This window comes from Herpailurus yagouaroundi, unplaced genomic scaffold, assembly GCF_014898765.1.
Source record: "Herpailurus yagouaroundi ecotype Mexico unplaced genomic scaffold, PumYag 161, whole genome shotgun sequence".
Classification (NCBI taxonomy): Eukaryota; Metazoa; Chordata; class Mammalia; order Carnivora; family Felidae; genus Herpailurus; species Herpailurus yagouaroundi.
Genome location: NW_024412402.1, coordinates 11,942,017 through 12,011,869, shown reverse-complemented (window position 1 = coordinate 12,011,869; position 69,853 = coordinate 11,942,017). Strand labels below are relative to the sequence as shown.

The 69,853-nt window shown below is 54.4% G+C and overlaps 1 protein-coding gene and 2 long non-coding RNA genes across 5 annotated transcripts in view; 2 read left to right on the top strand and 1 right to left on the bottom strand.

The window, feature by feature from the left end:
• The first annotated feature begins 14,370 nt into the window (after positions 1-14,370).
• TRIM29 (tripartite motif containing 29) lies at positions 14,371-40,000 on the top strand. The gene is made up of 9 exons (XM_040483322.1): positions 14,371-15,212; positions 23,441-23,536; positions 24,343-24,576; positions 25,773-25,971; positions 28,542-28,643; positions 30,994-31,086; positions 33,079-33,174; positions 36,158-36,234; positions 39,172-40,000. Exons 1-9 carry the CDS (start codon positions 14,409-14,411, stop codon positions 39,232-39,234), a joined length of 1,764 nt encoding a protein of 587 aa, XP_040339256.1. The 5' UTR covers positions 14,371-14,408; the 3' UTR covers positions 39,235-40,000.
• Positions 40,001-60,623: 20,623 nt separating this feature from the next.
• The window catches only part of LOC121035527 (uncharacterized), an 11,483-nt gene continuing 2,253 nt past the window's right edge, over positions 60,624-69,853 (bottom strand). For 2 of the 3 annotated variants that reach the window (XR_005792937.1, XR_005792935.1), the window contains exons 3-4: positions 64,787-64,894; positions 63,035-64,564 (exon numbers count right to left, since the gene is read on the bottom strand). This is a non-coding gene — a long non-coding RNA (uncharacterized LOC121035527). Of the gene's footprint in view, positions 60,851-63,034; positions 64,565-64,786; positions 64,895-69,853 lie in introns of those variants that run through there. The other variant, XR_005792936.1, reaches the window with a different exon arrangement.
• On the top strand, positions 65,469-66,410 carry LOC121035528 (uncharacterized). The gene is made up of 2 exons (XR_005792938.1): positions 65,469-65,815; positions 66,134-66,410. It is a non-coding gene; the product is annotated as an uncharacterized LOC121035528 (long non-coding RNA).

Genomic DNA, 69,853 nt, shown 5'->3' with positions numbered 1-69,853 from the left:
AAGAAAAAAGAAATCAATAGATTTGATTTATCAACATGAAAATTTTTTTGCTTTTTAAATGACACAGCTGGGGCGCCTGCATGGCTCAGTTGGTTAAGCATCTAGCTTTGGCTCAGGTCATGATCTCACGGTTCGTGGGTTCGAGCCCCGCGTCAGGCTCTGTGCTGACAGCTCGGAGCCTGGAGCCTGCTTCAGATTCTGTCTCGCTCTCTGCCCCTCCCCCACTCACATTCTCCGTCTGTCTCTCTGTCTCTCTCTCTCAAAATTAAATAAACATTAAAGAAATTTAAAAAATAAAGTTAAACATATTCTTACTGTATGACCCAACAAACCTACTCCTAGGTATTTACCCAGGGGAAATGAAAATAAACACACAAAGACATTTATGTAAGTATTCATAGCAGCTTTATCTATATCAGCTGCAAATGCAAATACCTAACTGCCCATCAAGGGGTGAATGGATAAAAAAATTGTGGATTATCCATGCAATGGATACTATTCATCAATAAAAAGGAACTTAAAAATTTTTTTTAAAGATTTTATTTATTTTATGTTTTAAATGTTTATGTTTGAGAGCGTGAGTGGGGGAGGGGCAGAGAGGGAGGGAGACAGAGGACCCCAAGGATCTGACAGGGCAGAGCCTGATGCAGGGCTTGAACTCACAAACCCTGAGACCATGACCTAAGCTGAAGTCGGAAGCTTAACCAACTGAGCCACCTAGGTGCCCCAAGATTTTATTTCCAAATAATCCCTATACCCCACATGGGACTCAAACCCACAACCTAAGATCAAGGGTCACATGCTCCACCACTGAGCCAGCCAGGTGCCCCAAGAGGAACTTTTATTTATTTATTCATTCATTCATTCATTCATTCATTCATTTATGAGAGACAGCTCGAGTGGGGGAGAGAGGCAGAGGATGAGAGAGAGAGAGAGAGAGAGAGAGAGAGAGAGAGAGAGAGAATCTAAAGCAGGCTCCAAGCTCAGTGACGAGCTCAATGTAGGGCTCAATCCCATGACTCTAAGATCATGACCTGAACCGAAATCGAGTTGAACACTCAACCGAGTGAGCCACCAAGAACTTACATAGGCAACAACACGGATGAATCTCAAAGGCATTACACTGAAAGAAGCCAGACGTAAATGATTACATAGTGCCAGATTCTATTTATATGAAATTCTAGAAAAGGCAGAGCTATAGTGCGAAAAAGCAGATTGGTGATTTGCAGGGGCGAGGGGTATGGGATTCACTACAAAGGAGCACGAGGGAACGTTTTGGAGTTCTACACCCTGCTTCTCATGGTGGTTACAGAACTTTACACTTTTGTTAAAAACTCAATGAATTGTTCACTGAAATTAGTGAATCTTACGTGAATTATGCCTTGATAAATCTGATAAAAGGACACCATTAAGAAAATTAATAGGCAGGCCATAGATTTGGAATAAATATTCAGAAGACATATATCTGATCAAGGACTTGTTACCAGAGCTCCTATATACAAAGAGCTCCTATGATTCAATAATAAAAAGACAGACAACTCCATTAAAAACAGGCAAAAGGCTCGAACAGGTGCTTCACAAAAAAAGACATGTGAATGCCAACGAGCATATGAAACATTGCTTGACATCCTTGGGCATTACCGCGATGCACATTACACACCCACTAGCATGGCTAAATTTTAAAAGCCTCACAAACACCAAATATGGACAAGGCCGTGGACCAGCTGGAATGCACGCACATTGCCCGTGGGAATGCAAAAGAGTGCAATCTCTCTGGAAAAACTTTTGACAGTTTTTTCTAAAGCTCCACATACGCCTACTCTTCGGTTAATTCCCACTTCTAAGAATTCGTCGGCTTGTCTGATCCCTCTGGAGGCTGAGCAGGACGGGCTGAGTCAACGCCAGCCTCCTCATGCCACCATCACCGGTTTAGTCAAACCCAAAGGAGAAACGAACAGTAGCTTCCAGCAGTAAGAAATGAACAAGGTTGGAGCTGAGGACCTCAAGTTGCTTGCTTTTTCCCTGTCGACCAGATGACTGGACCTGTCTCTACTATGTATGCAGCTTGGGGTTTTTAATTACGTTTATCTCAAGGTGTCTCTTTCTGTGATTACTTTAAAAATTTTTTTGTTAATGTTTATTTATTTTTGAGAGAGGGAGAGAGACAGAAGATGAGTTGGGGAGGGGTAGAGAGAGAGAGGGAGACACGGAATCGGAAGCAGGCTCCAGGCTCTGAGCTGTCAGCACAGAGCCCCATGCGGGGCCTGAACTCACAGACTGTGAGATCATGACCTGAGCCAAAATCGGATGCTGACTGAGCCACCCAGGCACTCTTGTGCTTACTTTCTAAAAATCTTTATTTATTTATTTTGAGAGGGAGAGAGAGCATGTGTGTGCATGTGCAGGGGAAGGGCAGAGACGGAGGGAGAGAGAGAGAATCCCAAGCAGTCTCTGTGCTGCCAGGGCAGAGCCTGACGTGGGGCTCGATCTTACGAACCGTGAGCTCAGGACCTGAGCACAAATCAAGAGTTGGATGCTTAACCTACTGAGCCACCCAGGCGCCCCTGTGTGTGTGTGTATGTGCATGTTAAAAGCCTGGGTTTTCTCAATACCTCTTTAAAGGGTTTTTTTTTTTTTTTTAATGTTTATTTTTGAGAAAGAGAGACAGAGTGTGAGTGGAGGAGAGGCACAGAGAGAGGGAGACACCGAATCTGAAGTAGGATCCAGGCTCTGACCTGTCAGCACAGAGCCTGACCGGGGGGCTCAAACTCATAGACCGTGAGATCATGACCTGAGCTGAAGTCAGAGGCTTAACGGACTGAACCACCCAGGCGCCCTGCTCTTTAAACGTTTTTAAATCATTTTATATCTGGTGAAGCTGAGATTTTTTTTTAAGAACCTCACTTTGAACTGGTAATAATAGTTTACAATTTGATTAAAAAAAAAGTCAACAAACAGCAAACACCTGTTAATAAAGACCTTAAGGAATAATAACATAAAGAGATTCGTTTGGGGTGGAGGTGGGTGGTGGGACTGACAGGGAACGAACAGGAGAGAATTTTCCAGTGAGATATGGTAAAGTACCATATTATGACAGGGATGTGGGTGAGTTGGGTAAAAGATGTATCAACATGTTACGGTGAGTATTTGTACATTTCAATGCATGCAAATTTTTCTAAAAACTAGTAATGTCAATAATAAAAGTTGAGTGGGCGAAAACATAGTGAAAATACAGAGAACGGCTCGGCTTGATAATTGTTGAAGTGGGGCGATGGGTATATAGGGATCTCAATTATACTGTTATGTTTACATTGTGTGTTTTTGAAGGTTCCCGTAACAGGAAGTGAAAGAAAAGGAAGGAAAAGGATAATTACACCTCGCAGAGCTGCTGTGCGTGCCTGGGAGACAGTGCTGGGGAAGGGGTTTTGCAGGCTGGGAAGTACGTTTTGACGTTGGCTTTCTCCGCCGGATCCGCCTCCCTCCCCTTCTGGAATCTTGCTCTCTGTGCTGCATTCTTGCTCTGCTTCGTCCTTACTGCTGCTCTCCTTCCAGTTCCCCTTTCTTACCCGCCTAGCTGCCTCCTGGGTCAGGGTGTTGTCTTGACCCTGTGGCTACGCAGCAGGCAGCCTGCTCCCTGCAACAGGACGGACGGGCTGCCTTCGCCCTGACATGTCTCCTCACCGGGCCTCCCCGAAAACTGTCAGATTTGAGGGGAATCTGAGCCGCGTTCCCAGCGCTGCGCCCCAGTGCACCTCCTCTCCGGGTCCGCCCTGCCCCACCCCGCCCTCCGTCGGGGTGACTTGCCTCATTCATGACTGTTGTCAGCATCTCAGCCCTTGTGCCCCTGATAGTTCTTGCCACGAACCAGCTGAGCGCCTGGCACCGTTCCGGAAACCTCAGGCTCCAGGGCAGGCCCCACAAGACACCTACAGTCTGCATTCTCTCTTTTTTCCTGCTCTAACCATCCCTTAACTCAGCAGGTATTTACTGGGCACCCGCTGCGTGCCGGGCACCGAGTTAGACACTGGTGGCCGTAGAGGAACAGACGGCTACTGTACGGTGTGACAAGGACAGCCACCGGGGAACCAGGAGGAGCTGGGGCGGCACAGGGAGGGGACGGACGCCCAGGCTGGACCAGGGTAGCAGGGCTCAAGAAGCAGTTCTCAGAGGAAATGCCGACGAAGCTAAGACCCAGAGACGGCGGCACATGGCAAAGACACAGCAGGGGAAACAGCCCCAGAGTGAGACCCCAGGGGCAGGGCCTTCTGGAAACTGCAGACAGTTCTGTCTGGGCAGACTCTGAGGGTGCGGGGCGGGCCCGGCCGGGAGAGGAGGCCCGGAGGTCAGCACCCCTACCAGAAGCGGCCATACCCAGCCGGCCTGCGCACCCCTTCCCCAGGGCACTGTGCTTCTGCCCGGATCTGCGGGAGGGGACTCCCCTGGAACAGAGCAGGACTGGAGTAGGGTGATGCTGAGCTGGCGCCTGGGTGCTCCTCCTCCTCCGCGTCCTCCCCTCACCAGCCCTCCCTCCGGAGAGCCCTCAGGCCGGGCAGTGACTCAGGCAGAGCCTGCCTCACCTTCTCCCCTGGGACTTACGCCTCTGCCTCTGTGGGGCCGGGCAGCCTCCTCTGCCCCCTGTGCCTTTCGGGGAGTGCTCTGGCTCTGGGTCTGGTTGTGGCCCTGCGGCTGGCTGCAGTCCCGGTCCCGGTCCTGCTTGGGGCTCTGGATTCTGGGTCTGGGTCTAGTTCTGGCTGTGGCTCCCGCTAGGAGTCGGAGCGTATTCTGGGTGGGCGGTCTGGGCCCTGGTTCCGGTGAGGCCGTCCACAGGAAGGCAGATGTTGCCGGAGGGAAGGGGGTGTGGGGAGAGCGGATGCTGGCTTCCTGGCCTCCTCCTGGGGAGGGCCCTCCCCCACCCCTGAGCCAGGGTGGGGACAGGGGCAGCCATGCAGGGGAGCAGACACGGAGGGAGTTGACCTCACAGAGGTAGCCGTGAGACTCTAAAATCAGTTCGCGTGCTTAGCTCGGCAGGAAGAAATTAACCGTACGGTTGAAGGGGTTAGAATCCGCAGTCCGATTACGTGGAGTTCAAAACCCAGTTCTGCTGCTTATTAACCTCGTGACCTTGGGCAGGTTACTTAACCTCTCTGTGCCTCAGTTTCCTCCTCTGCAAGCGGGGAGAATGAAAGTAGCCGCTTTGTAAGATTATGGGAGTATCCAGGGAGATAATCCACTTAAGGGTTGAGCCTAGGGCCTGCGGCATGGTACACGTTTAGTGAATAATGATAGTAATGCTATTTGTTAATATGATTCTGTCCGATTCCTCTGGTGGACAGGTGAGTGACCCTTGTTTGCCATCCGCCGGGGGGTGTCACAGGGATTTATTGCCTCCCTCTGTGGGGATCAGAGAGCTGCAGACTGGGGGAGGGGGCGACCCCCATCATCCTCAGTTCTTTGGGGGAAATGTTCAGGTTTGGCACCTGGGATGTCTTCACGAGTACTTCTCAGTCTTTATTCCCTCGTCGCTAAGATGGGGACAATGTTATCTTACGGGTTAGTAGTGAAGTTCAGCGCTGTGGCATGGATAGACTCAGCACCGGGCTGAGTCCCAGCTCTGCTGTGTGACCGTGGCAAGTTGCTTCACCCCCTGGGCTTCTGTGTTCTGCCTCTTCATCCGAACCATGCACCACGTTCCAGGGAGAGTTGTGAAATCAGGGCTAACCTACTGTGGGCAGAGAGCCCACAGTAAAAAATAGTGGCTAGTGTTGTCTTTCTGATGACAGAGTTGGGGAAGAAGCTTAGGTCCAGGAGGGAAGTGGACGTACGTGCATGTTCCTCGGGAGAGAGCGTTGCCTGCTGCAGCCTCAGGATGAGAAGTGCATTCTATTCTCCTTGAGGTCCTTCTGAGATGTTAGCACTGTCGGAACCCGAGCAGGTTCACGTTTAATCTGCGTGGGGGGGATGAGACGGCAGGTGCCTCCCGAGGTCCCGGGAGCAGCAGCCTAGGGCACAGGTGTCTTTCCGTGCCGGTCCCTGCTCTGCGGGGCTTGAGCCGACTGACCCCTTCCTAACCTCTGGGCCAGCCTCCCCACCCCTGTTGGGTCTGCTCTCAGGTTTTCCTCTTTCCTCCTAGTGTTCACCATTCTGGGGGAAATGACTTTCTAGAAATCGGACAGCAGGGAGGAAACTCAGGGGTCACCCAATCCATTGCCAACCACAAGGCGGGTCTGCAAATCACCCTCCCAAACCCCAAACCCTCTACAGGAGTAGATGTTATCTCAGGTGAGACAGACACTCTGCTGGCTGACTCCCGTCCCCCCAGCTGTGCTGTGAGCCTGTCCCCTCCTGTTTGTCCTCTGGAGAAGGGGAGAGGAGCTGGCCGGTGCCTACATCCAAATAACCCTCCCTGGTTAAGAAGGGTGTTATTAAACTACCCCTTCTCCAGGCTAAATAATCCCAGCGCTCTTCACCCTTTCCTCTCCGGTTGTGTTTTCCAAGTCTTTAATTATTTTCACTGCCCTTCTCTGTGGGCTGCAGCCCTATAATCATAGAATTTCAGAGCTGGAAGGTACCTGGCAGTTGCATGGGACAGAGCCAGGTGCAAGGCCTCGCCCCACCCAGGCCGGGGGCGGGAAGGAAGCCCAGCTGTCCCCTAGATAATTCCCCCTTCCTTAGTCTTCCTCCAACAGAGGATAAGCCCTGCTCGTTTTCCCTTAAAGCGATACATTAAACAAAAACCTCGTCGAGCAGTTTTTGTGAGCTGTGCTCCTTGTGGACATTTTCACCATTGTTACCTCCTTAATCTCTCAACAGTCCTGCCAAGGAGCTATGATCAGTCTCATTTTGTAGGCCCAGAACCGGGCTCCAAGGGATTAAGTAACTTGCCCAGATTCACACACCAAGAAAGTTCCAAGCCTCCTCCGCCCAAACTCCCTCCGGCATGTTACTGGCACCCCAACCCGGCTGCACCCGCAGGCCCTTAGGGAGGCGCCCCTCTCATGAAGAGCCTGTCAACGCCCCCCCCCCCCCCCCCCGCCCTGGGGGACCAGAGCTGGGCCGCAGCAGGAATCGGCCAGGATTTCATAGAGAACCAGAACCTACAGGATATATATTTATGTAAATAGATTCATTTCAAGGAATTGGCTCATGCCATCGTGGGGACTGGTAAATCCAAAATCCAGAGGGCGGGCTGGCAGGTTGGAGACTCAGGCTGGAGCTGAGGGTATGGTTTTGAGGCAGAATTTCCTGTTTCTCCAGGAAACTTCAGTTTTTACTCTTCAGGGCTTTCAACCGATTCAGTGAGGCCCAACCACATTATAGAGGATAATCTTCACTTAAAGTCAACTGGCTGTCGATATTAACCACGTCTACAAAATCCCTTCACAGCAGCCCCTGGATTAGTGTTTGATGAAATAACCGGGTATTATAGCTTTGCCAAGTTGACACATGAAACTAATCATCACCCCCTCCTTTATGGGTGTTTATGGGGAGCCACGGGGAGAAGCCAGCCTGATCCAAAGGGCCTTTTCCACAGAGTCCCAGGCAAGTGCCAAGCGAGGGGACTTGGGGATGGCGGTCCCTCTGTGAACCTCTTCATTTTGAAGGTGTCCTAGGTCAGGGTGATGCCGCCAGATCCAGACCTCACCGCTTGCCCCTGGGGAGGCCTCTCCTTGCTTCTGCTTACTTGAGAGCTACAGTTAAGGCCCAGTGTCTGTTCAGGGGGGCAGAAGGCCCTGGAAGGAGGAAAGAGGATGTTCTGGAGTAGGAGGAAGGGTAAGAACACTATTGCTTGAGCCCTGAGGACCCAGTCGGCCAAGGGCCCTTGAAGGAGGGGACAGTGTCGTATTTTCTCTGCGCCCAGGCTGAGACCATGGCTCACTGAGGGTGTGCTACCAGTGTCTGCTCTTCCCCCCCCCTTCCATTTCCCTCCCAGGTGGAGGCCTGAAACAGCCTAGGCAGGTAGAAATCAGTCCTGGTTTTAAAGTTGTTGTCATTGTTGCTGTCTATCTTGTTTTCCTCTTCCTTCTCCTCTTTTTTTTTTTTTTTCAATGTGAGAGAGAGAGCGAGAGAGAGGGAGAGAGAGAGAATCCCAGTGCAGACCCTTCCTCGGGGCTCAGTGCCACGACCCTGGGATCACGACCTCAGCTGAAATCAAGAGTCAGACGCTCAATTGACTGAGCCACCCAGGCAACTCCTAGAGAGTTCTTCTTTAAAAAAAAAAAAAAATTTTTTTTAACATTTACTTTTGAGACAGAGAGAGACAAAGCATGAGTGGGGAGGGGCAGAGAGAGAAGGAGACACAGAATCTGAAACAGGCTCCAGGCTCCGAGCTGTCAGCACAGAGCCTGACACGGGGCTCGAACTCACAAACTGTGAGATCATGACCTGAGCCGAAGTCGGACGCCCAACGGACTGAGCCACCCAGGCGCCCCTAGAGAGTTCTTCTTAATATACAATCTAAACCCCTCCAACTTCAGGATAAACCCCCTACTATAAGGCTAGCAGACACGAGAAAATGAGACTTGAGGAGTTTTCTATAAAGTTTTGAACCACCGCAGCCTTCCGGCTGTTATCTACAGCTAGAGGTGCTCCAAAAGGACACAGATGCCGAGCGGCCAAAAGAATCACAGGACTGCCGGGGCTGGACCAGAGCTGCCCCCTCACGGATGCCACGGTCCCTCATCTCGGCCTTTGCTGAGCTGGAGGCTCAGTTCCTCATCTGCGGCTGAAACGTATAGACTAAGTTAGACTCAGAGGGAAAAACAGAGAGTATCTAAGTTAGACTGCAGTGAGCCTCCCCCGGAGCTTGTCGCGGATGGCCGAAGGAGGTGGAGGCAGCTTTTTGCTCGCCAGCCTTTCGGAGGACGTTTCGAGACAGAGTCTCGCTCAGAGGCAGCGGCTCCCTCCCAACCCTGGGCTTTCAAGGAAGCCGGAGGAGTTTTAACTCCTCGTAAGGGGTTTCCTCTTTCATCTGAAGGTGACTGGTGATGGAGTCAGGTGTTACCAGGCCCCAGCTGTGGGTGGGGGAGGCTGCTCCACCCGTTGAACCCAGGGAGGCTTCTTAGGAGGGGAACGGCTTTGAGATGCCTCATGAAAGAAGGCCAGGAGGAAGCGTGGGGTTGGCTAGCAGGTGGGCGTGGGAGAAAGGGACTCGGTGGGGGCTGGCTGGGCCTGCCTCATCTGAAGAGACGGACTTCACCCCAGCTCCATAAGGATGCTTCTCTGGAGGCCACACCTGCCAGCTTTTCTTCCTCCCAAACCTGCAAGGGCTAGAGGAGGGGCTGCAGCCGAATTCCACCCTCACCTGGTGCAGGGAGAGATGTTGCAGCAGGAGGGCTTTAAGCTAGGCTGGGGGGTGAACAGGATAAGACGGGAGATGACTGACTGAGGAGGCTCCCGGGATCCCTTTCTTCCCAGGCCTTTGGAAATGAAGAGCTCCCTTTGCAGCCAGCCCCCACCCCCAAGCCGCAGGGGTGGATACATCGGCCTTTGGGGGCTTTTTTTTTTGCCAGTTTGCACGTGACACATAGGACCTGCAGGTTATCAGGAAATGTGTTTTCTTGGGACTTGGGCAACTGGGTTTGGAGTTGCAGAGGGGTGGGACCTCGGGCAGGTGGGGTCGGGTGTGTTTAGGCCCTTTGGTGGGCACAGAGGGCAGAGCTGGAGCGAGGGGTCTGGGGGGGGCGGTTCTGGGGGCGATCGCTCCCCATGGAGGGTCCTCGGTGTCCATCCCAGACCTCAGCACTCGAGCGGGTAGAAATCCTTGCCTTCTTGGTTCAGCCCCACCGGCCGATGGGCTTGGGGAAGTGTGTGAAGGCTGCAACCAGTCCGGGAAGGACAGCGCCTTCTTTGACTTCTTCCCCTGAGAATGTCTTTTCAGCCCCTGGATTCTGGGGACCCCCAGGAGACTCTACTGTCCACCCGGCATTTGCAGGGAACAGTCCCCCCAAGGAAGGGAGGGGTCTGGGACCCCTGCTCAGGGGGACCAAAAAGCCAGTCCCCCAACATCGACCGAGAATTGAACCAAATAAATCTCCTCGGAGCCACGTCAAACGCTGCCTCGGGCTGGCCGGGGAGGGTGCCCCTGTGCACAGGGAGGGGGGAAGCGAGCCACACTCAGCCTGCTGGGAGGCACGGGCCTCTCGCAGCGCGTCCTGGGCTTTCCTCCTCCGGGAAGCCCGAGCCACTCACACAGATGTCTCTCATTCGCCGTTCACACCGGATTCCAACAGTTGACTCACTGGTCTGTTTTCTTAACAGACTGGCTGTAAGCTTCCCAACAGTGAGGTCTGGGACTCTCATTCACGTCTGTGTGATCAGTCCCTGTTCAGAGCCTGGCACATGGAAGGATTTTCGAGAAATCTGTGTGAACGAGTGAATAATTGGCGACATTGGGTGGTCCGAGCTAAATGACTCTAGCAGGAGAGACAGGGATGTTCCAGGAGCTCAGGGGAGGGAGCCGTCCCTGAGGACCAGCAGTAGAGGGAAAGGCTCGAGGAAGAGACAAATTAGCCTTGTCTTCCACTGCCTTGAAATCCCTTGAACCTATCTTCCTCCCCCAGGACAATTGAGAGCGGCATTCTCCAGCATCCGTCTTTCTGTCTTCCCTCCTGCAGTCAATTTATCTACTTCAATCACCCACCAACCTTCTGTGATATGCTGGAACTGGCTCATACTGGCTTGGGAGCCAATAGCGTGCCTCTGTTCCCAGAACACCTTGTGTTGGTAGCTTGGAATCGGCCAGGGTGGGAGAAACCGGCAAATGCCACAAATCGGTGCTTTGTCACCCTGGAGGAGCCAGGGCTAAAGTTTGTCAGTCCACTTACCTACCCACTACCTACCCTCCACCTTCCTTCCTTCCTTCCTCTTACCTCTCTGCTTCCCACCTATCTTCCTTCTTCCCCTTTCTTTTCAATTATTGTATCCAATGTGCCAACTATCTACTCATCCCTCCCACCTACCCATCCATCCACTATCCGCCCATCCGTCCATCCATCCAACCACCCACCCATCCGCAAGCATCTACTCTGTGTTGACCTGTTCCCAAGGCTCATAATCTTTGCCTAGACTCCTAGAAGACAGGTGCATGAGTTCTAAGGAATAGCAGACACCCACTAGCATGGCACCTCCAGTTCAGCCAACACTGATGTTGGACCCATAACTGGAATGCTTGGGTGCTCCTCGTCTCCTCCTTGCCCTCCCTGCTCGTACTTCTCCATAGGCCGTTCTCACAGGGTGGGGGAGTCACTATCTGGGGAAGAGGGACGGACGTGTCCCCACCCAACAGTCCTGTACTGCTCTTTCTCTACCTCTCCCTCCAAGCCTCAAGCAAAAGCCCAGGGGAATTGGGCCCGACTTTTTGAGAAACGGTTCTCCACCCCAGCAGGCCCAATGAGCTAGCTAACTTACTGGTGAGTAAAAACAAGAGGGGGTTTAGCAGGGCTTGGGAACAGAGACATCAGGTAAGAAGAAAGCCCCTCATGCAGCCAGCTCTCTCCATCTCCGACACTACCCCCCACCTCTTCTTTTTAAAAACAAATATTTTTAACATTTATTTATTATTGAGAGACAGGGAGAGACAGAACATGAGCAGGGGAGGGGCCGAGAGACAGGGAGACACAGAATCTGAAGCAGGCCCCAGGCTCTGAGTTGTCAGCACGGAGCCCGACACGGGGCTCGAACTCACAGACTGTGAGATCACGACCTGAGCCAAAGTCGGATGCCCAACCAATTGAGCCACCCAAGCGCCCCAACATTAAAAACATTTTTTTTTTTTAAAAAAGGATGAGTACATGTCAATAAACCTGCACCCTATTGGCTCCCAAGCCAGTATGATCTCGCACAAACCGCGAGATCATGACCTGAGCCGAGGTCGGACGCTCAACCGACGGAGCCACCCAGGCGCCCCTACCCCCCACGTCTTCTTAGAACTCTGGCTGCTTTGTGAAAAGCTTGTCTCTGCTCTTGCTCCCAGGGGCTGTTATTGCAAAGGATTAGCTGTTCAGCCTAGTGAGCCAAAGGGGCAGGGCCCCCAGAACTTGACCTGGATTGTAGGGAAAGGAAGGGAAACCCACTCCCCTCCACACAGCCCAGACCCTGCCACCCCCACCACACTCACCTGCCGCTAAGCCCCGTCCCGTCCAGCCTGGGCGAAGTACAGCCCTTTCCTCCATGGGGGTGTTGGCTTCCCGGGACCGTGGCAATGGGTTGCAGCCAGAGGTGACCCGAGAGCACGTCTTGGCAGGAGCTGAGGGTCCCCAGTGTTCCTGCAGGTGGTCAGAGAGAGAAGGCGGTGGCAGTCATCTTTCTCAGCTTGCTCCCTGAGGTCTGTATTTATATGACGGTCATACTCAAACAGCTCCCTTCTGAGACTGAGTTTCACCCCTCACTGGCCTCTCTTTTCGGAGGGTATTTTCTGTGGCCTGGCCCAGAAGGGGCAGGCAGATTTTTTTTTTTTTTTTAGCCATACAGCAAAACTGCTGTGGAGACAGAGGAGGGTGAAGGGTTTGGGGCCTAGGGCCTCAGCTACTCGGCCTGCCGCTGCTTGCACCCCCCTCATTACCGTTACTCTTTTAGTCCAAACAGGTTCTGACCTGCTCTGGTAGCAATAACATAAGGGCCAACAAATACCATATGATTTCGCTCCTGTGTGGAGTTTAAGAAACAAAACAAACGAGCAAAGGAGGAAAAAAAAAAAAAAAAAAAAGAAGAAGACAGAGACCAAGAAACAGACTCTTTTTCTTTTTTTTTTTCAACGTTTATTTATTTTTGGGACAGAGAGAGACAGAGCATGAACGGGGGGAGGGGCAGAGAGAGAGGGAGACACAGAATCGGAAACAGGCTCCAGGCTCTGAGCCATCAGCCCAGAGCCCGACGCGGGGCTCGAACTCACGGACCGCGAGATCGTGATCTGGCTGAAGTCGGACGCTTAACCGACTGTGCCACCCAGGCGCCCCGAGAAGCAGACTCTTAAGGAAAGAACAAGCTACTGGTTAGCAGAGGGGAGGTGGGGGTGGGGATGGGAATAGGTGACGGGGACTAAGGAGTGCACTTGGTTTGATGGGCACTGGGTGATGTATGAATTGTCAGATCACTCTGTTGTACACCTGCAGCTAATATTGCACTATATGTTAGCTATGCTGGAATTAAAATACAAAACTCCATAAAAAATAACTATTAAAAAACATGAAAAAAAGAATACCGGGGGGGGGGGGGTGGGGGTGGGTAGAAATAATGTAAGGGCCGCGTGCATCTCGTTCGGGCTGCTAGGAGAGGCACGGCTTCTAGAGGTCATCTTCCATTGAGACGTTCAGGCAGCTCCGTGACACCCCGGCTGAAGAAGGAAGGTCGGCAGCTCAGAGGCCTTGGGTTCGAATCTCGACTCTGCCGCTTGACGTAGGCCAGCGAATCATCTTCTTAGAACTTCCGTTTTCTCACCGATTAAATAGGGTCATTGGGGTGCTCCGGGTGGCTCAGTTGGTTAAGTGTCCAATTTTGGCTCCGGTCATGATTTTACGGTTCGTGAGTTCGAGCCCCGCGTCAGGCTCTGCGCTTCGGATCCTCTGTCTCCCTCTCTCTCTGCTCCTCCGCCCCCCCCCCCACTCTCTCTCTCTCTCAAAAATAAATGAACAAGGATAAATAAATGAAAAAAGGATCATCGAACAGGTCATGGTGGGGTTGAAATGAGCTCATGTAGGCGATGTACCTGGGTCAATGCCTGGAAGTTGGCAAGTGGGGTTCAATAATCAGTAGCCACTTCGCTGCCCATCCTACAGTCCCTATCGAACTGCACCCACCTTTCCCCTTAAGGTGAGAAGCAAGTTCGCCGTCCCAGGGTGGGGAATCTCTCCTCTGAAATCCGGCAAATTACAAGGCTATTTGGCTTGTGTGACCCAATTAATAGCCCTCTGTCTCGCGGGCCTCTGCAGACACCTCACCTTTCGCCCCAGGCGCCCCTTTGGCTCAGCAAAGCCTGCCCACCTGCGAGGACAGAGGCCCCCCCCCACTTCCTCAGGAGAAGACGGTGCTGCGTCGGAAGGAAGCAGGCCGTGTGCTTGCTGAGCTGTGGAAAATAATTAAACCAGGGGAGGAAAAAGAAAACAAAAACCCAGGTCCTTTAGAAATCAGGTTAGGTATGAATGTGCAGGGCGTGGCCCCCTGTATAATTAGCCGCTCTGCTGGCTCTGGGAGCTGCCTGCTCCTCCTGGGCCCGTTGTGTCAGGCTTGGGCCTGCTGCCCCTCCTCTCCCTCCGCTCCTCCTCCTCCCCCTCCTCCTCCTCCCCCTCCCCTGTTCCCTATAGGTGTTTCTCTGGGCTCTGCCGCCTGTCCCACTCCCCTCCGAGACGCCGGCCCGAGAGGTCACCCACCTGCAGCCCCAGCGAGTCCCAAACACGCCTGCCCAGTGACCCGCCATGGAAGCCGCAGATGCCTCCAGAAGCAACGGGGCCAGCCCGGAAGCCAGGGATGCCCGCAGCCCGCCGGGGCCCAACGGCGCCCTGGAGAACGGGGCCAAGGGCGAAGGCCAGGATGCCAAGACCACCAATGGGCACGGCGGGGAGGCGGCCGAGGGCAAGAGCCTGGGCGGCGCCCCGAAACCGGGGGAGGGCAAGAGTGCCCTGTTCTCGGGGAATGAGTGGCGGCGGCCCATCATCCAGTTTGTCGAGTCCGTGGACGACAAGGGCTCCAGCTACTTCAGCATGGACTCCGGGGACGGCAAGAGGTCCCCCTACGCCGGGCTCCAGCTGGGGGCCGCGAGGAAGCAGCCCGTCTCCTTCGCCGAGAAGGGGGAGCTGCGCAAGTCTATCTTCTCAGAGCCCCGAAAGCCCACGGTGTCCATCGTGGAGCCCGGGGAGGCCCGGCGCAACAGCTACCCCCGGGCCGACGGCGGCCTCCTCCTGCGCTCCAAGTCGGGCTCCGAGGAGGTCCTGTGTGATTCGTGCATCGGCAACAAGCAGAAGGCCGTCAAGTCCTGCCTGGTGTGCCAGGCGTCCTTCTGCGAGCTGCACCTCAAGCCCCACCTGGAGGGCGCCGCCTTCCGCGACCACCAGCTGCTCGAGCCCATCCGGGACTTCGAGGCCCGGAAGTGTCCCCTGCACGGCAAGACCATGGAGCTCTTCTGCCAGACCGACCAGACCTGCATCTGTTACCTCTGCATGTTCCAGGAGCACAAGAATCACAGCACGGTGACGGTGGAAGAGGCCAAGGCCGAGAAGGAGGTAATTTGCTGGGGCCTCTTCTGCGCTGGGGGCCCCCAGGGTTTGGGCCTCGAGTCTCCTCGGTCCCTGGCTCTCTCAGGATACGTTTCTTGCCCCTCTGCGCCTGCAGGCTGGGGGGCAGAGGCAGTTCCCTCATGCTCTGAGGCCTCTGGAGACAGGGGCACTGCCTGGATGAGCAAACGGAGGGGCAGGAACGACTGGGGGCCTGACCAAGGTCATAGGATAAATTCAAGTCTGATCAGAGAATCAGTGCTCAATCCTGCGCTCTGCCTGGCTGGGGTGATTCTTTTCTTTTTCTTTTTCTTTTTAATTTAAAAAAAAATTTTTTTTTTCAACGTTTATTTATTTTTGGGACAGAGACAGAGCATGAACGGGGGAGGGGCAGAGAGAGAGAGAGGGAGACACAGAATCAGAAACAGGCTCCAGGCTCTGAGCCATCAGCCATCAGCCCAGAGCCTGACGCGGGGCTCGAGCTCCCGGACCGCGAGATGGTGACCTGGTTGAAGTCGGACGCTTAACCGACTGCGCCACCCAGGCGCCCCTTGGCGCCCCTCTTTTTAATTTTTTTTGATTTGAGGGCCAAATAATTCTTACCACCTGAGCAGGACTGACCCCTGGGGCAGGGGTGATGGGGGAGGGGGAGGGCATTTGGGGGCCACTTAAACGTTCTTTTCTTCTGGTTTTAGAGTTTGCATTTGCAGTACAGAGGCTTCTTGTTGTTTATCTGATCCCCGGGCCGGTCTCTTGCCGTCCCCAGTGGCCTCCTTTGTCCTTCTCTCAGCTGGGCCGGCCCTGCGTGCTTTGTGTCGTTGCGTGCGCACGTGCCTATGCTTGTAGGTGGACACTACTTGGCGAGGGTTGGAGTTTGCGTGTGGGCGGGATGTACGTATATATGTGTGTGTGATATGTGCGTGTGGGTGTTTAGTGCATATGTTTGTGTAGGTGATGCCTAAGTGTTTGCATGGGTTCTGTCGACGTGATTGCGTCTGGGCTTCCACGGGGAGGAGCAGAGGCGTGTGGAGGCTTGTGAATGTGCTACACCTGGGGAAGGTGTTCTGGGCCAAAGGCTCAGCCGTGGTTGCTGCCCCAAGCCCCATGGATGCTGCGTCCTGCTCTCTTGTAACAGCAACGCGGCGGGTGGCCGTGGACAGCCCCCCCCCCCCCCCCCCACCGGCGTGAACCTCCTGGTGCTCAATGTGGGGGACTTGACCTTCCTCAACAGCTTCTGTGACCATCCAGATGGGGCAGCCCGGGACTCCTCCCTGCTCAGCCTTCCTGACCGAGAGTTGGCCGATTACTGTCTTCCTGCACCCCTGGTGCCCACAGCCCTGGGCAGAGAGAGACGGGTTACAAATGAGGAAAGACCCAAAGATCCTTTTCAGAGGCCTCGTTTAGCCCAGGGAGGTGTTTCCTGTTTCCCAACGCCCGGACCCCAGCCTGGCTTCAAGCCTCACGCTGGTAGACGGGGCTGGGGCAGAGCCGTGGAACCCGTCCTTTGGGAGCTTACCTGGGAAACCACAACAGAGCAAGGGCCATCATCCTCATCCACCGCAACCGAAACCCTGCAGAGGGTTCTGGGAGGCCTGACCGAGGTCCAGCCCTGGGGTTTGCCTCTCGTTAGCCGTTGGACTGTGGACAAGTCCCTACCGCTCTCTCAGTCCTGGTTTTTCCATGTGCGAAACCAAGGTGTTGGACTAGACTGGCGGTTTTCAAATTCCCCCATGGAGTCCTAGGATTCTTGGAGATGTCTTTGACACCTCCCCGACAAGGAGGGGGCAGATATTGGTGCCAAGAAGGCAGGGGCTTCCGGCTCCCGCTTCTACAAGCAGAATACATTCTTATTTATCTGTTTTATACGTAGGGTTTGCCCGCAAAGTGCGTCTGAAACAAAAGTATCACCTAAGGAAAGTCCAAGTGCCCCTGGAGGACTCGAGGGTCTTGGGCAGCCCTCTGTGGAGGCACCAGAAACTCAAGAGTTCACCTTCCAGTGCCTGGGGCTGCCGCAGGACTCCGAGACACAGCCCTCGCCCTTGAGGGCTCACGATGTAGGTCAGGAGGCAGAGCTCAGACGCACAAACAAGCCTGGGGAACATCCGCCCAGTTACAACAGAAGCAGCCGTAGATCAACATCAACTTGTAGAGGGCGGAATGCCAGGCCAGCTGGACTGTAGCAGTCTCCTCTGTCTCCTCCTTCACCTTGCAGACAGGGACACATGCCCAGGGAGAGGAAGGGATCTGTGCCAGCATGTAGAGGAAGAAGCCCCCTAATTCTCTTCCAAGATTTGAGAGCAACTGAGAGGCAGGGCATTGAGGGGATGGGATCCAGGATACACGTGCCTTACAGGGGCTTTCAGAGGAAAATGTCTGATCCGCCGGAGTGACTGACGCTGGGAACTTCAGACAGCGTGTGTGTGCGTGTGCACGAGCATGCACCAGCAGCCAAGGGTACAGGGAGTGGTGCGAGCCAGCTGGGAGACTGAGCTGGAGCACGGCTGTTTGTCTAGGCCTGGCTCTGCTGGAATGTCAGACGTGGGGGACGTTGGCACAGAGCGGGGTTAGTGGGTTGACTGATTGAAATGAATAAGCGTGTCAATCCCGGCGTTCTTTGGAGGCATCCCCTGCAGACCCAAACGTCAACCCACACACAGGTTTTTTTTGCAAGGAGCCTTGTCCAGAACCTGTTCTGCAGGCCGGCTGGTGAAGGCCCAGGTGAGGTCATCTTAGACCTACCTTGAATGGGTGCATTAGGCTGCAAAGGACACCCAGGGCTGCGGGGGTGCTCATCTCCTGGGTTTCAACTCTCCCTGGAGCCTCTGAGCGGAGGCAGTGCTGGGGAAAAGGCCACTTGATGCAGAAGCATGACAGTCCTTCCTCTGGTGGATCCAAGATCAGAATGTTCTAGTCCCGCTCCACAGATGTCCTCCGGTCTGCCCTCCTGCCTCTGGACAGGCTGGAGTAGGCTGATGAGATTACATTGTACATATCCCTCCTTTTCTGTGTCTCACGGCCCACCTCCTGTCTTATCCCAAGTCCCTCCTGCTGCATCGACTCGGGAGGGAGGACTCCTCCTGGCCCATGGCTGTCTGCTCGAGGGTGACCTGCCCGGCCTCTGCACCACCAGCTGCGTGGCCCTGGCATGGGTCTGGCCTGGGCTCTGGGTCGGCAGCCTGGAGAGGCATGAATGGGGGAGCACTCGCCTGTGGGTGCCGAGGGGAAGCAGTTTATCCTGTGAACTATTTGGAGACAGGGGAAGAAAGGGACCGGCAGGTGGCAGGAGACGCATCCGTTTTTATGGACACATCTATGCACCAGATGTTTACATGATACTCCTGACAACAGCCCCACAGGGTGTGTGCTTTTCACCTGTTTTATAGATGAAGACAGAGGCTTGAAGGTGCTAAGAGACTTACCTGAAGTCACGGTGCAGAGCGGCAGAGCTGGGGTTCGGACTGTTCCGGTGGCTGTTTCCTCGCTACCATTTTTCAAAACGAAGTTTATTTATTTTGAGAGAGAGAGAGAGAGAGCATGAGTGTGCAAGCGACAGGATGAGAGGGAGACAGAGAATCCCAAGCAGGCTCCCCGCTGCCATCACAGAGCCCGACCCGGGGCTCGAACCCACAAACCGTGAGATCAAGACCCGAACCGAAACCAAGAGTCAGGTGCTTAAGCGGCTGGGCCACCCAGGTGCCCCTCTAGTATTTTAAACTTTGTTTTCAGGTGATGGCAGGCCTTCCAGGGGGGCCACTGGGCCCAGTGGCTCCCAACAGCCATCCTTAGGTTGGAGTCACCTGGTGGGTGAATCATGACACTGCTTCCTGGGCCTTTCCCTGGGAGGTTCTGGTTCAGGGGTTTGAGGCCTGGGATCTTGTATTTTTAAGTCTCCCTTGGGGATTCTAACGTGGAACCAGGTTGGGAGTCAGGGATCACGTCCAACATCACCAGGAGGAAACTGAGGCCTGGACAGGCGGGGCGACGTTCTCAAGGGCCCGCCGCTGGTCTGGAGCCAGCCTGGGTGGTACTGTGTCTGCCCCCAGTCGCCCCTTCCCTGTCCTGACACCCGAGGAAGCAGAAGGGACAGTAAGCCTCAGTGAGACAGACTAATGCGGGGCTGTTTGACATCTGGGTGGAAATGGGGAAATCCATCCAGCATTTCAGATCCTTATCCAGATAATTACCATTTGTCTGAGAGTACAAATTTGGCAATTAACTGGCTCATTTGGCAAATATCAGAGCCAACGGCCCGTGCGGTCAAATCAAGCCAGAAGAGGATCACAGCCTCCTCGCCCCCTTCCCTGGGGGCATGCAGGTCACATGTCCAGGTGAGCGCTGGCTCGGGTGTGTCTGAGGGCCCCATCGGATGGAGGCACCGGCGGCTGTGCCGTCACTCTGCTCTCAGGGAGACCTCTGGTCCCCCAAGGCCAGAAGGATTTGCAGGCAGGGTGGCTTACCCAGTGCCCATCCCGGGCAACAGAGCGGGAGGCAACCAGACGAGTGTAGGAGAAGGGAACAAAGGAGGCATTTAGGGACAGGCCTGGGCAGGGTGGAGGGAATGAACCGGGAGTAGGAGGAAGTGATGAGGAAGGTGCAGACAGGGATGGAGGGGTGGGGAGCTGAGACCCCAGCAGCAGGACTGAAGGGGAAGGACGCTGTCCGGGAAGATCCGGAGAAGAGGCTGCAGGTGAAGGGGCCACATACTACGACCTGAGTCCTTTGTTGTATCTTGGCCGCAGCGGCTTTCTAGTTGTGAGAACTCGGGCAAGGTACGTCATCTTCTTAGGCCTTCGTTTCTGAATCTGTGAAATGGGGTGACACCAGGTTAAAGGAGACAACGCCAGACGTGTAGGTGATATTCAATAATACAGTTAAGTGTCGTTCCTCCTCCTAGTGTTGTGGGGGAACCCAGGATCGCGGAGCCTTCCTACGTCATCTTATTTCCTACGTCCCGCCTTTTCCAGCTTCGTGCAGCCCTGCTAAGCGGGCAGAAACTGCCAAGAGCCACACAGATGCTGGCTGCGTCCCCAGGGGTCTCACCCCAAACCCTCCTCTCCGAAGAGCGTAGCCCTCATCCCAGAGAGGCGAGCAAGGACCATTCTAGCAGCACAGAGCTCCCAGGCCAAGGGCCCTTCCCTGATCCCGCTGCGTCCTGCAAGTCTGGTCTTGCGAGGCCCCCTCCCAGCCTGTGTCCGACTTCCCCAGTGCCCCAAAGAAAGAAGGAGACTAGTCTCTCCTCCGCCCTGAGTCTCCCGCCCACTGCTGCAGACAGTGTGGCTCCACTTGTGCCCCTGCCCTCACATGTTTCCAGATCAGCCGCCTCCCCCTCCTCCCCTCTGGCTCTCCTCGCCACACCTCTGCCAGCCCCGCTGCCCTCTTCCCTCCTTCTCTTCCGCAGGATGGGCTTCTAGGGTAGGCCCTGGCCCCGGCTCTCCATGGTGCTACCCCCTTCCTTCTTACTCCATGGTTCTTCCACTCTCTTGGCCGGCGAATCCACACTTGTCTGGCGAGACTTCTCCTCACCTGCAGGCCCCAGCCCAGCCCCATGCCCCCCTTCCCCCCACAGCGGCTAGCAGGTGCTGCTTGCTGCACGTGACTCCCCTGGCCTTCACCTTCTCTGGTCATACCTTTTCCCGCTGGCAAGGTCGGCCTTCCCTCATCCCCATTCTGCCTTCCCCAGGGTCCCCCGGGCTTCTGTTCCCCACGATGCAGGCCTCTGTGTGTGCACCCTTCACTGTGTATCCCAAGGCCGCACCTGCGGTCCTCACCTCTGGACACCAGCTAGGCCCCACCTGATCGCACTGTCCGCCCCCCGCCCCCCGCCCCGCTCGCCTGTGCCCCGCTGGCCTGCTCGCCACACTGCACTCACTCTGCCAAGCCTGGCCCGAGCGAGAGCGTCCGGCACGGCTCCTGGTCCACGGAAGGTGCCCCACACAACACGATGCTGGGCCACAGGCCGGGGCTCTCTCTGTGCCGGGCACCTTCTGACAGCTTCACTGTCCTGCTCCCAGCTCTTCCCATGACCTCCTGCGGGGCGGGCCTCTTGTTGTGTCCACGGAAGATAGCGCCACCGAGGCACGGAGCACTTAAGTCGCCTGCCTGGGGGCGGCGGTAACTGGATCCAAACGTTTAGACTCGCAGTCCCGTGCTGTGGGTGGGCTCCCTGCTGGATCCCCCAGCCTCGTTCATGGGAGGGCTGCCCCTGCCCCCCACCAGCCACAGGCCCGGGGGTGGGAGTGAATGCACTTTCCTTCTCTGCTTTCCTGTCCATCAGGCCTTGTTCTGGGGGTGCCGAGGTAGGGGAGAGAGTGCCCGGCCAATTCCCCGCCTCCAGCCAGGTCAGGAAGTGGCTTCCAGCTGTCCCCTTGACCTCGGGCCTCACCCAGCGCAATCCCGGGATGGGCAAAGTGCCTGGCACAGACCCATTGTCCAGACTCTTGTCTCTTCCTATGACCCAGATCCTTCCAGGCCACTGGATCTTCTCTACTCTCTGTGGCCTGGGCTCTCGGGCCCTGCATCCTCAGGCAGCGCGAAGGCTGAGTCTCCGTGTCCACAGTGGGGTCTTACTCCTTTGCTCCCCCACCGCGGTGTCTATCAGCTCCTGGCTTCTCCCCAGCCTTTTTCCAGAGACCAGGCCGGACCCTGTCCTCAACTTCCTTCATTCTTTCCTCCGGAACACCATTTTCTCTCTCTGGTGATGGCGTTTTCCACGTTACGGGATTTTCAGCCCATTGCCGGTGGGGCGGATGCTTACCGAGAACTCAGAGTCTCCTTGCCTGGAGGGCGCAGGAGCGTGGGCAGAAAGCGGGTGTGGGGTGGGATCAGGGGCCAGGGAGCTCCACACCTCCTGCCCCGGGCCTTCCCCATCTTCTCCACCAGCTCCCTGGCCCTCTGGGCACCCTTTCCAAGAAAGCCAGGGAAGCTGTCTCCACTACCAATCCACTCCCCTTGGGCATGTGCTGAGGGACCCCAGGTGGCGGCCTGTCATCTGGGTGGAGCACTCTAAGTGTGACGTGGGGCGAAGTCTATACCCGGCTCAGGACCCCGTGCCAACGGAGCTCACATTCCCAGTGGTTTGTGGCCTCCTCATCTTGACTCTTCTTGTGGGTTCCTCAAAGAGGCAGCTGCAGAAAGGCTTGGAACTCTGTGTTCAAAACCCAGGGTAGTGGGGTGACCGCAAGCACCCCAAGGCATTCTCAGATGCCTTAGTCTTCCTGCCTGTTGGGTGGAGATCACCCACCAGTCTTCTGAGCTGGAAGGTGCTTTGAGAGCACTGGCAGGGGGCCCAGCAGAACAAAGAGGTGCTTCCTGGCTTGGCCTAATCGGCTTGGCCTTGGCTTCATGCCTCCCCTTTCGTCTCTGTGGTAGCTGCTTTCCAGAGAAGGCATTTCCCCAAATGGAAGGAAAGTATTATCTATACTTTCCATAACCATTAGAGCTCCCCTCCCAAGGCACCTCTCCTTGGTCCCCTTCCCAAACCACCCCAGACCTCAGCAGCCCGTGTCCTCCCCTGAGCGGGGGTCCCTGGAATCTCTGCTTGTCTTCTCTTATCCTTCCCCCCCCCCTCCATCACTGCCTCACTCACTGGTCTCCCCTTCCTCCTCCAGGGACCCTGAATAGAGGTCCCCATCCTGCCCAAACTGCAGACTGCACTCTCTTTCCTGTAAACAGGTTTATAGCTGTGCCTGTCCAGACAGGAGTCCCCGCTGGTTGCAGCCTGGGCTCCCGCTTGCAACACAGGCCCCACGTCATGGCACAGAAACGTTGCACACTGTTACTGCCACGGGATACTCCCTGGGCTGGGCTGGGCTGGGCTGGGCTGGGCTTGGCTTGGCTGGGTCCCTTGCTCCCCCAAGCTTGAAGGAGACAGGAGCTTTCTTCCCTCTTCCCAGTGGCCACAGGTCCATTGAAAGGAGGGGGAACCACATAAACAAACCTCCTTCCTGCTCACTTTGGGCGGACAGACCTGGCGGAGGTTTAGTCCTTATAGAGACACAGCTGGGATGTCCAGCCCCCGAGGCCTGAGTTCATAGCAAAGTAGTGTTTGGCTTGTTGCTGGATCCCTGATGAAGGGCACAGTGCCTGGCATACCTAGGGTCCCGATGAATGTCTGCAGAATGGAGGCCAGAGGGCTGGGTGGCGAACCTTGCCCAAGCCGGCCCCCTGGGTGGGTCCACTCCTGGATTCTCTGGTGCTCCTCCTCCCCGACTTCTCCAGCCTTGGCTCCTTCCCTGCAGACAGAGCTGTCGCTGCAAAAGGAACAGCTGCAGCTCAAGATCATCGAGATTGAAGACGAAGCTGAGAAGTGGCAGAAAGAGAAGGACCGCATCAAGGTGGGCCGCCTCCATGCCTCAGCCTGGCCGTGGGCTCACCCCACCTGTCCCACCTGCAAGGAGCCAGGCTTGGCCCCCATCTATGCTGCATGCCTCTTCTGGCTCCTCCCACCCCTCTGGCGTCCCCACCAGTTCCCCTTCTAAGTCTGGGCCAGGCATTTGGGTGGGATCTTGTCCATCACCTTGTGCTCATTTGACAACATCCTAGCAAATAAAGCCCCTCCAGGTCCTCCAGGGGTGGAGCAAATAAAGCCAACCGGTCCTCCAGGGCCCTCCATTGTCTGCTCTGTCTACCAGACCACCCGGCCACCAAATGCATGACGTTGTCCTTTGACTTGTGCCAGTATGGCTGGATGTATGCCTGCCATGGTTTGAGTAACTACCAACCACAGTCCGAAATCACTGACTCTTGACCCTGGCTGCATAAACAGCCCATCAATTCACTTTCTGAATGATGTTTGGTTCTAGCTGAGTTTCATAGAGCACAGCCTGACTCATGGGGGAACTTCTGGGTCTCTGGAGTCGCCCAAGGTTGGAATGATGGCTCTAGTCAACGCACCCAGGGAGGAGTCACAGATAGATAAGGAAGAACGGGCTGTAAAAAACCCTGGCCATCTCTGTCAATAGATGATGTCAATGGTGCCTTTGAATGAGATTCTTAACCAAACAGGCTTGCTGGGTTGGGGCAGTAGAAATACCCTGCCTGGCTCTGATTCTGGGTTGGGAACCTAAAGATACATCCCACGAGGGAGTTTCTTTTTAATTATGGAAAGCCTTTTTCTTCTCTCCTCTCACTCTGGACCCAGAGCTTCACCACCAACGAGAAGGCTATCTTGGAGCAAAACTTCCGGGACCTGGTAAGGGACCTGGAGAAACAAAAGGAGGAAGTGAGGGCTGCCCTGGAGCAGCGGGAGCAGGATGCTGTGGACCAAGTGAAGGTGATTGTGGATGCTCTGGACGAGAGGGCCAAGGTGTTGCATGAGGACAAGCAGACCAGGGAGCAGATGCAAAGCATCAGTGACTCAGTGCTGTTTCTGCAGGTAACAAGGACTTCCTCCACCATTCAATCCCTCAATTCTTCCATCTGCTTTCCCAGATCTTCATCCAGCATCCATCTGCCCGTCATTCATTTATCTACTACCCATGTGTCTATCCATTCACCCACCATCCATCCATCCATCCATCCATCCATCCATCCTCCATCCCATCTGCCCATTTACTTTTTCCATCCAAGCCATTTTCCTGTCTACTCTAAAGATGGCACACAAATATCACCTTGTACCAACTTCAGTTGATATGTATTAACGTTGCTTCGGGCTCAGCGGGAAAGAGTTCTGGGATTGATTAGCGATGCCTGCTGTGGTTATGGGGGAGTGGCGTATAAGCGCTACCCATGTGTTGTCCTTGATCTTATCTGTGTGTCTATTCCTCCACCCATCCTTCCAACTGCTAGAGTGTTTTGGGTACTACAGCATGTCCAGGACTCTGCTAGGTGCTGTGGAGAATAGAAAAGTACAAGATATGGTTTTTGCCCCCCAGGAGCTACAATCCAGCTGGGAAGATAAGATGTGTACAATTAGAGAGCAATATAGAAGAGTGTGTAATTAAATGATAAAGCATGTGGTTCGGGAGATAAGTTCTGTGGAAGCTCTGGGAAGGGCAAGCAGGCAGGAGTAATCTAAGACAGCTTTGTGGAGGAGATGGAATTTGAACTGGGTCTTGAAGGCCCAGAGAGGTTTGAGAAAGAGGAGGGACTCTCCAGTGAGGGGGAAGGGAGGGGAGAAGCACAAAGCATGAGGCAGGCTTGAGTATGGCACGTAAAGGTGGAGGTAGTGCCATGGCTGGCCCAGAACATTCTAGAAGTTCCTAGCATTTCCTTAGTGCTTTCACTCCCAAAGATGCTACAGCTTGTGTCACTCTCATAAACCCCTGTGAGGTAGGATGAAGTGTCCAGTTGTGGAAGTGGGAACCGTAGAGTCGAATATCTGACTACCAGCTCCATCAGAGCTGTTAGCCCCCAGTGGAGTTTGGTCAAACCCTTTCATTTCACGGAGGGAGAAATTTATGAGGACAAGTGTGGCTAGTTGGTAGCAGAGCTGTGTCTTGAATCCAGCACATTTGGCTCCGGGTACTGAGTCTTCCAGCTGGACTGAGAGCCCCCTGCAGAGGAGCCCCCCCTCCCCCCACCAGCTCCCAAAGACCTAGAAAGCTGATGGCTTCTTTCCTTCCTTGGTAGGAATTCGGTGCATTGATGAGCAATTACTCCCTACCCCCACCTCTGCCCACCTACCATGTTCTGCTGGAGGGGGAGGGCCTGGGACAGTCACTTGGCAACTTCAAGGATGACCTACTCAATGTGTGCATGCGCCACGTTGAGAAGATGTGCAAGGCCGACCTGAGCCGCAACTTCATTGAGAGGAATCACATGGAGAACGGTAGGTCCCTCTGTGGGCAGGTCCCACGGCCACGGGCACTTTCCTCTGAGGCCAATCCCTGCTGCCTGGGCTGGCACCTAGCCAGCCAGCCCCTCATTGTTCCAAACCACCCATCCTACCCGAGGGATTCAGGGATTGTAGGCCTCCATTGAACTTGCTGCCAAGGTCATGCAGTGATTACAAGGGCCCTCAAGGGCAGCGAGCGTCTGGGCACTGGCTGCACAAATGCCTCCTCTCAGTGGGTCATCCATCAAATTCAGGGATTAATTTCATTCAGGTCTACATCTGATTATGGAGCTCAATCCAACAGCTGTGTGGGCAAGCAGATGCTGCTGTTTGTAAGGGCCAGACACTAACCTGGTGGCTTTGCAGACTCCAGTAGACATGACCCAGAATCGCATCATGCTTGGAGGGAGAGCTTACCTGTCACCATGGCTACACTGAGTGGTGTTGAGCCCAGAGGCTAGACCTGTCCTGATGGGCTGGCTGGGGACAACGTGATACATGTGTCTCGGTGCTTCACCAGCTCCCCTGAAGTCAGCTTCTCTTCCGAGTCATGCTGTCCCCCGCGGAGGCCAATTGAATCGTCTCATAGAAAGCCTCCTCATCTGAGAAACTAGTCCATTAAGTCTTTTCTCACCAGCCCAGCCTAGTCCTTTCAGGGCCTGAAGCCAGAGCACTTTCTCCCAAGGCCCCACCCGGTGGCCCAGGCCCAACACAGGGCCTTAAGGACACTTCTGGCTCCAAACGCCCCAAAGGAAGTGAGTGGTCCCTGTCTTGTCTCCAGATGGAGCATGTGATTCTTTGGGGATGAGGAGGGGATAACGGCGTGCAGATGTGCTGAAGTTTAGGGGGGCACCTATATATGTTGGTGATGGTGCCATCACACGGTATCCCTGTGAAATGTGAGGGACATTCAGTCACATCTGAGGATTCTTGAGCCATTGCAGCAAGACGATAATTTGGCTTCAAGAGGCATTCAGATCCTGAACTCCTCCTAATGACGACGGCGACGACACTGATGGCGATGGCTAACAGTGACTGAGTACTCCCTGTGTGCTGGCCTTGTGGGAGCTCTCCACTTACCGCAGCTTATTTTCCATGCTGGATGGACTGCATTTCACAGATGAGAAGGCTGAGGCTCGGAGGAGCAGCTTTCCGAAGGGCACACAGCTAAGCAGGGGATGTAGTTAGGATTCACACTCAGCTACTCAGTTTTCCACGTCTTCCCTTCCGAGAAGCTGCCGCTGCTGGTGGCTGTGCAGAGGGGTCGGGGAGTGTGATGATCACGGTCCCTGGGGTAGGACCTCGAGGGCAGAGCCCCTCATCTGAGGTCTGGCCAGACCAACGAGGGTGGCCCTGACTGGGTCAGGGTGGCCCGTGAGCCCTACCACCCACCCGCCCGCCGTGCCATTTCTAGGTCATGGCCGTGCTGGCCATGGCCTCTGTGCAGGTGTGGCCCCGTGCCCGGTGCATAGTGTGCAGGGAGGCGCTGCGAGGAGCAGGGTGGTGGTGCTGCTGATGTCAGTGGCCCTGCACCTGTGCCCGGGGCCCTGGGCCTCCGAGTCGGTTCTTGGTTGTTGTTGGGAGTGTCCCTGGCTAGGGTGGGGTGGCCGGGGGGAATGGGTGGGTGGCCAGTGAGTCAGACCTCCTCTCCTCCCGGATGCCAGCCTGCCCATCGGACCAGGGACTGAGCCTTAGGCCCGGAGACTAAGAAGCACCAGATCGCCTTCATCCGGGGCTTGCCATGGTGGTGGAAGGGTGGGTGGGGGCTGGGCCAATACCTAGGAGTGCCTACTGTGTGTCAGGCCCCTGCTAGGCACAGGTGGTGGAGATACAGGATGGGGGTCTGAGCCTCCTCTCGTTCCTTCTTTTGCCCCGGGGAGAGGGAGAGGGAAGGGCAGAGGGAAAGTAGAAGATGGGGAAGTGGCGAGAGGAAGGAATGGGGTGGGGAGGGCGAGCTTGGCTCCACAGATCTGTTTGGGTTTGGGGGTTTACTGGTGGGTGGGGGTGGGGTGGGAAGAGTCAGTGCCCCTCCCATTCACCTCACTCCCCTCTGCGTGCCTCTGCTCAGCCAGCTGGATCCCTGGCCATGGGGGTCAGCGTGAGGACGTCATTCCATCCCCTCGGGCCACCGACAGTGGCTGGGACGAAGTGAGGAAGTGGGGACGAGGGCTCCCACCCCAACGCTGCCCTTATGGGCCATGTGACATCGGGCAAGTGGCTTCACTTACCTCCTGAGCCGCAGTTTCCTTGTCTGTCACATGAGGATGTACACAACCAAGAAGAAACGGAGATCGGCAGCGCCTTGTCAACTGCAAGGTGCTGTCCCTGTGGCCTTACTGCCAAGGCTCAGTCCAGGGAGAAAGATGTCCCACTGTAGAGTCTCTCTCGCCTCCTGGGAGCTCAGGAGCAGAGAGCAGGGTGTTGCCTTCTCTGAGGTCGGAGACTCTTGCCTCTCCCTGGGACAGAGGGGCTATGGGCCAACTCAGCAGAGCCCAGGGATGCCCCCAAGGGCCGGCTTCTCCTCTCCACTTGCCCCTCTGGTGACTGACCCCTCTCCTTCCCAGGGGGCGACCACCGCTACATGAACAACTACGCTAACAGCTACACGAGCGAGTGGAGTGCGCCTGATGCCATGAAGAGATACTCCATGTACCTCACGCCCAAGGGTAAGGGAGAGACCCTGCCGTTGCGGGCCACGGGCCCGGAGACTCAGCCGGGTTCCGCCTTGGTCGAGTGACCGTCACTCGGTTTGCCTCGGGAAGTCCTGGGACATACCCGCTGTCCCGGTAGAACCTCGAACGGTGCCCTCTTTCACCCTCAGAAGCATCCGGGTTAGAGATAAGTTGCTGGCACCCTGCCCCTCACGGCTTCCCTCCCCTCCGGAGGGTCCCTGCCTCCAGTCCGAACCCTTCCTTGCCTTTCCTCCCGGGGGGTCCCCTGGCCGCTGTTTTCACCAGCGGCCGTCTGCCAGGCCTGAGCCGTGTTCTGCTTCCGCTTGAGTGTTTGTGGTCCCGTGGGAGGCTGGCTCCTCCAGAGCCAGTCTGCTCCTCAAGAGCAGGGAGACCGACGGCTGGTTCCACATTGCCTCACCTCTCCCTCCCGTGCCTGCCGCCTGGCCCTCCCTCTCTGGGCCTGGACGGTCCCAGCCGGGTGGGGGTATAGGCCAGAGCCTGCCTGTCCTCGCCCGGGGCGGTAGGTAGCCTGTCGCATTCTTCTGCACTAGCAACAAACCACAGTAATGCCCGTTACGTAAGGGTGGGTGTGCCAGGCCTGTGGGCCCTCAGACAGAAGGTGTGTGAGTGGGGGTGGGGGGCGTCGGGAGCAGAATGGGGGTGTGGGGAAAGGTGGGAAAGGAGACCGGAGCCGCCGCCCCGCCCCCGCGCCCCGGGGGGGGGGGGCGGTCCAGGCCAGAGCGCTGATTCACACACCTCAGACACACACACATACACACACACACACACACGCCATGGGAAGGGCGTAGGGGATTTAGAGAGATGAGCTCAGCGGGAGAAAACTCTGCGCTCCACCCAACTTGAAAACAACACCTGGGCTCTGGCAGAGGCATGGCAAGGCAGCTGGGCACCCCGGGTGCCCCCTGCCCCACATTCCTGGTGAGGCCTGCCCCTTCCCCTCCCGGGGCTCTGTCCCAGGTCTGCCAGTGGCTGAGCTGCACTAACCAGCCTCCCCAGCATCCCTTGCCCAAGCTGGTCCCACTGAGGACCCCGGTGTGCATCGATCATTCCCCTTGGCTGGCCCCTGCTGGGCTCCCCTGCTCTGTGGAAGACCAAGGAGAGTGTGGGTTCCACCGTGAGTCTGGTCGTGGGGAGGGGAGCAGAGCAAGAACAGGGGTGGAGGGAGGAGCACAGAGCTGCCAAGGGGCTGTCCCAGAGCCAGGACCTGGTGACCTTGGCCTGGTCACTGCCCCCTCTGAGAGGAGACAGATTAGGCTCAGATGCTAGGAAGCCTTTCAGCTTGTCACTGAGTCAGGCTGTGACATTAGTAGGTGGAAGAAACAGGTTCATCCGGTGTCCCCGCCCCTGCACGGAGGACAGGAGGAAGGAGGAAATTTGCCCTCCGGGAGCTCCCAGGCTCAGGGTAGAGGCAAAGGAAGGGCCAGGGAGAGTCGGCAAGGGGATCGGGGAAGCAAGGCCCACCCGAGGGCCACTGGCATGAGTCTGGGGGCCCCGGGGCAGTGGGCTCGGGCAGGGAGACTTCCCGGTGGAGGTCGGCTTCCAGGCCCCCGACACGGGCAGTGTGCTCAGTAAAGAGGCGTGGCTGTGACGGACAGAGGACACCTGGGTGAGAGGAACCACAGGCACAGGGGTTTAGAGAAGGACCAGCAGGTGCTGGTTAGGTGGGAGGGGAGGGGCCGAAAGAAGGACCCTGGCACATATGGGGAGTGTGTTTTCTTCACCTGTGAGGTGGGGGTATGAGTCCCAGTCTGCCGTCCTCTCAAGATTGTGGGAACCCGAATTTGGAGGTTGCCGTGCAGTGTAAGGTCTTGTCCCCGGACGGGGAAGCACCCGAGAGGTGTTTGCGGGCACCCGCTCACCATCTCTGGAGAGCTCTCGCTTGGCCCAGGGCCTGACGCCTGGGCCCCCTCCACGGTTGCCGTGATCATCCTTCCTCAAGAGCGCCTCATTTCCTGGCCTCTGGGGTCTCATTCACACAGGGGACTGGCTCAGGAGGGAAGTGTTGGCTTTTCCAGCCTCTGGTGACCTTCAAAGCCCCCTGGGTAGGGTGACCATACGCCCCAGTCTGTCCAGGTTTACACCTGTGTTCTTGTATACTTAATAGCCCTCCTTCCTTCTCAAGTGTCCTGGCCGGAGGGCAGATTAAGTGACTGCCTATCCTAGACCCAGAGGAGCTCGGTGGTGAAACCCAGGTCCTGAGACAGGCAGTGGGGGCTGTTCGGGGACCAGGAGTCCCATATAACCCCCAAGTCAGGAGCCATGGGCCTGCCTTGAACCAGACCCACCTTTCTGCAATGATGGTTCCTGCTCATCTGCTTCACAGGTGGGGCCAGGACATCGTACCAGCCAGGGTCCCCCAGCCGCCTCTCCAAGGAGATGAACCAGAAGAACTTCAACAATCTCTATGGCACCAAAGGTGAGAGAATGGCCCAGTGTGTAGATGGGCAGGGCCCGTGATATGGGGCGAATGAGGCGGGCTAGGGGCCCAGAGACAGGTGGGAGGGGGCCTGATGAGCTCAGAGGGTGGGCGGGGGGGGGGGGGGGGGGTGGGGGGGGGGCGGGTGTGACCTCATTAGTTGGGCTACGGAGAGGCAGCCGGGCACCTGGGCATCGCTGAGTCCAAACGATCTTCCTCCCCCTGAAGGGTGAGTCAGGGAGACTGGGAGCTGGGGTTAGGTGTAGAAGCTTCCCTTAGCAAGCATGGGGACACAAGGACCTGAGGGGGACCCGGTCCTTTATGGATTTGGACACTTCTGCACGGAGAAGTCACGGTGGTTAAGGCAGACTAGTGTAGCTGTAAAGGGAGAGGATGGCATCATATGAATTGGGGCCGTCCCTGGAAATCCGGGAGGTATTGCCACCCTTCGAGGCGAGTGGCATGCCCTTAAGACCCGGAGAAGGTGAACTAGGGGCGGAGACGCGGCTTCCTCTGGGAGAGCTGCCAAACACAGAGACCCCTCTGCCCGGTGCACCGAGGGCACCGTCGTGCCAAGGGTAGGGCCATGCACCCCAAGAACCCAGGTTCCGGGAGGCTCTGAGGTGCGTGCCAGCCATGTGCAGGTACGGAAGCGGCTGGTACTACTCCCGAAACTCTGCTTGCCAAGTTGAACAGGGGGGCAAGTGTCCGTTTGCAAGTATGCCCCGTAGTCTAGAGGAGAGGCAGCGGGGAGGGCACGGAAAGAACGGCAGGAGCACCATGGGGACGCATGGTAGACGGTGCAATCCCAGGCAGATGCTGGGTCTGTCCGGCTCGCTGCTGCAAACCTGGAGGGGGGAGCTCAGCAAACACGAGTTGAAAGAGGGGAGGAGTGGAGAGTGGGCAGAAGAGTCGAAAGAGTGTTAGGAGTGGATCCAAACAAGTGGATGAAAGGGTGTGGGCCTCTGGCCCCTCAGAGCTCTGGGTGGGTCTGCTCCCCAGGGGCTGTGCCGGAGAGCCCTCCTGAGGTCCCCTTGGCAGGGGCTCACGGTGGGGTGGGCAGGCGGCCCCAGCCATCTCTGTCCGCCAAGCCCCAACGTCAGCCCCAGGCAGGCAGCTGTGGGAGAGGACCACCAGGGAGGGGGCTGTCCGGACTGCTGAGAGGGAGGGCCCGGGACGGTTGCGTCGTCCATGGGGGGCTCTGAAGCCCCAGACTTGAGCGTCCCCATACTTCCAAATGGACACTTGCCCCCCTGTTCACCTTGGCAAGCAGAGCTTCAGGAGTAGTATCAGCTGCTTCCGTCCCCGGGTGTTCGCATGTGTTTGTATTTATTTGTTCTTTCCTTCATTCCTCCATCAACCATACAAGGAAATCTTCTAGGAACCGGGCTCAGTGCCAGGTGCTGCGCGCGATGCTGGGCCAGACAGGCCTGCCCCCTGGCCCCATGGAGCCCGGGGCGGGGGGGGGGGGACAAAACAACAAAAATGCCATTAGGACCCCGGGGGGGGAGGGGGGCAGGGTGACGTGAAGCCTGGGGCCGAGGCACACGCAGATTTGGGGGAGTGACAGGGAAGCTGACGTCAGAAGATCCAACATATGTGTTGAGGATGGGGAGCAGGTCGAGTGTCTGTGTTGGGGCACTGGGGGAGCTCAGGGGTAGCCTGGATGGAGGGTGGAGTGTTGGAGAGGAGGGAAGGGAGGTGAAGCTGGGAGGTGGAGGTGCCGGTGAGTGTGGGGGCGGCGGCCCAGGAAAGTGCTGTGCGCTGATTGAGGACTTGGCACCTGAGTCCCGGCCTTGAGGTTGGGCAGGGATGTGCAGACACCTTGTGGTTTAGCATGAGTTTGATGGCAGGAAGGATTGGCAGGAAGCGGGACGGGGGCTGGACAGATTGGCAGAAATGGTCTCGTCCTGCCCTCTGCGCCTCCATACGAGGCTGCACGGGGGGGTGGGGGGGAGCACGGGTCTGACGCCTCTTCCCGTGTCCCGCCAGGTAACTACACCTCCAGGGTCTGGGAATACTCCTCCACCATTCAGAGCTCTGACGACCTGCCCGCTGTCCAAGGCAGCTCCTCCTTCTCCCTGAAAGGTGAGCGGTCCCCACCCTGCCCTGCTTTTCCCGTCACTCGCTGAGCTCTATGCTGGTCTCTGCTCCCTCCCTCACCAGCCGCCCACCCTGTAGGGCACAGACCCCGGCCTGAGAGCCAGGGAGCTGCCTCCACCTGTGCCTCTGCTGTTTGAGAAGCGCGGGCTACACCAGCGATGGCCATTAACGATGAGCCACATCGTCAGGACGTGACCATGCCATATGCCCACTGCCACCCCTGACATCCCCAGGGTGCTTCCCTCGGGCCTAACTTTGGAGTCCTCCCGCTGCAGAAGGTTTACTTAACTTGGTTCATCCGGCGACAGCCGGCCTCAGTTGACTCCAGAGCCCTGTGGCCACGTAGCAGCTGCCAACACGCTGCAGAGTCAGAGTCCTGTGAAGCCTTCTTTCGCAAAGGCAGGACTACACCACTTCTAAGGCCTCCCGAGTCTGACTCTGCTCCCCAGAATTCTTTGATGAAGCTGAGCGGTCAGTGACTCATGTCCCCTGAGGTTGGCCAGGGCCCTCGTGTCTCTTCTGAAAGGCCCCAGGGACAGCTCTGTGGACTCCGGTATAAGCCCGTCTGTCTTCGGACAAGCATCTGGCCCGGAAGCAAGGATAAGCAGGTTGGCCAGAGTCAGGGAGGGGGAGGAGAAAGGGGCTGTGCAGGGCAGCAGACCCCCAAGCTGTGGCCTCCGAGGGTGGCTTTATCAGTCAGCTGTCCCTTCCGGGCTGGAATCCCAGCCTGTACCCAGGGCTGGGATTCTTGGAAGGACCATCTCCCCTTGCTCGCCTTACAAGGCAATGTGACCGGAGGGTCCCAGCCCGCAAGACCCCCACGGATGTCCTCTCCCCGATCCAGGCCCAGGAAACCGGCACTTGCCCTGGCCTTGTCTGCCTCTTAGCACATCCCTCCCTGCTCTCTGGTCAAGCCTCTAGATCAGAGGCCACCAGTCAGGGAAGACAGTCACCCTCTGGTGTGATTTGGAGCTTTCAGGCTTCCCTGGATCCCCCCATTGGCCTGCAGTACCTCCCCTGTCAAAGGCTTGGCCTGAGGACAGCCCCTCCTCAAATATACCGAGCCCCAGAGGAACAGCCCAGGAACATCTGTGGTCGCCTTCACACAGATCAGCCCATCCCAGCCGGTAATGGCCTCGGATGGGGGTTCTGGGCAGGTGCCTGCCTGTGTGCGAGCAGAATCCGCACACCGCGCCCCCCCCGGCGGCCCCCCCCCCCGCCGTGAGGGTGGACCCCACCTGCACCTACTCCCACGGCCCTGGAAGGAGGCAGAGATGCTCAGCGCTGGCTGGATAAGGCTGCCAGGATAACCGTGCCCCGGGGTGAGCTGGGACTCCCTCTGGCCCCTCCTGGGACCAGGCCGTGCTGCTAATGCCTCTCTCTCTCCCAGCAGGCACTGGGAAAGTCCCCTATCAGTTCACCACCTCGGGACAGGCCACCACAGAGTTTTCCAAACCCCTGGACGGCAGTGGGCTGTTTAAAAACAATCCTGGTACCTGCCCGTTTTCCCTCCCCTTGTCTCTCCCACAGCAGGGCAGACGGGACATCCTATGGGGCTCTCTGCCAGTTCTAGGGGACCCTGGTCCCTCCTCCCCAGAGTCCCCTGGAAGAGGGATGCATCCCCGCACCCACCACCCCCTCCTTCCCCCCCCCCCCCCCCCAGCACCCTGCCTAGCTCACCCTTCCCCTGGACTTCTGTCTGCTCTACGCGGCTGGTCTCCTGGACCACACCCCCTGGCCCCACCCCCATCCTCCCCTCTCTCATGGCTGGCATGGGTTTTTCTTTCTGGGAACTGAGAATTGAGATCTGAATCCCCCCCTCTCTCCATCTGCCACTCAGGACCCGTGGAACCCTCTCTTTCCAAGGCTTCCCCCACCCCCAGATGCGGGGAGAGACCTGGCTTCTCTGCTCTGTCTCCACCCTCTTGCGGAGGGCAGACCAAGAGAAGGGTCAGCCTGGCTGGCAGCCTGGCAGGGCTGCAGGTGGTTTCTGGGCCTGACCGGCTCATCCTCCTCTAGAGCAGCCCAGAACAGGGCTCCGGGCTGCCCCAGCCAAGGACAGACCCTGTTTATTTCTTGAGCTTCTCTAGTCCGGGTCATAGTCCGTTCCTCCCCAGGCCCTGCAGACTGTCCCAGCAGGCCGATGGCTGAGGCTGACAGTGCCTTCCACTGTTCTGTGGTCCAGAGGTCCTCCCAGATCCTACTGGGCTGAAGGGGAGTGGGGTAGGTGGGAGGATCAGGCCCGGGTAGCACCCATGTGCTCTGGGCTCCGTGGGCTTGCTCTCTTAAGCCCGGACCATAGCCACCAGGCAAATTACTGCCTGTCCCTGGCCCCAGCCTCCCGCCCCGCAATAGGCCACAGGCAGAGGAACTGGGCAGGAGGAACGTGGGGGTGGGTTTCGATACCCCATAAAACCTGCGTTCACATCCCGACTGCCGCTCCCTTGGCCGTGCAGCTGGGGCCAACCGCTGAGCTCACAGAAACGGGGTGAGGCTGAAGGAGAAGCCGTGTGCAAAGTCCCCACGGTGGTGACAATGGAGCCCTGTCCAGGCAGCGTGGGCAGTTGGAAAGGGCGCCTCCTGGTGGAAACGCTGGCAGGTTGTGCTCATGGGAAGAGACAGAGCCAGTGGTGTGAACCTTCAGGGTGGGTGGGGGGAAATCCTTGGGGAGTAATGTGAGCCTGACCTGGATTTGGCGGCCACACTCCCCTGCGGCCTGGCCCCACCCTCCTGGCCTGTTCCTCCTCCCTCTGTCTGGGTGCCTTTTCCCTCTGGCCAGCCTCCCCAGGGTTTTCCACTGCCCCCCCCCCCCATAGCTGCTGCATACCTCTTGAGGGGTAGCCACACTTGGTAATGGGCTGGATGGAGCTTGGTGGTCACTTTGGAGATGGCACCCGTGTTGCTGTGGTCCTGGAGGCCCTGACTGCCCAGCCCCTCTCCCTCTGACCGGCGCCTCCTGTTTCCACAGGCTATCCCTCCCTCATCAGGAGCCAGAGCCCCAAGACCCAGCCCCAGACTTGGAAATCTGGCAAGCAGACTTTGCTGGTGAGTAAGGGACTGCCAGGAGAGCCTGCCTGGGCATAGGTGCGTCCAGAATGGGCACTGAATGGGGTTCCCCAGGGGCAACTTCCCAGGGGAGGTGATAGAGGGATGGGGACATCTCTGGGATGGAGGGGGGAGGCGACAGTGGCCTGAATACGGACACTCAGCCAAGGGCAGTAGAGACCTAGGGCTAATAGGCAGTGGGTCTGGGTAAGCACACACTTTCTGGGCCTCAATTTTCTAATCTGTAAAGTGGGCAGCCCTGGGGTTTTTTTTGTTTTTTGGTTTTTTTTCATTTGGCAAATGGTTGCTGGGTGCCTGTGTTTGCTGAATGATAGCTTTGTCCTCATCAGCTCTGACAGTGTGATATTCTCCATCCAGGGGACAGACATCCTAGTGACGGGTCCCACTTCCCTGCGGCCATTCCCCAGCTCTGACAGCACAGAGGCCATGGGGGTTATAGTGCGGTGAGGCAGAGGCTACAGTGTTAAGAATAGAGATGTTTTGGGTTCAGTAGCTAATGACCCTGAACCAGGAACTGAAAAGCCACACAAGAGGGGAGCATGACTTTGGGGGCCAGCCGGCTCATGGGATCCCCGATTCCCTCTCTGAGACTGTTGCCCCCGTTTTATAATGTAGTACTGAGATGAAGTGACCCCTGATAACCTTTAGACCTGACCCAAGACCTAGGCAAGCAGGGGCTTCCTCGACAGGCTGTGCCCCCACCTTCTGCTGTGCATATCTCTTCCCGCTGACAGAGTCAGACAGCTGCCCTGGGGTATGGGTGGCATCAGGGGCTCTGCCGGGGACAGGGGCTCGAGTCCCTCGCTCCCTGCTGTCTTTGCATTTCGAGGTCAGAGTGTGGGGAAGTGATTTGCTCCGGGCCACAGTGACTGGGGCTGGTTTAATTGGAGAGAATCTTTTAATTTGCTGGTGAGGGGAGCTAAGTGATCGTGTGTGTAATTTGGAACTGGGTCCAGAGGCATTGTAGCAGCAGGACTGCAAAGAGCAGATATGGGGAGAAAGAAAGAGGGTTTTTGTTCCTGGACTCGGTCCTTCCCCTCCCAACCACACACTCTCACCTCTGAGAGCCTGGGTGCCAGCAGAGAAGGCTCATTAGCACTGCTTGGCAGGTAGGGTTCTGACGTCCACAGCTCGCACCCAGCACTGGAAGGATGCGCGTATGTATGAGGCAGGTGATCGTATGTGAAGAAGGCTGGCCTGGGGGTCCGGAGACCTGGGGTCTGGCCCTCACCCTCTTACCGACTTGCTGTGTGACCTCATGTGAGTCCTTCTTCCTCTGGGCCACAGTTTCCACATCTGTAACGAGAGTCAGATGGCCTGGATGATCTCACAGTCCTCCCAACTCTGATGTGCCATGACCCTGAACCAGGGAGGGGACAGGGGCAGGCTGGGAAAAATGGGGACAAGCCCAGAGGCCTTGAAGCTCGGTTCCTGCCTACCCACCACTCTGGGCTCTTAACAGGACAGCACCCTTCACTGACCTGTGGCCCATTTGCCTGACCCAGCCTTCCAGAAAGAAAGAGTTCATCCATTTCTAGGTCTATTCGTGTTGCCTTGTTGCCTACCTTCGGGTCCAGGCCTATTCTGCCACCGGGGAGCTATGTGACTTTGGCCATGCCTTTCTCCTTCCTGGGCTTCTGTCTCTTGTGTGGCTTATTTTTAAAAACATTTTTTTTTTTTTTTTTTTTTTTTTATTTTTTACTTTTAAAGATTTTGTTTTTTAAAAGTAATCTCTGTACCCAACATGGGGCTTGAACTCAACAACCCTGAAATTAAGAGTCACGTGCTCTACCCACTGAGCCAGCCAGGCGCCCCTCTTGCATTGTTTAATAAGTGGTTTAACCGAGGTCTGAGCTAAGGACTCGGCCCCCACATTCCTCAGACCCCCAGTTCTGCTCTGGACCAGACGTGGGCAAGGAGCTACCAGTAGATACAAGTTTCCGGGCAAGCAAGGTCAAGGGCAGGGGCTGGAAACATCCTTGGTGTCTCCTGTACCGGCATCAGTGGAGGGTGAGATGGGCTCGGTCCCTGACCCAGCTCAGGGACAGAGCCACTTCCAGAAGCCCACAGAGAGGCCGGGGGTGCTCACACAGGCAAGCAGCAGCGAATCCCGGCCTCTTCGCTGCTGGAGGATTTCTCAGGGCCCTGGTGAGCTGATTGGGAGCAGAGTGGGGGGAGGAAAGTTGTTGCTGACTCTGCTGAGGACGCTTCCTGAATCCCGATGAGGGGCCAGGATGAGAGAGGCAAAGGGGCTGGGTTTGGGCAGCTGGGTGTTGACCTGCACCCTCTCTGTCAGTGGGAGTCATGCGGAGACGACAGAAACAAATGCTTGAAGACCCAAGAGGTCATTCGGAGACATGGGTGGAATTGGGGGGCGTGCTCTGGAGCTAAAATGCTAGGGTTCAAATCTCAGCTCCCCTACTCAGCTGCTGGGTGGCCGTGGGAAGCTGCTTAGCCTCTCTGTGCCTTGATGTGTTCATGTATAAAACAAGGATGGTAATAATAACCCACTTAATTGGGTGGCTGTAAAAACCTAAACGGGTCCATCTATGGAAGACCCTGGTAACAGCATAGTGCAGTTCCATAGAGGTGAAAGTGTATACAAATGGGGGCTCTGGTGGGCTGGGGGTGTTCCTGGGCCACGGAGAGAAGGTTTGATGAGGGGCTGAGGTTCTTGCTCACTTACCGACGGACGGGAATGAGCTCTCATTAGGATATGAGCCCAGAGACTCCAATAATACTGGGGCCCGACCCCGCTCACAAGGCAGGGAGAGCTTGCAGGCGAGGCCGCAGGGCCCTAGAGTTGTGGGTTCAGGTTACTGCTGCTTCCCGCGGGGACATTAGGCTAGGGGGTCTGGCTAATAGGCTCAGCTTTCATCTGCCTCCTCTAACGACTCGTTCCCCCCACCCCCGCAGTCTCATTACCGACCGTTCTACGTCAACAAAGGCAACGCGATGGGGTCCAACGAGGCCCCGTGAGTTCCAGACGGACAGAAACGAGGCACTGCCACCCCTGCCCTCCCCGGCTGATCCTATTCCTCTTGGCATCCTTCTCATCTGGGTGGATGGGAGCCTCCCCCCTCCTCCCCCATCGGCCATGCTCTATCCAGGCCCCTCTCCAGCGTTGGGACTTCTGATGGTCACCGTCTTTCCTGTGCTCAGAGGCCAGCCGTCGCAGGGGTGGGACATAGGTGGGCCTGCCTCCCTTAACCCACCACCCTCCTCCAGGGTGGATTGCTGGGGCTCCCACGGGTGCCCACGTGGTAGCAGCCTGCCTCTCCTGCCCCCCCCCTGCTGTCTTGAGGCCTGTTGGCCATTTCTCTCCAGGGCTCCTTCCCGTGTGATGTGGTCAGTAGACGCTTGGCCAAGATGGTTGCCCATCTCCCACCCGCATGGGCCCACCTTCTTCTTCCCAGCAGCCCGGCCCCATCAGGAGACTGGCCCTAAGTGCCCTGCTCTGGTCCTGCCCACCAGTGCCCAGCCCGGAGGAGCCTGCAGGCCCTGGCCACCATGCAGGAAAAGCTCCCAGTGTCTGGCGTCATCCTGGCCACTTTGGGCGTCACCATATCTACTCTGAGTCTGAAGTCCCTGGGAATGGGCTCTCCTGGCTGTTAGGATGGTCTTAGCCAAGATACTTCCCTCTTCCACCAGCTGAGATAAGCAATTTCCTCACCGTGATACAATCCATCTACGAAAACAGCTACGGGCCCAGCTGCCCCAAGGGGAATGCCATTTACCTATGGAATTTTCATGGTTCTGCAATTCTGTGTCCTCTCCAGCAATGGCAAGTGAGCAGGTGGGGGGAAGTGGGGCTGGGCTGGTAACTTGCAATTTCCACGTAACTGCCGCTGTTTCCAAGGGTGCCTTCCACACTGCTCCGCACCCGTCTTCCTCCTCCCTCTGACTACCTTCCATGTCACACGCCGTCATGGGGCTCGGGGCCTGCAGAGGGGACCAAACCAGGAACGGCAAGGTGGGGCCCTTCCTCCTCTCGCTGTCCCTCCCAAGGGCCCTGAGGGTTCTGGGGAGGGGGACATTCAGCCTGGGCTTTCCCCTCCTGAATAAACCATTGATCACCCACTTCTGTACTGAACAAGCATTTCTCGAGGGTCACCAGAGGGGCCCTCTGCTGAACACTTCCCCACCGCTGGGGGCATTGGAGTCACCGTTCCTCTTTCCTCCAGAAGACGTGGCTCCTTCAGGTCTCCCGCCTCTCCTTCCCCACCTCCCGTCAGAGTCCCTGGGGTGCAGTGCAGGAGACTGGACCTTTGTCAGGCGGGCCTCAGCTAACAGTGAACAGAAGGGAGGATGGTGGGGTAGGGTCCTGCGGTACATTGAATACCCAGAGGGCTTTGCGTGCTCTGACCGCCGCCCCTACCCCCCTGCCAGCCAGCCTATCCTGCAGTCCTTGGAGGGGAGCAGGACCCAGGAGTGGCTGGAGTCGAGACTGGCCAAGCGCTTCTCTGTGGTGGGGAGGGCTTTCTGGGCAGGGGGACCCCAAGGCCAAGGCCTGGCAGGAGAACCAGTGGGCTCCTGAGGGCAATACCATCCTGGGCTGGGGGCGTGCAGGAAGGAGATGAGGCTGTCCAGGCCCTGGAAGCCCAGAGAGGCCAGGAGGGGTAGTCAGGGAAGGCTTCCTGGAAGAGGCAAGCAAGACTTGGAAGAGAGAGGAAGAGGGTGCAAGGAAAACACACCCTTTCCCCGAGGGCCAAGGGGACACCAGGGGAGCAGCTCTCTCCCCTGCCGCGTAGTCACAGTACCTAAATGAGCTAGCTGCTGGTGCATCATGGAGGGACAACCCCCTTCCCTCCTCCCTCTCCCTGCCCTGCTGGGCCAGTGGCCAGACTTTCCAGAGGGGGCTCCTTAGAATCAGAAAAGGGAGGGGAGAAATGAGCCAGAAGCAGAGGACAGAGGGGAAGGGGTAAGACAGGAAAGGATGGTGAGGAGACATGGGGCATCTCGGGAGGATGTGCAGCAGTGTGAGGGAAGCTACCTACCACGGAAGCAGTGTGCTGTGTCACCTCCGTGCCTTCCCTTGGGAGCTGTGAGGACGGTGTCCCCCAGGTTGGCCGCTGCTCCCTGCAGCCCCTGACCACGAGCAATTCTCTCTGGAGCCCCTCCCCCAGGCCAGCAGGTCCAGCCCGTGGGCACTGGGTGCCCTACAGCCTCCCAGACCTTCTTTAGGACCTGCCATCCTGTGGCTATGAGCAGGAGGAGGGTCACTCTCCTGGGCTCCAGGGATTCCCAGATTCTCTGAGAAAGCCCTTAGTCCCCCAACATTTGGGGCCCTTCCCAAAGCCCCTGGCTCCAGAAGAGAGAAGGACGGGCACCCCCTGTCTCGCTGAATCCCCCGGGCCCCCGTCTGCCCTTGGCTGGGTCCTCACCGGGAACCTCCACCTGCAGCCCGGAGGCCGGCACAGCGGGAGGACAGCCATGTCCAGAGGCCCCGGGTCCTCTGCTGGGGCCTGGGTGGGGATGTCCCCTGAGCACCATGCTCCCCGTCACTCCCCACTGGCTCCATTACTGTGAGAGCTGTGATAATACAGTGATCAGGAGAATCCTTGCTTCCATTTCTTGAGACTGCTTCCCTCAGCATGAGTGAAAACACTGGCCCCCTTGGAGGCCTCGAGACAGGGGCTCAGCGACGGGAGTGCAGGGGAAGGGAGGCGTCTCTCCCAGAAAGGGAGAGAAAGGAGAGGATCAATGCTGTTTCCACTCTTTTTCCTCTCAGCCCCAGCCAAGTCCCTGTCCCTGCTCCCCTGTGTCTGGTCCCCGAAGGCTGTGGGCTTTAGGCAATTCTAGGCCTGCTGTGGGTAGCCTACAGGCACGTGGGGGAAGGGCCATAGGGCTCTGGGCTGCGGGAGGGGGGAGGCAGAACTGGGGCTGAGCAGAGAGCCCTGGCTAGGTCGCTGGGAGTTCTCTTCCTGGCTCAGTCGCTTCCGGCTGTGTGATCTGGGACAGCTGCTTGCCCTCTCTGGGCCTGACCTTCCCCATCTACAGAAGGAGGTGGTGTTTTCACTGGATCATTCCTGAGGTCCTTTCCCAGCTGTGATAGTTTGTGAGCTAAGGATCACAGCGAGGATAGGTGGGAGGACTGGGAATCGAGCTCCGTCCCAGCGGGGGCTCCGTGACCAGGACTGGCTTCAGAACCGGGTGGATCAGATTCTCAAATCCCCGAGGCTCCCCTTACCCAGCCCAGCTTCCCCTCCTTACCTCCACGCCCTGTCAGGGCCTGGGTCCCTCCCCAACGGAAGCCTTCCCTGCTCAGAAGGGAGGGTCTGGGAGCCTCGGAGGCATCTAAGCTTTGCCCTGGGCCTGGATCTCCAGGACCCGCTGCAGTAGGGACTCCACGACGTCAGGGGTTATTCCGTTTTGTTCTAGAAGAGTGTGGCCATGTGGACAGGCCTTGGAGGCTAAGGAGCAGTTCCCTGGGGGGTGGGGGGAGGTGGGGAAGGTTCACAGAAGAGTTGGGGAGGCGCCAGGCCTGAGGGCATATCTGGGACACTTCTTGGGGGAGTGGGCACTTGGGATGACACTTGGGCGACAGTTGGCCAGACTGCCTGAGTTAGAATCCCGGCTGCAGCACTCACCAGCTGTGTGACCTTGGCAAGCTACCCGGCCTACAAGAGGGAAACATCTTAAAGGATTGCCAGAACAACAACAATGTGCAAAGCACCTGACACAGCAAGTGATCAATAACTGAGACGCGGTAATGTGGTTGTGGTTGCATTAACAAGAGCAGCCAGCAGCAGCAGCGACGACAGCATCCCAACCCCATCCTTGTTAGCTTCCGCCCTTGGACAAGGGACCAGGGGCACAGAAAGGGCGGTTTCCCTCCGCTCTCCGGGCCCAGGACCAGCCCGGCGGCTCCCTGCAGTTCCGAGACATGGCCAGCAGGTGGCAGCATTTCACTGCAGTTAAAGGGCGATGAGCTTCCCTCCCCAGGCCGAAGGCGGCCCCCCACAGCTCTTTCTCAAGAGGAGCCCCTTTCTGCACTCCTTCTGCATGAGCTAAGCAGATCTTGCCCTAGACTGTGGGACGGGTGATTACAGGCCAGCAGTCCCCCAGCTGGGCAGGAACGAGAGGTTGCTGCTGACCCCACCGAACTCTGCCCAGCCTGGCTGGGGGGGGGGGGGGGGGGGCGGGGGGGAGGTGCTGCAGGGTGGGGCATGGGGAGGGTCCCCTCCGTGTGGGGGCTGCTGCCCTTGGGCTCTCCCTGCAGGCGGGCAGGCTGAGGGAGGGGGTCTGGTGGGCATGTCAGGTTCAGTTCTGCAGCCCCTGAAGCTTGAGGGGACTCTGTACAGGGCAGACCAACAGGTGAGGTGGTAAATAGAAAGGCAGAGTCCTCAAAATCGAAGGTGACAGCAAATAGAGGGGCAGAGCCCCTTGACTTCTGTCAGCCTCAGATTTCTTGCTTACCAGATGGGGAGATCTGTATCTCCCTTCTGACTGACTGTGCGGGGAGATCGGAAGGATAAAAGTTGGGGCCAGGAATGAATGTCCAGAGGGGGTGGGGACTGGGAGGCAGAGGTGGGGACCCAGCTCTTGTCTGGGCCTCCTCTTCCCACCAAACCTTCAAATCGCCTCCCAGGAGGGACCCAGGCAGTTTTATCTTTCTGAGGATTGACTATTAAGTTTGAAAACCGGCAAGGCTGAGGCTGGGAAGGGCCAAGGCAAGGAGGAGGAATCGGGGACAGGGGTCATGGGAACCACTAGACCCTCTTGCAAGAGGGGGGACAGTGGGGGGGCAGGACCCCCCCTCCCCCAGGGACTGAGAACGATGCCCTAGTCCCTGGGGGCTCTCCAGGGAGGGCAGAAGCCAGGTCAGGGAGGAAGGGAAGGTCTTTGACTAGCTGGTGGTGAAGGAATTAATCCTAAGTGGACTGATAGTTTGTTTCCCTACTGGCTTTGGGGGGCAAACTGCATTTCCATCCTCGTGTGTAGACCCTCAATGGACCGCAAGCCTTAGCGCTGACTGGCAACATGCAGAAGGTGAATCTGTCAGAGGAAGGCATGGCCTTGAGAGCCTGTCACTGAAAAGCACTCACCGTTATTCCTTGGGAGGCAAGGTTGTGGGTCTTCGATGGCTCAGGCAGGGGACCCTCCTAGAGGGCGACCTGGACCAGATGACCTGAAGCCTAGGTTTGGGTCCACCGCGCAGGCCCAGGTGACAGAGAGGGCTGGGGGTGAGGATTCCAAATGGCGGGACCCAGGGGCTTCCTCATTCATTGCCAATATTCGTGGTGCACCAAGATCTCAGCACGGGGAGACAGGATGCACTCTCTCTGTGGAAATTACAGCTGGTCGGGGAAGCTGAAGATAAAGTCACCGGTGAATGTGGGCTGACTTAGATGTGATAAGTGTTCTGCAGAGCACAACATATGACACATGGTGACGTCGGGGAGCAGAGCTGGGGGAGGCGGGCTCTCCCTCTGAGGCATCTGGGGGTGAGGATCGCCCAGCAGGGGACCTGCCTGAAAGAGTATGTTCTGCAAGTATGGGGACGGCAGGGGCCAGCCGGCTGGGGGTGCTGAGGAGGGGACCCTGGGCAGCAGTGAGGCGGGCAGGGCCCCAGGGCACAGCGCCTCGTGGGGAATTGGGGCTTCCCGTAAATGGTGGCACTGCCACAGCAGGAGGGTGAGTGATCATATTAGCGCCCTAAGAAGAGAGCTCCAGGACAGGTTGGGGTGACACTGGAGTGGAGGTCCAGGCGGACAGTGACGGTGGCCGGGGACACGGGCGGTGGGGCCGACTGTGGCAGGTGATGCTATTCCGGATGGCAGAAGAAGCAACGACAAGGGGGCTAGGTGTGCAGGGGGGTGAGGCAGTTTGGGAAACTGGCCGAGAGCAGAGGGCCCGTGGGCAGGTGAGGCAGGTGGGAGGTCCCAGCTGCAGGGGGAGGAGGGCCAAGGCTCAGCTGCACAGGCTCCGGGGGAGAGGTTGGGGTGGGGGTGTGGGGAGCGAGTCCTGCCAGGGGGCGTGGAAGCAGGGAAGGCGCATTTGGTGACAGGGTCCCAGAGACGGCTCCTTGCCTGTCCGTCTTCCTGGGAGGCAGCCTGCGGTCCTGGATCTGAATCCTGACCCCGGCAGTTAGTGGCTGGGTCAGTAGAACTAGTTACTTATTCTTCCTGGTCCTCAGTTTTCTCCTCTGTGAAGTGGGGCTCTAATAATAGAGCCCCCTGGGGTTTTTGTGAGGATCAAAGGAAGGGAAACTAGGAAAGGGTCACCACGGTGACCGACACTTTGTATCACCTGGTAAATAGGTGCTCAGTGAACGGGCATTGAGGACAGGACAGAGGGAGGCCCCTCCCCATCCCCCTGCTCCTGCTGCTGGTGGAGACAGAGTCCAACCTCCCCCATCTAGGGAGGGACCTGCTTGTCCCACAAGACCACCCGACTCTGGTTCCTGGGGCCCTCCCTCCCCCGTGTCGGGCAGGCGGCCAGGGGCCCTCCCAGTCACGTCTGGCAGGGTTGCCAAACTGTAAGAATGGAGGCTAATTCTTGTCTTCCCCGAGTGCAGGGCGGGCCACTACATGCACGGGTGGCCGAGGTAATTAATTTACACATTTCATCCTGCTTAGACTAATAAGCTTCTATATCCTCCTTCTCCACTGCGTCTGAGCCTCCGTGCCCGGCCTGCCAGAGATGTTTCACCCGGCAGTGATGAGACCAGGCTCCAAGAAAGGCGGTGAAGGGAAGCCGGTGAAGGGGGAGTAACATGGAGCGAATGCTGCTGTTTTGTTAAGAAAGGGGGAAATGCACCCACAGATCTGCTTGGAGGTTCGAGCCTGGAGGCTTGCACCCGCCACGGGCTGCCCCGGGGAGGAGCCGGGGCCCTGCAAAGCAGGCCAGGTCCTTCTCTACTTTTTGAGTCTCAAATGCTGCGCATGTATCTCATCCTCAGAATTCATCGGCTGTCCACAAATCAATACGCATGTAACGCAAACAGCCCATTTGTGTAGCCCGCGTTCGTTGGCTCTCCTGTGCGCCTGAGAACGAGGGTGCAGGAGAGTAAGTCCTGTCACTCTCTTCCAAGAGTGAGAGGTGGGGGTACGAGGTCATCCTTGAAGACCATAACCCGTGCTGACTGCAACGCCCAGAAGCCCAGGCTCGTGGGGCTCAGGGAGGAATCCGAGTGGAGTTCGGGGCTTCCTGGAGGAGGAAGGCTTGAGCCATTTTGAAGGTAGGGTAGGAGTTGACCAGATGGAGAGGAGAGGAAGGGCTGGAAGGAGCCGACACGTGAGTTGCAATTCTGATTGTTACAATGTGAGTTGCACTTGGGCCCCCGGCACCCGCACCCATAACGTGGGGAGAATTTGCTGGGGGAGCCCCTAGAATGATCACCAACCCCTCTCACCGGCCTGGAGTCTTTGGTGGGAGCTTAAGGACCCGGGTCTGAGCTGGCTGCAGAGACGCTTTCTTGTTAGCCGAGGACACAGGGCCAGGTCCTTCCGGCTGCTTCCCCCTACTTATGGATTCCACTTGTACGCTCCGATTCCAAATCCTGCAGGATTTAATATCCACTCTGTAATCTACTGGCACGAATAGGTATTATCTAACTAAACCTTAAATTGAAAATGCTAGGCTTCCATTTTCCCCACGCCGTCGGGAGAAGTCGGGGCTCGCTACGTCTGATGTAATTTGCTCTTGTGCTAATTAAACTGTGTCACATTGCTGTCCTCGCAGGCACGAAGCTGGATCTCCAGGCGGGCCCCCCCCCCCCCCCCGACACGCCTCACGATGCAGCCCCCGGGGTGGACGAGGCCAGGCAGGGAATTGGGCTGGCCAATCTGGGGGCTGCAAGACTGGCCCCGCGTCTACCCCAAGTATCTCGTGCTTTAAGCCCATTTCACTTCGTGAGAGGTTAACAGTTTACTTTCTGTAATGGGCATTCATTCATGCACGCACACACTCATTCAGTCACTTGTGCATTTATTAAGCACTCACGGGAGGCATGGAAATAAAAGATGCTAGACAGACAGTCAAGGCGCTTCTTACCCCCCCAGCCCCCCCCCCCCCGCCATTCGCCATGACAGTTCTATATGATGCCATTTCCCAGGCCACCTCAGCTCACAGAAGAACTCGAGGCGGGGAGGAGGAAGAACAGATAATGTCATAGATGCTTACTCTTCAGCAGACATAACATGACGGTTTTCAAGAAATTAAGCTTATTGAGACCGTTGAAGATCCACATGCAGTGGTAATTCACATGCAGTGGATTCACGAAGGGATCCCATGTTGCCCCCGCTAACACCATCTTGCAGAACCTACGTACGATATCGCAACCCAGGATACTGGCACCGATGCGGTCCAGGCACAGAGCATTTCCTTGGTTTCCATCCTTTCCACGAGGATGTCTCCTGTTGCCCTTCTATAGACGTCCTCACCTCCCCTTCCTCCCTTTCCCTGAGGGGTTGCCCCTGATCTGTTCTCCCTTTCTTTCATTTTGTTATTTCACGAATGCCAAATACGTAGTGACCTTTGCAAGTCGGCCTGAGTGACTCATGTGACGCGGCAAGGTAAGCATCACTCCACGTGTTACAGAAACACAAGTTGAGGCCGGGGCAGTGAGGTAACGGGCAGAAGCAGGATTCAAGCCCGGTTCATCCTGAGTCCCAGACCTGGCTCGCCATGGCCACCCTGACTTGCAGGTGGCGTTGGAACCGACGACTCTCAATGCTCCCCCTGTCGGGGGAGTCCCTTCGGCATCCAGCACATGGCCGGAGGTCCTGGCCCTGGGTTGTTGGGGGGGGTCTCAGTCCCAGACGCGGGAGGGAGCAGTCCCCAGCCTGTGCCTCCCAGCCTGGCTTCTCAAGGGCAGACAGAAGGGGGCCCTGCCCTGGGCCCCCTGCTGTGGTGAAGGGTTCAGGCAGGATGATTCCTGGAAACAGACTTTCCACCTTGTCTGGAGGGGCCCCAGTGGACTCAGGTGCTGTCTCCTGCCTGACATCGTGACAGGCTGGTTGCACTCCTCAGGACGGGGGAAGGGAGGCTCACGCCCTGAAGTCACCTCCCCCCTGCGGCGCTCCGAGTGCTCTCCAGGCCTCACAGCCCGAGATTGGGTCTCATGGCCCTCTAGTCAGGTCAGACTCAGGGCCACAACTGGTCAGCTCAGAGGCAATGTCACTTGCGGAGCTAACCAAGCGTGGGATTGTTCAGATTGCTGGAAGGAGCGGCTCCCCCGTGTGCACCCCTCCAGTCTGCCAGCTGTCACCTGGGTCCTGCTCCTGCCATACCCTGACCCAGTGGCTGATGGGGGGTTACAAAGCCAGGACCCACGGCTCCCACATCACTGTAACAAGAGCTTCATCTCTATGAGGAGGACTTAGATCCTGCTCCCTAGGGAGGGGGGTCTGGCTCTTTCTGTACCCAGCAGGGGGTGGTCATTCCCCAGACTCAGCCCTGCGGTCCGTGGGCTTGTGCCTGAGGACAGGAGTTGGCCTGGGGTGGGCTGTAGACTAGGGCTGGAGATAGCAGGGGTGACCCAAGCCCCTGGGCATCAGAGTAGGGCTAGGGCCAACGGTAAGGAGGTATGATAAGAGGCAGACAATGTCTACTCAATGAAAGAATCTTGCAGTAACTAGAACTATCCAACAGTCGAGCAGACTGCTTGGTGAGGTAGTAAGTTCCCTGGCGGTGAAGGCATTCATTCATTCAGTCAACACACATTGATTGTCTACCTTGGGAAGGCCATCCGCCATTGTGGCTCTCAGCTCTGGAATCACTCACCTTTAGCAAGTTCTCTGTGCCTCACTTGCCTCACCTGCAAAATGGGAGTAATGACAGTCCCTCACCGGCCTCAGCAGAACCCGACCCTGCTTCCCATGATGCTCCAGCACACCACCCTCCTGCCTTGTACCTGACAACACGGCAGGGGAGACTCCCGTCAAAGCTCTCTCAACAGGTACTCTCATTTCACCCTCAGGGCAAATGTCTGCGTAAGTGGGAATGGCTATCAGTCACCCCAACTCACGGGCGAGAAAACAGAGTCAGGATGGGTCTCTGAACACTCAGAGCACCTGCCTCCTGTGGGCTTTAGAGCAGCCACGGCTACGTCCTTGGAACCTTCTGGACTCTGAGATGCAGCAGGTCAAAGGCTGTGCAGTGAAAGTGGGACCTGGGTAGGGGCTGAGGATGGAAGAGGCGGTGCAAGCCGGTGGGTGGGTCTGGGCAAGATCGAATGTGGCTGAGGCCAGACCCCCACGCCTCTCCCTGCTCCTACGGGCAGAAGGAAACTGGAGGCTTCTCCGCCGGGGACGGTGGCTACACATCAAAAGGGAATCACACAAGCACTCTTGATAAACAGCAGGTAGCCCCGCTCCCACTAGCTAACGGGATTAATCTAAATGCACACAGACGCCCCTGGGCAAAATCAAAACACAGAACCCGGGCTAAATTACAGCACTTAACAGGGAGCCCTCGGAGCCTCGCGACACGTCACCTGACTTGCTCGCCCACCACAGGGGTGAGGACAGCAGGAGGAGGCCACGTGTGATGGCTATGTGTGGCATGGAGGTCAAGGGGACCCTGGAGGGGAGCCGGGGACCGGGGAAGTCAGGCAGCCACAGAGGGGGGTAGGGCATTCTCTGAGGGCTCAGAGTGTCAGCTGGGTGGGTGCATCCTGAAAGGTGGAGGCAGCTGGCATGCCCTGAAGAAGCGGAGAGCCCCCGAGTGCTCCTGTGACCAGCACACCCACCTGCCAAGTTCTGCCTGACGAGAGGGTCCCATCCCGGGGAACCCTACCCGAGGGCATTCACAAAAAGAGAAGCAAGGTCTTCAGGTGGCTCTGCCTGGTGGTCTGGCCTCCTGAGCCTTATTCCGGCCTCCACGGTGAAGGAAGGGAGGGAAACTCGTTACCAGATAACTACATTCAAGCCTCACTATGGCTATTATAGCCCACTTTACAGAAGAGGAAACTGAGGCAGAGTTAGCTTTCAGATCAGCCGGGACCCAGAGCCTGTGCTCCTGGACTGCTCCAAGCTTCCGGACTGCTCCAAGCTTCCTCCCAAATCATCACTTTAGTCAGAAGCAGATCTTTTGTCCTGGGCACTTGCCTTGAGCTCAAATCAGCTCCAAAGCCAAGGTCAGAGCAGAAGCTTCTTAACTTCCGGGGTCTAGATCCATGCTTCCCTCCACTTCAGCTCAGGACACCCATCACCTTGGTGACGTCCTCTGGCTCTCTGGTGATGCTGGCTGTTGTGGGCCTGGAAGCCCCTGGGATGGGAATCCGGGGGAGAGTGAGAAAGACCACGGAAATGACTTTCTGAGTCCCTCCATCTGGGAGGGAACTGGGGGAGGGTGGGTCACCACATCCATCCCTCAGCCTCTAGTTGGCAGGCAAAGCAAGGACATATCCCCCTTTCCTCAAATCTTAGGAATGAGAAAGCCAGGGTGCCTGGGTGGCTCAGTTGCTTAAGCTTCTGACTTCAGCTCAGGTCATGATCTCATGGTTCGCGGGTTCAGGCCCCATGTCGGGCTCTCTGCTGTCAGCATAGAGCTGCTGTCTCTGCTTTCTGCTTCAGATCCTCCCTCTCTCTCCCTCTCTCTCTCTCATAAATGAACAACAACAGGGGAGGAGCCAAGGTGGCGGAACAACATGGAAGTTTTTTAGGTGTCTCACGTCCCCAAAATACAGCCAGACCAACACTGAACCATCCTGCACACCTAGAAAACTGGTCTGAGGATTAACACAATAATCTGCACAACCTGAACCACAGAACTCAGCAGGTACATGGCGCGGAGAGGTGAACTTGGGAAGAGAGAAGCCGCGAAGGGCAGGGAGGTGTTTTGCGTGTGGAGAGAGGATGGAGACGGGGGGTGGGAGGGTGGGGGTGGGGAGGAGAATATGGGAAAAGCACCCCCCCCCAAAAGCAGCTGGAGAGAAAGTGGAAAAGTGGAAACAGCCGCAGGGACTGAACTAAAAAGGGAGAAAGGAGAGGGTTTCAATTCCATTAAGACTATAAACGGGGAGCGCAGAGTCTGAAACTCCGCAGCTGGTACCTGGTGGTGCTCTGGTGGGAAGGGCGAATCCCCAGGAGCAGAGCGGGGTCCGGGGTTCAGGCCACACGGGGAGAGGTGGTTCCCCTGCTGGGAGGACACCTGGCAGAGGCTGTGTGGCTCCCCCGCCCCCAAAGGCAAGGCCCCAGTGGCCCCGGGAGAACCACATTCACCGGTGCTGGAACAAGGTCGTTGGGGGGGAAGCCTGGTGCCGGATGGGTGTCGTGATTTTCCATAGTCCCTGAAATGCTGCTGCTACACTGGCTCGCAAACTCTTTCTGGGACGGGCTGGCCCCCGGCCGCAGTCTCTGGGCAGCAGCAGCACGGTCCTGCCAACGTTCCTGGGTGCGGCTGGCACCCGGCCATTGCTCGGTGAGACCCTCCAGCAGACGGGCAGAACGGGTCAAAGCCGCAGCTTCTCAGAAGTAAGGAGTCGGGAAACACAGCCACATCTGAGACAAAACTCGGGAGGGAGGTGCTGCCTGGGGCTTGGTCACGAACCGTGTAAAAGCGGGGAGTAGATGGAAGCCGAAGACAAAGGATGGCTGCGCGATTGCTGATCGGGGAGAACAGAATTCAGATACTAGAGACCAAGTGGCTGGGTGACGCCATTTAACCGCTCCCGCGCATGCGCATACGCACCTACAAGCGCCACAACGACCTGCCCCAGTAAGCTAAGCAGCGCCATCTAGTGGAGAGCGGAGCCGTTACACTAAGCCCAGCCCAACTGGGCCAACCTTGTTCTTCAGGAACACAAGTCTCTCTGCCTGCTTAGTTTATGGACAATAAAGCGTTTCACAGTTTGACACCTAGGGGAAAACGAAGTCATGTTTCAATCTGTTCACTGGTCCACCTATTCAATTTTCTGTCTTTTTTTTCTCTTTTTTGTTTCTTTTCATTTTCTTGAATACAGAAAGAGAAAAAATTCATTTTTATTTTCAATTTCTATTAAAAACATTTCTGTTTATTTTTTTCTACTATATTTTTTACTTTTGTGTATATTTTTTCAAATTCAATTTTACTTCCATCGTTTCATTTTTGTCTACTTCAGTGTATTCATTTTTTCAAATTTTCAAACAATTTTCTTTTTTTCTCTTTCCCCTTTTTTCTCTAATCTGTCAAGTCCCTTTCAACACCCAGACCAAAACACACCAAGGATCTAGCATCATTTATTCGATTTGTGTGTGTGTGTTTTAATTTTTTAATTTTAATATTTTTTTAATTTTAATTTTTTAATTTTAATTTTTAATTTGTTTTACCTCATTAATTCCTTTTCTCCCTTCAAAATCATGAAATGAAGGCATTCACCCCAAAAGAAAGAGCAGGAAGAAACGACAGCCAGGAATTTAACCAACACAGATACAGGCAAGATGTCTGAACCAGAATTTAGAATCACGATAATAAGAATACTAGCTGGAGTTGAAAATAGATTAGAATTCCTTTCTGCAGAGATAAAAGAAGTAAAAGCTAGTCAGGATGAACTTTAAAAAAATGCTGTAACTGAGCTGCAATCTCAAATGGATTCCACGGCTACAAGGATGGATGAGGCAGAACAGAGAATCATTGATATAGAGGACAAATTTATGGAGAATAATGAAGCAGAAAAAAAGAGGGAGATTAAGGCAAAAAAGCACGATTTAAGAATTAGAGAAATCAGTGACTCATTTAAAAAGAACAACATCAGAAACATAGGGGTCCCAGAAGAGGAAGAGAGAGAAATAGGGGTAGAAGGGTTATATGAACAAATCATAGCAGAAAACCTTCCTAACCTGGGGAAAGGCGCAGACATCAAAATCCAGGAAGCACAGAGGACTCCCATTAGATTCAACAAAAACTGACCATCAACAAGGCATATCATGGTCAAATTCACAAAACACTCAGGCAAGGACAGAATTATGAAAGCAGCAAGGGAAAAAAGTCCCTAACCTACAAGGGAAGACAGATCAGGTTTGCAGCAGACCTATCCACAGAAACTTGGCAGGCCAGAAAGGAGTGGCAGGATATATTCAATGTGCTAAATCAGAAAAATATGTGGCCAAGAATTCTTTATCCAGCAAGGCTGTCATTCAAAATAGAAGGAGAGATAAAAAGTTTCCCAGACAAACAGAAATTAAAGGAGTCTGTGACCACTAAACCAGCCCTGCAACAAATTTTAAGGGGGACTCTCTGAGGGGAGAAAAGATGAAAAAAAAAAACCCAACCAAACAAACAAATAAATAGAGACCAAAAGCAACAAAGACTAGAAAGGACCAGCGAACACCACTAGAAACTCCAACTCTACAAGCAACATAACAGCAATAAATTCATATCTTTCAGTGCTCACTCTAAACGTCAATGGACTAAATGCTCCAATCAAAAGACCTAGGGTAACAGAATGGATAAAAAAAAAAACCAAAAAACAAGATCCATCTATATGCTGTTTACAAGAGACCCACTTTAGACCTAAAGACACCTTCAGATTGAAAGTAAGGGTATGGAGAACCATCTATCATGCTAATGGTCAACAAAAGAAAGGCGGAGTAGCCATACTTATATCAGACAATCTAGACTTCAAAATAAAGACTGTATCAAGAGATGCAGAAGGGCATTATATCATAATCAAGGGGTCTATCCACCAGGAAGACCTAACAATTGTGAACATTAATGCGCCAAATGCGAAGCACCCAAACATATAAATCAATTAATCACAAACATAAAGAAACTCATTGATAGTAATACCATAATAGTAGGGGACTTCAACACCCCACTCACAGCAATGGACAGATCATCTAATCAAAAAATCAACAAGGAAACAATGGCTTTGAGTGACACACTGGACAAGAAGGACTTAACAGATACATTCAGAGCATTTCACCCTAAAGCAGAAGAATATACATTCTTCTCCAGTGCACATGGAACATTCTCCAGAAGAGATCACATACTGGGACACAAATCAGCCCTCAACAAGTACAAAAAGATCAAGATCATACCGTGCATATTTTCAGACCACAACGCTATGAAACTCAAAATCAACCACAAGAAAAAATTTGGAAAGGTAACAAATATTTGGAGACTAAAAAACACCCTATTAAAGAATGAATGGGCTAACCAAGAAGTTCAAGAGGAAATTAAAAAGTTCTTGGACACCAATGAAAATGATAATACCACAACCCAAAACCTCTGGGACGCAGCAAAGGCAGTCATAAGAGGAAAGTATATAGCAATCCAGGCCTTCCTAAAGAAGGAAGAAAGATCTCAGATACACAACCTACCCTTATGCCTTAAAGAGCTGAAAAAAGAACAGCAAATAAAATCGAAAACCAGCAGAAGACAGGAAATAATAAAGATTAGAGCAGAAATTAATGTTATCGAAACCAAACCAAAACAAACAAACAAAAAAACCCAGTAGAACAGATCAATGAAACCAGAAGCTGGTTCTTTGAAAGAATTAACAAAATTGATAAACCACTAGCCAGTTTGATCAAAAAGAAAAAGGAAAGGACCCAAATAAATAAAATCAAGAATGAAAGAGGAGAGATCACAACCAACACAGCAGGAATTAAAACAATAATAAGAGATTATTATGAGCAATTATATGCCAAGAAAATGGGCAATCTGGAAGAAATGGACAAATTCCTAGAAACATATAAACTACCAAAACTGAAACAGGAAGACAGAAAATTTGAACAGACCCATAACCAGTAAAGAAATCGAATTAGTAATAAAAAAAATCTCCCAAAAACCAAGAGTCCAGGGCCGGAGGGCTTTCCAGGGGAATTCTACCAAACACTTAAGGAAGAGTTAACACTGATTCTCTTTAAGGTGTTCCAAAAAATGGAAATGGAAGGAAAACTTCCAAACACTTTCTATGAAGCCAGCATTACCTTGATTCCAAAACCAGACAGAGACCCCACTAAAACGGCGAACTATAGGCCAATTTCCCTGATGAACATGGATGCAAAAATCCCCAACAAGATATTAGCCAACCGGATCCAACAATACATAAAAACAATTATTCACCACAACCAACTGGGATTTATACCTGGGGTGCAGGGCTGGTTCAATATCCGCAGAACAATCAATGTGATTCATCACATCAATAAAAGAAAGGACAAGAACCATATAATCTTCTCAATAGATGCAGAGAAAGCATTTGACAAATACAGCATCCTTTCTTGATAAAAATCCTCAAGAAAGTAGGGATAGAAGGATTATACCTCAAGATCATAAAAGCCATATACGAATGACCCAATGCTAATATCATCCTCGATGGGGAAGAACTGAGAGTTTTCCCCCTAAGGTCCCCCTAAGTTTTCCCCCTTGCCCCCCAAGGACAAGACAGGGATGTCCACTCTTGCCACTGTTATTCAACATAGTATTGGAAGTCTTAGCCTCTGCAATCAGACAACACAAAGAAATAAAAGGCATCCAAATCAGCCAGGAGGAGGTCAAACTTTCACTCTTCACAGATGACATGGTTCTCTATATGGAAAACCCAAAAGATTCCACCAAAAAGCTGATAGAACTGATTCATGAATTCAGCAAAGTTGCAGGATATAAAATCAATGCACGGAAATCGGTTGCATTCCCATACACCAACAATGAAGCGACAGAAAGAGAGATCAAGGAATCGATCCCATTTACAGTTGCACCAAAAACCGTAAAATACCTAGGAATAAATCTAACCAAAGAGGTGAAAAATCTATACACTGAAAACTATAGAAATCTTATGAAAGAAAATTGAAGAAGACACACAAAAATGGAAAAAGATTCCATGCTCCTGGATAGGAAGAGCAAACATTGTTAAAATGTCAATACTACCCAAAGCAATCTACGTATTCAATGCAATCCCTATCAAAATAACACCAGCATTCTTCACAGAGCTAGAACAAACAATCTTAAAATTTGTATGGAACCAGAAAAGACCCAGAATAGCCAAAGCAATCTTGAAAAAGAAAACCAAAGCAGGAGGCATCACAATCCCAGACTTCAAGCTATATTACAAACCTGTAATCATCAAGACAGTATGGTACTGGCACAAGAACAGATACTCAGATCAATGGAACAGAATAGAGAACGCAGAAATGGACCCACACATGTATGGCCAACTAATCTTTGACAAAGCAGGAAAGACTATCCAATGGAATAAAGACAGTCTCTTCAGCAAGTGGTGCTGGGAAAACTGGACAGCGACATGCAGAAGAATGAACCTGGACCACTTTCTTACACTATACACAAAAATAAACTCAAAATGGGGCGCCTGGGTGGCTCAATCGGTTGAGCGTCCGACTTCAGCCCGGGTCATGATCTCGCGGTCTGTGAGTTCGAGCCCCGCATCAGGCTCTGGGCTGATGGCTCAGAGCCTGGAGTCTGCTTCAGATTCTGTGTCTCCCTCTCTCTCTGCCCCTCCCCCGTTCATGCTCTGCCTCTCTGTCTCAAGAATAAATAAATGTTAAAAAATAAATAAATAAACAAACTCAAAATGGATGAAAGACCTCAATGTAAGACAGGAAGACATCAAAATCCTCGAGGAGAAAGCAGGCAAAAACCTCTTTGATCTTGGCCGCAGCAACTTCTTACTCAACACATCTCTGGAAGCATGGGAAACAAAAGCAAAAATGAACTATTGGGACCTCATCAAAATAAAAAGCTTCTGCACAGTGAAGGAAACAGTCAGCAAAACTAAAAGGCAACCGACAGAATGGGAGAAGATATTTGCAAACGACATATCAGATAAAAGGTTAGTATCCAAAATCTGTAAAGAACTTATCAAACTCAACACCCAAAAACCAAATAATCCAGTGAAGAAATGGGCAAAAGACATGAATAGACACTTCTCCCAAGAAGACATCCAGATGGCCAACCGACAGAGGAAAAAATGCTCCACATCACTCATCATCAGGGAAATACAAATCAAACCCACAATGAGATACCACCTCACACCTGTCAGAATGGCTAACATGAACAACTCAGGCAACAACAGATGTTGGTGAGGATGCAGAGAAGGAGGATCTCTTTTGCACTGATGGTGGGGATGCAAGCTGGTGCAGCCACTCTGGAAAACAGTATGGAGATTCCTCAAAAAATTAAAAATAGAACTATCCTACGACCCAGCAATTACACTACTAGATATTTATCCAAGGGATACAGCATCCATCAAAGGGACACATGCACCCCAATGTTTATAGCAGCGCTATCAACAATAGCCAAAGTATGGAAAGAGTCCAAATGTCCATTGATGGATGAATGGATAAAGAAAATGTGGTATATACATACAATGGAGTATTACTCAGCAATCAAAAAGAGTGAAATCTTGTCATTTGCAACTACGTGGATGGAACTGGAGGGTATTATGCTAAGCGAAATTAGTCAGAGAAAGAAATATCATATGACTTCACTCATGTGAGAACTTTAAGACACAGAACAGGTGAACATAAGGGAAGGGAAACAAAAATAATATAAAAACAGGGTCGGGGACAAAACATAAGAGACTCTTAAATATGGAGAACAAACAGAGGGTTACTGAAGGGGGTGTGGGAGGGGGGATGGGCTAAATGGGTAAGGGCATTAAGGAATCTACTCCTGAAATCATTGTTGCACTATATGCTAACTAACTTGGATGTAAATTAAAAAAATAAAATTTTAAAAAATTTTCAAAAATAAACAACAAAGGAATGAGAAAGCCAATTGCTGACGTCAACTGAGCACTTACTCTGTTCTGGGAATTTGCTGAGCTCCTTGATCCATTATCTCTCCTAATGCGTCCAGTGACCACAGGAGCTGGGGACTGCTTGTATTACCCCCGTTATACTGGGGAAGTAGCTGAGGCCACACCACTCGTAAGCGGCATGTTTGGGAGCCAAACCTGGACCCCAAAATCCTGTGGTACCTTCACCTTTCCCGGGAATCAGCTTGTTTCCTGTTTCCCAGCGTCTTCAGTTGAGGCAGCGGAAAGGGAAAACGTGGGTTCTCATTCTTGCTCCCCCAAACTACGTGGTTCCGTGGCCTGGGGCAGCCCCTTTACCTCTATAAATGGAAATTCCCGGTTTATAAAACCAGGGGAAAGATCTCTGCCTTACCTGCATTGCTGCCTTGTTGTGGGGATCAAATAAGAAAAATACACATGACTGGGGTTTTCATGCTGTGAGACGCTACATAAACATTAGTTATTATTCCACACCCCAGAGCAAGCATGTTCCTGAGCTCTGTGTGACTTTTTTGTTTTTGTTTGTGATTTTACCAACACTGTCAGGAATGATAATTGCTAATAACGATCCCATTGCTTATGTACACACCTCTGCATGGGGACCTCAATGCTTCTGGGGACACTGTCTCTGCACAGGGCCTAAGAGGAGCGGCTAGTGGTCCCCATTTTGCAGCGGGGTAAACTGAGGCCCCCAGCGAGAGCAAAGAGCTGACTAAGGTCCCCAGCCCTCCAGGAGAACGTTTTAGGCTCAGAATCTGGGATTTCGAGAATCTTCTCCCTCCAGCTGTGAGGGCTCCCAGGCTGCTCCTGAGAGTGATTTATGGCAGAAATTTGCAGAGTGAGTGCTGAATCAGCGCTTCCTTCCCCTCCTAACCTTCCCACGTAGGTGTCTGCCTCCCTTTATCGGCTGCTCACCCCTGCTTCTCCCTGCCTGCCGCTCTCCTCCCACTGCTTCTCCCCTCTAGGAGTTGCCCAAGGCTGAGCTGGGCCTAATTTCAGCTCCTTTCTAGAGCTGAGCTGTCACTAGCGGCCAGGAAATTTGAGCGAGGGGTGGGCAGGTGGGGGAGAGCAGGATGAAGAAGCTCCCTCCCCTCGCCCCCACCCTACCACCAGCCCCAGGCCCAGCAGGCGTGCTCAGGTGACCTTCCACGAGGCAGGAAGGGGACCTGGAGGCAGAAAAGCCAAGTCACTTACTTGTGTTCAGTAACTGTTCAATAGCAGAGCCAACTCTGAGCCTTAGGGTCTGTGGGACCCCCCCGGCCCACATGTTCCTCCATCCCCAAGGTGGTTAAAATACAGACACCAGGGGAGTGAGCACAGCCGCCCCACTCAGGGCCACACAGAGCCCTGTGTGAAGGTCCCGGTGCTTGGCTGGGACCTCACACTGTAAGGTGTGAGTTACCGGAACCCAGACCCCAAGTTCCCCTGGGGGAACGAGCTTTTGGACGGAGGAGTAGGGAACAGGGGGCTAAAAGCAGACATTGGGTCCTTCTTCCCAAGCTTTCATCAGGGCTGGTGAGGCAGGAGACCAAGGACTTCTGGGAAGGCAAACAGGACCAGCGAGTGGGTGCTCCTCAGGCAAATAGGCAGATCAGTAAATAGTGAAAAAACAATAACAACCAAAAGCCAAATATTAAATTCATGGAAGCCAAGGGTTTATTGTATTATTAACTCATTTCTTGTAACACGAAGAAACTGGAAACTCCGAGAAGTTTTTTAACCTGCCCACGGTCACACAGCTAATGGAATCAGAAAAGACAGCGGTGGGCTGGGGGCTCTCCTTTCTGTGCTTACAAGCCAGGGTGTAGACCACTTTCCGGCCAGACCCAGACTACACTCTCTCTGCTGCCCTCACCTGTTTCAGGGTCCAGAACCCAAGGACGCCTGCTCTGCCCTCAGCTTCTAAGCTGGGCGAAACCTGAGTGACCGCACTTTGGCCACCATTCGGCCTCCCTGGCTGTTCAGGGTGACACAGCGCTCTCCCTTCATGTCCAGGACCTGGGTGGGCCTGGGGAGGCTTGGGAGGGCCCGGCCTCGCCACCAAACCTCTCATTTCTGGAGCCCCGAAGGTCATTTGAGCCTTTTGGAGGCACTGGTGCGTAGAGTAGGAACTTGGGAGCTGAAACAGGGCCCTGCTTGACTTACAGGGGACAGTAGGGCTGTCCCCAGGGAAACCAGGTCCTACCCAGCAAGCAGGTGCACCTATGATCTTTGGGTTGCCAGCTCCTGCCTCTCAACTCTTCTCTTGGCCCTTCTCTAAGTTCTGGGACAGTAAAACACTAGTGCATTGGGCAGATAGAGCCAGACACTCTGCCTGACTCCCTGTGGCCTGATCCTCATACACTGACTCTGAGGGGGCTGGTGCTGGCAGATTGTCCATCATGCAGACGAACTTGGTGTTTATGTTGATTGGCGAGTGATTTGCAGCTAAGCTGTTGATCAACCACAGCCTATGCAACTAGGGTGCAGCTACCTCTCCACGAAGATCCGCCAAGATCCTGTTCTAAGAGGCCAGCCTAGGCAGCTTGAGGGGAATTGGTGATGGCGATGTGAGCATAACCTTCTCATCCATAACCTTCGCAGACCTCCGTCTCATCCATAACCTTCGCAGACCTCACTGCCCTCGTGTGAAACTTCCTCTGGCCCATTCGGATTTCCCCCACCCTCCCTGACCGCAGACCAGCCACTTTTTCCTGAGGCCACCCTTGCTCGAGGACATCAGCTGCTAGGTGCCTTGGGCATCTCACCTCACCCCCTCAGCCCCAGTGTCCCCAGTTTTTGATAGATAGCTAGCAGATCTCTCAGTGGGAAGATGGGCGATGTCTGAGAAAGTACCGCACGGTCGCCGGGGCGCTAGGGCTGCTCGAATTGGCTCACGAGGGTTGACTGTTAAACTTCCAGTGATTTTGCAAGCTGGTTGATAAACACAGCCATTATTAAAAATTAAATTATATAAACTTACAATATATTAAACGCAAAGGTAATAAATACTCAAAACTCATTACTAGCTCCTAATTATTTTACTCCATTTTACTATTATCTTTACGCTTGAGGTTATTTACATCAACTGTATTTGTATGTTGGAAATATTATATAATGGCTCATGGCTAAGAATCCCTTTCCAAGTCCACATTCAGTAATGTCACCTTGGTAGCTTGAAATCGGCCAGGGTGGGAGTATTCACGAGATGGAAATTGGCACATGCTTTAAGTCAGGACTTCCTTTGATGGTTTGTTGTTTGTTTAGACTTAAACAGTGATGGTGAAAATCTTAATAATGCAGATTTAACTTAAAAGTGTTTTGGGTGTGTAGCTATTACATTGTAAATGGCACAAGAAATCGAGGAAATATTCTCGCAGTAATTGAAGACTAGTAATCAGATGCGGCAAAGATGTCGTTCACATCATTGACGAACAGAAGGAAGTCCCAAGGAACATCTTTGCTGGTTCACTTTCTTTTTACCCATTAATGTGAATACAAATATCAACCAACATTCATGTGGGAACTACACTCATTTGTCAATTGCAACCATACATTGGTTACAGATACGAGTTCTCCAAAAATCAACAGGAGCATTTTGTGAGAACCAATTGGTTATAGAATTTATAGTAAAGGCTATTGTGTATTTTATTAGTATTTGTTTTAAAGTTTTATTTATTTTTGAGAGAGAGAGAGAGAGAGAGAGAGAGAGAGAGAGAAAACACAGGCAGGGAAGGGGCAGAGAGAGGAGACAGAATCGGAAGCGGGCTCCAGGCTTTGAGCTGTCAGTGCAGAGCCCGACACGGGGCTCAAACTCATGAACTGTAAGATCATGACCTGAGTTGAAGTCAGAAGTATAACCAACTGAGCCACCCAGGCGGCCCTAGTATTTGTAAAATATATGCAACATATTTTTTTTATCAGTAAAATTACACACATATCATAAAATTACACACTTTTTTTCCTGGAGAGCCAATTGTCAAACATTCACCAGCACACCACTGACTATACTGATGGAAGAGACCACTATCCCTTTCCTTTTTGTCCCCCACTTGGCTCTAGGACTTGAATGGTATCATCAGCCCTTAATGCTGCTCCAGATGTTGGGGAAGAGAATAGAACTTGACCTTCTCATCATTCTCCCCAGCTCCATTCATAAAAAGACTCTTCCTAGTTGTGACTAGGGATATCCGGGATTGGGGGGGGGGGGTGGGTGGGAGGGGACCCTAAGGACACCTTAGGGCATGTCCCTGGGCAGAGAGCAGGACTCAAGACCAGAAAACACGTACTCTCCTCTGGGGGGCATTTCCGCCTGACTCCATCTGGAACCTGACCACTTGACACCATGTCGGGCAGGGCCACCACCATCTCTGGTCTGGATTTTGGCAAGAGCTTCCTAACTGGTCTTCCTGCTTCTATCCTTGACCCTCCCCTCCCCCTGCCCCTGCAAAAAGGGGTCAAGAGATTGCCAAGGAGATCCCTTTAAAACCCAAAGCAGATCATGTCCTCCTCTGCCGGAAGCCCTGCCATGGCTTCCCTTTCAAATCTTTCCGATGGCCCTGCACCATCCTGCCTCTGTGACGTCATCCCCATCGCCTGCCCCTCTGCCCTCTTCACCTTCACTGTGCCAGCCACACTGACCTGATTGCAATTCCTTGTGCCCACCAGGCATCTCCCTTCTTAGGGCCTTTGTACTGGCTGTTCCCTGCCTGGAGTGCTCTTCCTCCAAATACCTGCTTGGTTGACCCCTTTGCCTCCTTCAGTACCTCTCACATCTCACTCCCACCGCGACCCTCCTTGGTCACCTGCTCAGCACAACACCTGCCCCCCACCTCGCTACACCCGGTCCCCCTTACCCTAGCCAATCTTTAATTTTTTCCTCCTATTTCTCCCCTTGCAATATATTATCTAAGTTCCTTATTACATCTGCAATGGGAACTGTGTGTCCTGAGGGCAGGGATCTTGGTCCGTTTCATTCACTGATATACTCATACTCCAAAAACAGCGCCTCTACAAGGCAGGTATCAGTGAATATTTTTGGAGAAATGCTTTAGGAGAGAAAGGAGAGTTTCTGAGGAAGAGTCTGTGCAAGAGAGCAGAAAACCCTTCCTTCCTTCCTTTTTTTTTTTTTTTTTTTTTTAATTTTAATAACACTTCCTTTCTTGATGGATGCCAGGATGGGAGGTCCCCGCCTGCCTCGGCCCAGCCTGGCTTTGCCGTTCAGAGCCCATCTTCCCGTTTAGAGCCCGTCCGGGGCTCTGTGTGAGTCAGGATTCTCCAGAGAAACGACCAATAGGTGTAGATATAGATACATCGAAATGGAAAGAGAATTACGCCAAGGAGCTGGCCCACGTGATTATGGAGGCTGACAAGTCCCAAGATCTGGAGTGGGCCAGCTGGTGCCGCGGGGAAGCTGGCGGCGCCTTTCGGCTAGGGCTTCAGGCCCAGGAGGAGCCGACGTTTCCATTCAGATGGTAAATCCTCTCCACACATCCTCACAGACACACCCAGGATAATGTTCCACTAACTGTCTGGGCACCGCACACATGGCCCAGTCAAGTTGGCACATAGGAGTGGCTCCGCGGGCCCTTTATCCGCCCCAGCCCTCACAGAGGGGAGGGAGAGCAGGACACGGGAGCCTCAGCGACAGGCCGCCAGTGGTGGGGCCCGTTAGCACCACTGTTTCTCTTCTCCTGCTCTCCAGGCACCGAGAACCCGGGTGACGAGGAGACGAAAGATGGCCTAGAGCAACCTCCGTGGCCTTGGCCTCGCCTCTGTGTTCGTACCTGTAACATGGACTTCATATCTCACAGCTGCGGGGCTTACATGAGCAAATGCTTTGCCAAATATAAAGCATTTTGTGGGCCCAAGGTATGTGTCTTGCGGGCTTTCTGCTCCCACTCGGCTCTGGCAAATTCCTATCCCTGCCAAGGGAGGGGTTAAGCCTGCCTTCTTTATTTATTCAGTTCTCTTGCCCTAGGAGGAGCAACAAGGAGTGAGGCGTAAATAGAGCAGGTCCTTGAAAATAGCAGCAGTAACAACACATACATTTGAGAAGCTGGGCTGAGAACTGATGCTTGTTCCATCCCGAGCGCCTGGAGAGAATCCTCAGATGGTTGGATTTCCCCACCCCTGTGGCGTTGCCCATGGGGAGGGACTGACCGTGGCAGATAGATAGGATATCAGAGAGCTTCCTGTCTGGGGGCTGTGGAAGAACAGGTCTGTCGCAGGTGAGTTGTGTGCAGGCATACCTGGAGGCAAGGGGATGAGTGGGGGACCCTAGCTCCTATCTGTCCAAAGCAGGTATATTCCCACTGGTGTTTCCCCATGGCCATTAGCCCTTTCCCCCAGCCCTGTGCGGTTGGGAATGAGAAAACAGAAGGTACTTTCCTTTCTAGGTCTCCTTTCTGACTCCTCCATCCAGGCACTGGCTGAGCCAAAGTTCAGGTAGAAACTTGTCCGGCTGGATTGCCAAGATTGCCAAGGCCATCTGCTGTCAAGGTGTGACAGCTGTTTGACAAGATGGAGGATGGATGCCTACGCCATGATCATGGGTGCCAAGGGGCACGGGGCGTTTCGGCGCAGGGGCCTATCAGGGAGACGTGTGACCGACGGGAAGCTTGCGCTGGGGTGTGATGACGTAAATATCTAGGAGACAGGAAGGCAGGCAGTCTCTGTCGTCCGGACCCTGCAGAGAGCGTAGGCTCACCTCACCCTTGCTCCCTGGGAGTGTAACACCCCAGTGCCCCGTCCTTAACTACTCTGTTCTGGGGCTTCAGGTAGGGAGTGGATATGAAGCCGTTTGCTTCCGTGACATAGTCATAGTGGGGCTCGTTCATTTATTCGTGCACGTACTTAATATATATTTACCGAGAGCCTATTCTGCGCCTGGATGCTGGCACCGTTTCAGATGTGGGAATCCAAACCCTTTCGTCATGGAGCTTAAGGTCTGGTTAGGAGACAACTGCATACATGTAACTGTAAAGAGGAAAACTGGATGGATATGGGTCCGGGCCTTGAATAGGTCATTAAGTGGCTGTGTGACCTTGGGCAAGCTACTCAACGGCTCTGAACCTCAGTCTTCTCGTCTTTAAAGCCCAGACGATAAAAACACTGATTGCATATCGTTGAGAAGATCACCTGAAAGAACATGGATGGAGGACACAATAGAGTATTGGCCCGTGGTGGATGTACCCACGTATGCATTATGACATCATGGTGACCCAATCCAAGGCTGGTCACAATTTATTCCAAGGCCCTGGGTGCTGTTTCACAATGAATCTTTTGGCCTGGTTTTGTCTTTTTTTTTTTTTTTTTTTAAGTTTTTATTTTAATTCCACTTAGTTAACATACAGCGCTGTGTTAGTTTCAGGTGGCCTGGTTTCATCTTAATTCTATAACCGTTAAAGCTATGCGATTAACGCATGAGGACACACACACACACACACACACACACACAAGCCATGCCAGGTCATGATTATCCCCGCTGGGTTGGGACCAAGAGAACCCAAACTTCATATTTTGCCAAAAGCTTTTACCTCTTCTCAGCCAGTTCTTTTCCACAGCAGAAGCCAAAGAGCCAAATGGCACAGTCTGAGTTTGCCAGCCACTGGCCAAGGCTCTGGCTGCTGGCACCCTGCTCTGCGGCCCATTGTGAGATCGCATCGGCTCCGCCTGGCATGGAAAAGGGGAGCTGGCGCTGCCCGGCCTGTAGGTGGGAGAGGAAGCAGGGGACGTTGGTTCTTGGCAGGCAAACCTGTTGCCGCTAAAACTTGGCACGTCTGGGTGGCTTTAGCAGTCCAGACAGAGAATTAGCACACAGCAATGCCAGTCTGGCTCCTTGGTACTGCCCATGGAAAGAGATTTCTTCCTTGGCAGGGAGCTTGGTACATCGCAGAGGTAAATTTATGTGAAGGGGGATAAAGGGATAAAGAGGATCCCAGCAGTTCTATGCCCCCCATCATCTAGGGAGGTTCTATACGGTGCTTTTTGCCAAACGTGTGGGAAACCTACATTTTCTGTTTTCCAGCAGGTGTCACGAATGCCACTTCTGAGTTCTTGGAAATTGATTACGCTGGTGATGTCGCGAGGATTTCTCCTGTCTGCTCTGGGAGCGGGGTCTCCTACTGTCCCTTGATGGGGTGGGCAAGGACTCTGCTTTCCTTGGCCAGGAGGCAGATTGCTTAGCTGGACTCCTTTCTCTCCACCTGCTGACAGATGGTGCTGGGAGACCAGCATTCCAGGATCAGCACCGCCTTTCACCAGCCACGGGATGTGGACAAGGCGTTCGGCTTCCTCGGGCCTCAGTTGCCATCGGCCCCATCTATCGCTGTGAAGACTGAGGCAGTGATACGGGTGAAAGCAAACTGTACACGGATACACCTCGAACACACGCAAGACATGTGGATCGTGCTCTCCACAAACAGCCCTTTCACCAGACTGGCCTCCTGTGATGTTTTCTCATTCCGCCTTATTAAAAAGCTGCTTACTCGGGGCACCTGGGTGGCGCAGTTGGTTGAGCGTCCGACTTCAGCCAGGTCACGATCTCGCGGTCTGTGAGTTCGAGCCCCGCGTCGGGCTCTGGGCTGATGGCTCAGAGCCTGGAGCCTGTTTCCGATTCTGTGTCTCCCTCTCTCTCTGCCCCTCCCCCGTTCATGCTCTGTCTCTCTCTGTCCCAAAAATAAATAAACGTTGAAAAAAAAATTTAAAAAAAAAAAAAAAAAAAAAAAGCTGCTTACTCGGGTAAAACCCTCAAGAGAAGCAAGATACCCACCCCGAGAGATCCCCACACCCCCTTCCCCGCCGGGCCCGTCTGTCTTGATCCATAGCTTTCTCTGCACACGGATGCTCTCAGCCTCCTCCAAAGCCTGTCCCTGGGCAGGCACAGACTTGAGCAGGGGGGAAGGGAGAGCCAGAATGACTACAGAAACCAAAGATTAGGGATTCTGTTTCTATTCCTTTCTGGGTTTCCTGTTCTGAGATGGGCGAAGCAACGTGATTTATTTTTGACAAACGTATCTGCATTATGAATTATACTGGGGATGGAATTGTTACATTAAATCAAAGTTAATCTTCGGCTCCTGTTCAGGGCGCCATAAATAATCAACTCCAGGGTAAGGTTACGGACTGAAGTCACCCAAACTATGCTAACGAGGTTGATTAAACTTTTGAATTCTAAGTTTCCGTAAGAATAACAATCAGTTAGCATTTACATTTCTGCCATGCCCTAGGATTTGCAGCTTTTTCTGAAGCTGCTGTTAAATATAAATAATACCATTTTTTTAAAGCCAAGTTGAGCCCTATGGGGCATATTTGATTCTGTTTCCTGGTGCCCGGCTCCTGCAGATGCGGTGGGGGCTTAGGCTGGAGTCTGAGGCGAGCAGAGGCGGTGGGAAGGGTGGGACAGAGGTGCCACAGGACTGTGCATTTACATTTGCCTTGGAAGTACAAAGGGATTTTCAAGTTCTATCAGAGACAATAATTCAATTTTGCATCGGTCCATTTGGTGAGGAATGCCGGGAAGCTCTTGCTGAAAGCAGCCTTTAGAAATGCCACTCCCAGGAAACACTGGTTTCTGAGGTTTTGCACTTAGGATGAGGTACCATTTCTTAGCCTTTTCTGCCGGCATGCTGTGGGTCTGTGGGCCCATTGCATGAACTTTCTGGGCTCTGTGGTCCCTCTACAGGCTCCGGGGACCTTTTACAGGAGGCTGCTGGATTCCCTAGGGTAGCTCAAGAATGAGCAAAAGGGCCCAGTTGATTTCCAGCCTCACGTTTGGCCACCTGTTAGGAAAGCCTGCCCCAGGGATGCTCATCTCCTGACGTCTGCTTGAGGCCGAGGCAGCTGCTGTCGTAATGACAGGTCGGCTCAGAGGTTAGGCGGCTGGCGGAGTGGCTATTGTTTATCCCAGTTTCAATTTCATTGTCATGACAACCCACACAAGTCATTGTCCCAGCCGATGCCTCTGCGTGAAGGCGCGTCTGGGCTCACCCTGCCTGAAGGCGGAGGACCCATCTCTACACTTACGGGGCTGCTCCTTTCTTTGCTCCGCGTGTTCAGGGTGATCCTATTTTCTCCACCACTTACCTAGAAATCGTTCTTAAAAAGTGTCTCATTTCAACTGAATTTGGCCCGGAATGACTGCGGACGTTGCTGGGCCAGGGTTCGCTCTCCCGAGTCAGCGTTCTTGCAGGCTGTTTGGCTCCTGCGGGGTCCCCCCCACAGCTGTGGCCACTGGCGGTAGAGGGGCCATGGCCGTGGCCGTGGGTGCGAAATATGCCTGCTTCACGTTCATACCATTGGAGAGAAGGCCTCCCGAAAGTTCTGCTCCCATAACTCAGTGTGATGCGTCTCAGACTTGAACACTGCTTTCGAGTGTCTTCCCAGCTACGGGTTGCCCCTCCTAGGAAATTTCAAGAGACAGATGGCTGGTGTTTCTGTTTTGCTCTATTGCTTTGAGAAATCCTGGAGTCTGTGTGGGGCTGTTGAGACGCAAGCTCTGGATGTTAACATCGGCGAGCCTTGAAAGAATTGCCCTGGCAAAATGGGACACGTGTCTATTGAATCTCTCTTTGGGGCCTTCCCGTACTTTATGATTCTGAAAGCATACGTTCCTTTGATTTAGGGAAGGGGCCCGAAGAGGGGCTCTTCTCCCTGTTGGCTCGCTGATGATCAGTGGGGAGGAGGCTTTGGCTGGGTTTGCCCATGGCTGAGGGTTACAAGGCAGGCAGGCTTGTACTGGGAAGGCTTGTAACTTCCCTTATAGCTAGAGGACCACCTGTTGTGACCAAATTGATGGCTTATTTGCCTGAGTATAATGGTTCGGGGTATACACAACACACACACACACACACACACACACACACACATATATATTTTAAAGATATTGTCAATTGCTTTGCCCGAAAGAGAGAGGCAGTGAGGGACTGGGTTGCTAATTAAAAGTCTCCCAATCAAAGAAGGTTGTTATAGAGACAAGTGGATCCAGTGCTGCGGGAAACAGGGAAATGCTGAGGTTAGGCACCTCTCTCGTGGTGGGGATGGGACAGGATTGAGCTGGGTGGTGGGAGAGGGCAGACGGCAGGCAGGGGAGTGGGGGACCAGGAACTGAGCTAAGCAAATCTGGGGCCTGGGGAGAGGAACCCTTTTAGAAGGTGGTCAGGTATGGGGCCCAGGCCGACATGGCTGGCCAAGCTAGGAGCCAGGAATCTTAACCGATTTCACCTTCACGCACTCCCCGGATCTTTTAGAGTACTTACTCTGTGCCGGGTACTATTCTGGGTCCTCATGAGTGAGTGGTGAGCAAAACAGACATAAATCCCAAGCCAATGGAGCTCCATTTTCTGGTCGGGGAGCCCGATAATAAGCAGATCATCTAAGCACCAAGTGCATCAGACGGTAAATAAGGTCTACACTAGGGGAGGGGCATAGGGAGTGTGGGGTGTTGTAATTTAAAATAGGGTGGTCAGGGCAGGCCCTTCTGAGAAGATGATGCTTCAGTAGAGAACTGCAGGAGAGAGCCAGAGCCCTGGGGATATCTGGGAGAGGCAGACCCAGACAGAGAGAACACCAAGCATGCACCCGCAGGCCTGGTGAGCCAGGGAAATAGGGAGAAGGCCTGCTTGGCCAGAACGGGGCCACAAAGTGGGGGGAACCATAGAGGATGCTGTCTGAGAACTAACAGGCAACCACAACACCCTGGGCTTTGCAGCCACTGCAAGGGAGGTTTGACAGAGGAGAGCTCTTACAGGATCCTTCTGGGTACTGCGTTCAGCACACATTGAATTGAGATTAGGTCCTCACTCAGTCCTTGTCCCCGGACTGGAGAAGGTCTATATGATTGCCAGATTATCTGTACCCTTCTAGGATTGGAACATTTCTAGGAAAACATTGAAAAGAACATGTCCCATGTTTGTACCAGTGAGGGAGGAGGCTGAC

Excerpts from the sequence above, each read along its gene's own strand:
- TRIM29 (XM_040483322.1), top strand. The coding sequence starts at position 14,409 with ATGGAAGCCGCAGATGCCTCCAGAAGCAACGGGGCCAGCCCGGAAGCC. Across the intron at positions 28,644-30,993 it reads CATGTACCTCACGCCCAAGG|GTGGGGCCAGGACATCGTAC; the intron begins GTAAGGGAGAGA and ends TCTGCTTCACAG. Across the intron at positions 33,175-36,157 it reads CTCCTCCTTCTCCCTGAAAG|GCTATCCCTCCCTCATCAGG; the intron begins GTGAGCGGTCCC and ends CTGTTTCCACAG.